The sequence below is a fragment of the Mesoplodon mirus genome, assembly GCF_964341445.2.
Source record: "Mesoplodon mirus genome assembly, chromosome: 19".
NCBI lineage: Eukaryota > Metazoa > Chordata > Mammalia > Artiodactyla > Ziphiidae > Mesoplodon > Mesoplodon mirus.
In genome coordinates, this window is record NC_138995.1 from 32,630,030 (window position 1) to 32,702,118 (window position 72,089).

Here is a 72,089-nt window from a genome sequence, read left to right on the forward strand (position 1 = left end):
AGTCTGGTCTATTCACAGACTCTTAATATGGACCCTTTAATCCTCATTTCTCTCTCCAGCATTCAGTAGTAAAGGGAAGATTAAAATTGAACTTCAAAGTGGTTTTTTAAAAACTAGAAGATAATGACAACAGTAATGAAAATGCCCACCTTCAGGTCCCACTCTCCAATGTGCTAAAGCAGAGATCCTTCTTACTAATAAGATAACCTTGGATGATTCAGGCTCCCTCACTCAGCCTCAGTTTCCCCAGTTGCGAAGTAAGAGGGTCGTATTGATAGATTTTTCATAAATTTCCTTTCAGCTGTAATATTCCATGGCTCCAAGACAATAATTGTTTTGCTCCTGTAGATCTTACATAATTCCATTTGCTAATAGTCTAATTTATAATTTTGAATAATATAGCAATAGCAATTAGCACATATTTAAGTTCATGGAGGCAGCTTCTCTATGAAGCACCCCTCTGGCTATAATTTCCATATGCACATTTGCTGCAATTGCTTCTCTCTGTAATACTGATTTTAACAACCTTATTCAGCAGATCATGCTTTCGAAATGCCAGGAGAGAACTAAATAAAGTCAAGGGTCAAAAGCATTACATGCTTCTGTATAAAATTAAAAGTTAATTACTAGCTGCATCCAGGGGCCAGGACTATTTTAATTTTGGAGTCACTTGCCTGACTATTTAGAATCTATGTTTTAACTATAGCATTAGAGAGTCAGCTGACTTACATTTGCTGCAAAGGGAGAGTCAGTCATTGCCAAGCAGAAACTATATGCCATGGCTTAGCTGACCTTTCTCCTTAACTGCCTGCTGTGTATACTGAAATCATGATCACTGACTTGTTTGTTAAAGTCATCATAAAATTTTATGTGTTTTTTTAAATGCCCTTTAGCAAAATGCATTTAGGAAGAAGCGTATAGGAACAAGGTTTCCTTCATTACATTAAAAGGCTTGACATTTGGTAACATTTATTTTCGGCAACAATTTAGGATAACGTTAGAAAACCCTATGGTCCAGGTGGTACTAAGGGCAGTGGTAAGGTACCCCATGAAACTCCTGCAAATAAGCAAATGAGATTACTCTCTAGGAGGCCATGTTAAAAAAAAATAATAAACATTTGAATGTGATGAGAAAGAAGGAAAATCACCTTAAAGAGACAGGGTGCTTCCCAGGCAACATTTGACTACATAAGGCCCAAGGAAATGTTTCTTGAAGTATGTTCTACAGATCACTAATTCTGTGACTAGTGTAGTTGTTAGCCAGGAGAAAAAAAAAAAAAAAAAAAAAAGATTTCTGCAGTCAAGTAGATTAGAGATAGTACATTAAAATAATTTTTAAAAATTATAAAAAGGTTTCAGCCAAGGAGGACTTTTCAGGACATATGATAACACTCACTGAGGACCTCCAAGAGGTCCTCGCTGGTAGCCACATTTCCCACACTAAATTTGGCCATGGATCACTCTTCTGAGAGGTCCTAGCAGGACTAATTTAACAATAACAACAAAAAGAGAACAAAACAAAACTTTGGGTAATCCTCTATTAACATGACTAAAGAAAGACTTTGTCAATCAAAACTATGGAAGTTTCAAAAGGAGCATGAGAATCCATATTCCTTTGCTCTTTCAACCACTGGACAGTGGGCAGGGTGGCCTGGCTCAAGTGTCTTAAGTGACCAGCTTCTCCCTTCTCCCTCCTACAATGGTGAGATATAGACGATACGTCCTGCCGGCCCACCCCGCCACCCCATCCCACCCCCACCCCCCCGCTGAATGGGGACAAGTTACCATGATGCCAAGTCCCCACCTGCACTGTTTATTACAAAGTCCAACCTTATCCTTGGTTCCCTCCGTAAATATTCCTAAGAATCACTGCAGGGTGAATTCTTTCATCTCACCCTCACCCTCACCCTCACCAGCTGTTTTTTGGAATCATAGTGACTTGGAGGCCTTTCTGCTTACTGTTCACACATGGGCTTGGTGGAATCTCACAAATCATAGAACCCTTTAAAAAATTCTCTGTAAAGGACAAGGTCATTGCACCTGTAGTTGAGATGGAAGGATCTCTTTTGAGGCTGAATGTCACCCGAGGAAGAGCAGGTTACTCTTTCAGGGGAGGTGCTCATATTAATCAAATTTGCACAGACTAATGAATGCCAGACTGATGTTTATTACTTCAAAGGGATAAAAGTTACTCTTGAGCAACCAGGACACCTGTGAGGGTGCTTCTTAGCACATCCCCCCTGTAGAAAATCTGCACTGGAAACAAAATCAAATGAACCTTAGTTAGATGTCACTGAAGACCAAGTCATCTGAGTTAGATGCCTTCATCTTCAAATGGTTTATGGATAAGGCTGAAAACCACAAATATTTTGCCCTAGGGTAAGGAATGAGGAACTTCTGGGCATTGACAGATGAGTATTCTTCTAGAGAAAGGAAGGCTCTCTAGGAAGAGGTAACCACATGGACAAAGTCAGAGAGGCATGAAAATATTGTGACAAGAGAAAAGCCTCAGTGGGGCTTGGAGCAAGATGGAGAGGGCTGCCATCTTCCTATTCTGCCATTCTCAGTCTTGCCCACAGACACCCAGTCAGACCTTATTCAGGGAAATATCTAGCCTTCTCTGCCCCATAATATGTTGTTCTTTGAAGACTGTGGAGTTTGCCAAGGTTTGAAGCCAGATCTTAAAACCCCTAAGTTCCAGGCTTTTCGACTAAGAAAACCTTTTGGTTCTTAGACCTACTATGTGCCCAACCTCACCCACACTTCTGAGGAAACAAATAGAAATGCATCATGGAAATTGTTGAAGACAACACAGACTCTGAAATGATCCGTTATGACACACTATGGTATATCATGATTCTATCATAGCTCAGAAGGGAGCCCAATCTCAAGGTATACATGAGTTAAAAGCAGGATGCAGCGTACTCACAGACTTTCTCCTACTGAAGAATAGTTACCAAAAATCATTCACAGTGAGAACACTCATTACTTTTATTCTGAAACTTGTCCATAAGAGGCTTTTATCATGTTAATTGAATTCTTTACCTCCATTTTTTTTTCCTCAACACTGTCTAATGTTTGTGCAGCCACATGGTCAAAATCACATCCAATAGGAGGAGCTGTCCAGAGATCATATCATGCAGATGGGTTTCTAGAATCCATCTGAATACCTACTCCCTCTCCTAAGAACAGCAAACCAAGAGGGACACTGATTCATGAACTGTTATGAGTAGCACTGTTTGAATGAGTGAATGAATGCATGAACAGACAGACAGATGGAAACATCTCTTCCAGACATGAATTTTCAAAGAATATAAGTGAAACTATCATGGAGATGTCAAAGATCTAACCAGCGTATTCTAGACATAGACTACATATTCAGCCAATTTCAGTTCATACCTTAAGAAGTTTACGTTTCCAAAAACGTGCCCTAATTGTGCAGCACTCATTGTGGACACAGACTTAAAGCCTAGTTAATTCTCACCTACTAAGAAGGTGGGTACTGTGATTGTCTCCTAGTTCAGGCTCCTGGTGGAGACAGCTCTTTCTTATACCATAGAGGTAACTAGGGGTTATACAGTCTTCCACCTGTTACCCCGAACAGCTCCAATAGCCCATCCCCGGCAATGAGAATTGCTTGTGAGGTATGCTGAGGAGCTGTATAATCAGAAATCAATGATCCAAACGGAGGTCTGTTGTTCTACAGCTGAGCTGGTGTAATATTACAATACCAATCCTAATGGAGTTACATAGAATCCATCAAAATATCAGGATGCAGGGGTCAATGAGGACCTCAATGCCTCACTTCCTGGCAATTACCACTTATTACTGGGGCAGGCTTTCCCTCTGCTATTCAACTTACTTCAATAAATGATATTAGGCGACCCTGCAGGGGCAGTCAATACAGCATTGTTTTATTGTCACAGCTTCATAGTCAGATCAATACCTCAGTCTTCTGAGATATAGGTGAGAACCTCTGAATATGGCACTAATGAAATCATGTGTTTTTATGATTTTGAAATTATATATTTCATTCCCACTTCATTTTTAATGTCAACCATGTTGTTAGTGGGGGTCTGTCATCTAAAGTTTTGTGATATTTATACTCAGTGAGAACAGAAATGTATTCCCAGAAGGAAAAATAAATGTTTCATGAAACAATTTTTTTAATTTATTTTTTTAACATCTTTATTGGAGTATAATTGCTTTACAATGGTGTGTTTGTTTCTGCTGTATAACAAAGTGAATCAGCTATACGTATACATATATCCCCATATCTCCTCCCTCTTGCGTCTCCTCCCACCCTCCCTATCCCACCCCTCTAGGTGGTCACAAAGCACCCAGCTGATCTCCCTGTGCTATTCAGCTGCTTCCCACTAGCTATCTATTTTACATTTGGTAGTGTATATATGTCAGTGCTGCTCTCTCACTTGGTCCCTTCCCCATCCCCATCTCCTCAAGTCCATTCCCTACGTCTGGGTCTTTATTCATGTCCTGCCCCTAGGTTCATCAGAAGCTTTTTTTTTTTTTTTAGATTCCATATATATGTGTTAGCATACGGTATTTGTTTTTCTCTTTCTGACTTACTTCACTCTGTATGACAGACTCTAGGTCCATCCACCTCACTACAAATAATTCAATTTTGTTTCTTTTTATGGCTGAGTAATATTCCATTGTATATATGTGCCACATCTTCTTTATCCACTCATCTGTTGATGGACATTTAGGTTGCTTCCATGTCCTGACTATTGTAAATGGTGCTGCAATGAACATTGTGGTACGTGACTCTTTTTGAATTATGGTTTTCTCAGGGTATATGCCTGGTAGTGGGATTCCTGGGTCATATGGTAGTTCTATTTTTAGTTTTCTAAGGAACCTCCATACTGTTCTCCATAGTGGCTGTATCAATTTACATTCCCACCAACAGTGCAAGAGGGTTCCCTTTTCTCCACAGCCTCTCCAGCATTTATTGTTTGTAGATTTTTTGATGATGGCCATTCTGACTTGTGTGGGGTGACACCTCATTGTAGTTTTGATTTACATTTCTCTAATGATTAGTGATGTTGAGCATCCTTTCATGTGTTTGCTAGCAATCTGTATATCTTCTTTGGAGAAATGTATATATAGGTCTTCTGCCCATTTTTGGATTGGGTTGTTTGTTTTTTGGATATTGAGCTGCATGAGCTGCTTGTATATTTTGGAGATTAATCCTTTGTCAGTTGCTTCATTTGCAAGTATTTTCATTCTGAGGGTTGTCTTTTCGTCTTTTTTATGATTTCCTTTACGGTGCAAGAGCTTTTAAGTTTCATTAGGTCCCATTTGTTTATTTTTGTTTTGATTTCCCTTTCTCTAGGAGGTGGGTCAAAAAGGATCTTGCTGTGATTCATGTCATAGAGTGTTCTGCCTATGTTTTCCTCTAAGAGTTTGATAGTGTCTGGCCTTACATTTAGGTCTTTAATCCATTTTGAGTTTATTTTTGTGTATGGTGTGAGGGAGTGCTCTAATTTCATTCTTTTACATGTAGCTGTCCAGTTTTCCCAGCACCACGTATTGAAGAGGCTGTCTGTTCTCCATTGTATATTCTTGCCTCCTTTATCAAAGATAAGGTGACCATATGTGTGTGGGTTTATCTCTGGGCTTTCTATTCTCTGCCATTGACCTATATTTCTGTTTTTGTGCCAGTACCATACTGTCTTGATTACTGTATCTTCGTAGTATAGTCTGAAGTCAGGGAGTCTGCTTCCTCCAGCTCCATTTTTCTTTCTGGGTATTTAGGGTCTTTTGTTTTTCCATACAAGTTGTGAAATTTTTTGTTCTAGTTCTATGAAAAATAGCATAGGTAGTCTGATAGGGACTGCATTGAAACTGTAGATTGCTTTGGATAGTATAGTCATTTTCACAATGTTGATTCTTCCAATCCAAGAACATGGTATATCTCTCCATCTGTTTGTATCGTCTTTAATTTCCTTCATCAGTGTCTTATAGTTTTCTGCATACAGGTCTTTTGTCTCCTTAGGTAGGCTTATTCCTAGGTATTTTTTTCTTTTTGTTGTAATGGTAAATGGGAGTGTTTCCTTATTTTCTCTTTCATATTTTTTGCCGTTACTGTATAGGAATGCAAGAGATTTTTGTGCATCAATTTTGTATCCTGTTACTTTACCAAATTCATTGATTAGCTCTTGTAGTTTCTTGGTAGCGTCTTTAGGATTCTCTATGTATGGTATCATGTCATCTGCAAACAGTGACAGTTCTACTTCTTCTTTTCTGATTTGGCTTCCTTTTATTTTTTTTCTTCTCTGATTTCTGTGGCTAAAACTTCCAACACTATTTTGAATAATAGTGATGAGAGTGGGCAACCTTGTCTTGTTCCAGATCTTAAAGGAAACGGTTTCATTTTTTCACCATTGAGAACGATGTTGGCTGTGGGTTTGTCATATATGGCCTTTATTATATTGAGGTAAGTTCCCTCTCTGCCTACTTTCTGGAGGGTTTTTATCATAAAATGGTGTTGAATTTTGTTGAAAGATTTTTCTGCATCTATTGAGATTATCATAGGGTTTTTATCCTTCAATTTGTTAATATGGTGTATTGCATTGATTGATATGCATATATTGAAGAATCCTTGCACTCCTGGGATAAACCCCACTTGAGCGTGGTGTATGATCCTTTTAATATGCTGTTGGATTCTGCTTGCTAGTGTTTTGTTGAGGACTTTTGCATCTATGTTCATCAGTGATATTGGCCTGTATTTTTCTCTTTTTGTGACATCTTTGGTTTTGGAATCAGGGTGTTGGTGGCCTTGTAGAATGAGTTTGGGAGTGTTCCTTCCTCTGCTATATTTTGGAAGAGTTTGAGAAGGATAGGTGTTAGCTCTTCTCTAGAATTTGCCTGTGAAGCCATCTGTTCCTGGGCTTTGGTTTGTTGGAAGATTTTTAATCACAGTTTCAATTTCAGTGTTTGTGATTGGTCTGTTCATATTTTCTATTTCTTCCTGGTTCAGTCTCAGAAGGTTGTGCTTTTCTAAATATTTGTTCATTTCTTCCAGGTTGTCCATTTTATTGGCATATAGTTGCTTGTAGTAATCTCCCATGATCGTTTGTATTTCCGCAATGTCAGTTGTTACTCCTTTTTCATTTCTAATTCTATGGATTTGAGTCTTCTCCCTTTTTTTCTTGATGAATCTGGCTAATAGTTTATCAATTTTGTTTATTTTCTCAAAGAACCAGCTTTTAGTTTTATTGATCTTTGCTACTGTTTCCTTCATTTCTTTTTCATTTATTTCTAATCTGATCTTTATTATTTCTTTCCTTCTGCTAATGTTTGGGGTTTTTTTGTCCTTCTTTCTCTAATTGCTTTAGGTGTAAGGTTAGGTTGTTTATTTGAGATGTTTCTTGTTTCTTGAGGTAGGATCACATTGCTATAAACTTCCCTCTTAGAACTGCTTTTGCTGCATCCCATAGGTTTTGGGTCATCGTATTTTCACTGTCAGTTGTTTCTAGAGGTATTTTTTGATTTCCTCTTTGATTTCTTCAGTGATCTCTTGGTTATTTGTTAGTGTATTGTTTAGCCTCCATGTGTTTGTTATTTTTAAGTTTTTTTTCCTGTAATTGGTATCTAGTTTCACCATTGTGGTCAGAAAAGGTACTTGATATGATTTAAATTTTCTTAAATTTACCAAGGTTTGATCTGTGACCCAAGATATGATCTATCCTGGAGAATGTTCCATGAGCACTTGAGAAAAGAGTATATTCTGTTGTTTTGGGATGGAATGTCCTATAAATATCAATTAAGTCCTCTTGTTTAATGTGTTACTTAAAGCTTGTGTTTCCTTAATTATTTTCATTATGGATGATCTGTCCATTGGTGAAAGTAGGGTGTTAAAGTCCCCCACAATTATTGTGTTACTGTCAATTTCCCCTTTTACGGCTGGTAGCATTTGTCTTATGTATTGAGGTGCTCCTGTGTTTGGTGCATAAATATTTACAATTGTTCTTTCTTCTTTGGGGACTGATCCCTTGATCATTATGTAGTGTCCTTCTTTGTCTTTTGTAATAGTCTTTATTTTAAAGTCTATTTTGTCTGATATGAGTATTGCTACTCCAGCTTTCTTTTGATTTCCATTTACATGGAATATCTTATTCCATCCCCTCACTTTCAGTCTGTATGTGTCCCTAGGTCTGAAGTGGGTCTCTTGTAGACAGCATATATACGGGTCTTGTCTTTGTATCCATTCAGCCAGTCTTTTTTTTGTTTGGAGCATTTAATCCATTTACATTTAAGGTAATTATTGATATGTATGTTCCTATTACCATTTTCATAATTGTTTGGGGTTTGTTTTTGTAGGTCTTTTCCTTCTCTTGTGTTTCCTGCCTAGAGAAGTTCCTTTTGCATTTGTTGTAAAGCTGGTTCATTGGTGCTGAATTCTCTTAGCTTTTGCTTGTCTGTAAATGTTTTAACTTCTCTATCGAATTTGAATGAGATCCTTGCTGGGTAGAGTAATCTTGGTTGTAGGTTTTTCCCTTTCATCTCTTTAAATATGTCCTGCCACTCCCTTCTGGCTTGCAGCGTTTCTGCTGTAAGGTTAGCTGTTAACCTTATGGGGATTCCCTTGTATGTTATTTGTTGCTTTTCCCTTGCTGCTTTTAATATTTTTTGTTTGTATTTAATTTTTGATAGCTTGATTATTATGTGTCTTGGCATGTTTCTGCTTCGATTTATCCTGTATGGGACTCTCTGCACTTCCTGAACTTGATTGACTATTTCCTTTCCCATGTTAGGGAAGTTTTCAACTATAATCTCTTCAGATATTTTCTCAGATCCTTTCATTTTCTCTTCTTCTTCTGGGACCCCTATAATTTGAATGTTGGTGCATTTAATGTTGTCCTAGAAGTCTCTGAGACTGTCCTCAATCCTTCTCATTCTTTTTTCTTTATTCTGCTCTGTAGTAGTGATTTCGACTCTTTTCTCTTCCAGGCCACGTATCTGTTCTTCTGTCTCAGTTACTCTGCTATTGATTCCTTCTAGAGAATTTTTAATTTCATGTATTGTGTTGTTCATCACTGTTTGTTTGCTCTTTAGTTCTTCTAGGTCCTTGTTAAATGTTTCTTGAATTTTCTCCATTCTATTTCCAAGATTTTGTAACATCTTTACTATCATTACTCTGAATTCTTTTTCAGGTAGACTGCCTATTTCCTCTTCATTTGTTTGGTCTGGTGGTTTTTACCTTGCTTCTTCATCTGCTGCATATTTCTCTGTCTTCTCAGTTTGCTTAACTTACTGTGTTTGGGGTCTCCTTTTTGCGGGCTGCAGGTTCATATTTCCCATTGTTTTTGGTGTCTGCACCAGTGGGTGAGGTTGGTTCAGTGGCTTGTGTAGGCTGCCTGGTGGAGGGGACTGGTGCCTGTGTTCTGGTGGGTGGGGCTGATATCTTATCTTTCTGGTGGGAAGGGCCGTGTCTGGTGGTGTGTTTTGGGGTGTCTGTGAACTTATTATGATTTTAGGCAGCCTCTCTGCTAATGGGTGGGGTTGTGTTCCTGTCTTGCAAGTTGTTTGGCATGGGGCCTCTAGCACTGGAGCTTGCTTCTCGTTGAATGGAGCTGGGTCTTAGCGTTGAGACAGAGATCTCTGGGAGAGCTCTCGCTGATTGATATCACGTGGGGTCCAGAGGTCTCTGGTGGTCCAATGTCTTGAAATCGGCTCTCCCACCTCAGAAGCTCAGGCCTGACACCAGACCAGAGCACCACAACCCTGTCAGCCACATGGCTTGACCTCAGAGGTTGTAACTGGAGGAGAGGAGGAGGAGGATGCACAGTCCAAACCTGAGCCTGGAGAGGCAACAGCGGCAGCAGCAGACTACCTTGATGTGGCCAGGCCCAGCCCCTTGGACAAGAACCATGAGGGCGACAGTGGTGATCTTGAGCCCCCGCAGTAGCAGGAGGAGCTGGCCCCCCTGGCCACTGAGGGGCCACAGATCGTAGCAAGAAAGCAGTGCCGCTACCGTACCGCGTTCCAGTTGCAGCTGCAGGAGCTGGAGAACGTTTTCCACCACACTCCGATACTTAATTTTTTATGATTCTTCCTCTTCCCACCCACTCTGCCTGTTTTTCTGGGTTAATTATATGGATTTCCCCCACTTTGGTTTTAAAGAAGAAATATAAATAAATATCTAAGATTTCATAAATTTCTGAGAGGGCAGCAGAAGGATGTGATGAAGTGGTAGGGATGATTCCACCATAATTCTCTTCCTTCCATCGGACCTTTCTTTTCTCATAATTACAGCGGGGATTGTATTTGAATATCAGTTATAAACTGATGGCTTGTGGACCACACAACCCACAAATATATTGTGTGTGCCTAGAAACCTTTATTATTATTGTTGTTATTATTATTACTTTAATTCTTTTAGACAGGGCATGCACTTTCTGTTTGCCCCAGTCCTCACATTTATGTTTCATACCTAGTTCCTGTGGTTTATTTGAGTGTTCAACCTCTAGACAAAATGTTTATGGTGAAAAATGTTAATAATAATAATTTATAATAATAAAAATACCATAACTGTCATTTAATGAAATCTTGCTCTTAATTAGGCATAGTACAAACTATTTTGCATACATCGCCATCACCTAATTTCATACTTACAACAATCTTGTGGAGTGATATTATTTTTGTTTAATTTACAGCTGAAGAGACAAAGACCCAGAGGGTTGACATGACTTGCAGTGTGGCAACTCTTCCTCATAGCTAGAAGGTGGTGGGGGCAGAGTTTAAATCCATGTCCAGCGAACTCCAGGATCCATATTCCTAATCATGGGTCATATTTTCTTTCAGTTCTAATTTTCTTTATGTCTAAATCTGATCCCATAGAACTGGAAACAGTGGCCCAGTTACTTTTGATGGATTGAATTAAGAGATATCTACACAACTGAGGGACTATAGGGGAAAGTCTAATTAATTGGACTATAGGGGAAAGTCCAATTAATTTCGGGTCAGAGGTCTTGCATCCTGGCTCCTCTCTGTCTCTGCCTGTGGCTGAGAACCATTCTCTTAACCTACATTTATCTCCATTTCTTCATCTGTAAAATGAGAGTCATCCCCACTATGCTCTAGGGCCGTTGGGTGGATTAAATGGAAAAACACTAGTACATGTTCAGTCTCTAACCAATGCTATGGCCAACTTCAGATTACTTTGAATTTTGATCTTGTTCAACTTTTAGATATTGCTGGTCCTCTTGCTATACTTTTTATTTTTGTTTAAATTTGTCCTGGTATCACCCTGAGGATGACCTAGTGTTCATATCTGTGTAGCTGATACTAGTTCAAAGAATGTTATAGGGACTTCCCTGGTGGCGCAGGGGATAACCCTCCCAATGCAGGGTGCCTGGGTTCAATCCCTGGTCAGGGAACCAGATCCCACATGCATGCCACAACTGAGAGTTCGCATGCCACAACTAAGGAGCCTGCCTGCCTCAACTAAGAAGCCCACGTGTTGCAACTAAGGAAGCCTGGAGCCTCAACTAAGGATCCCACTTGCCCCAACTAAGACCCGGTGCAACCAAATAAACAATTTTTTTAAAAAACTAGAAAAACTTTAAAGAAATTTAAAAAAAGAATGTTATAAAAAATTCATTCTTAGATGGACACCTAAATTCCAGTGATTTAATGGGATAGGCTTTATGAGACTTAAGGAATGGATGGAGAGTTAGCTCTCTGCAACATCTGGGTAAGTTTCTCTTTGGTCTGGGAGAAGCTTCTTGTGGTTGCAACAGCTTCTTACTCTCCTCTTTATAGAGGCACTTAATGCCTGTGAATGTAATAGCCCAGTCTGTGTAGCAGGTACCTATGAATAAGCAAAAATATAGAGCCTTCACCCTGCTTGTTCTGGTTCTACACAAAGAAGTTTTATTTCTAGGAAGGCAGTATAAGACAGTCGTTAAGAACCTGGGCTTTCCTACTGACAAACCTGGTTTAGAACTAGCATTTAGAATCCATGTGATTTTGACCTGTCACTGCAATCTCCCTGTCTCAGGTTCCTCGTCTGTAAAATGGAATGATAAATCACATTTAGGTGAGGACTCTGTGTGAAGGGCTCACCACAATTTCTGACTCGGTACATGTTAGTGCTCAATACATGTTAGCTGCTGTTTTATTTATACTATAATAAATAAGATATATCAATTAGATGAACAAACCATATACCAAAACATAAATATACTGTTTTTTAAGTCCTGACAAAATACTAATCTTCATGTTCAATTCTTCATGACATTCGGGTCATTGCATTCTGGTCTCTGTTCCCTCTGCCCCAGAAAAATGGTCTTCAGAGCTCACCAGTGCTTTTCTAAGCAGGACATGCAGGGACCATCTCTCAGCAAGTCATCCCAAACTCGCCATGACGTTTCTCTGCCCTGATGTCCCATAGTCCTTGTTGTGTTGTATCTCCCTTCTGACAGGTATGGTCCCTAGCACTATATTAAAGTGTTATGAAGTCTTTGGAAGTATTGTTCATTTGGCCAACTTTGGCTCCAGTAGAATCCAAATGCCTTCAATGCAGGGTTTCTTAACCTCAGCACTTTCAAAGTTTGGACCAGATAATTCTTTTTCAGGGCAGTGACTGTTCTGTGCATTGTAGGATGTTTATCAACATCCCTAACCTATACTCACTAGATGCCACTAGCATTCCCCCATTAGTAACCGTCAGCAATGTCTCCAGACACTGCAGATGTTTCCCAGGTTACCAAAGTCAGGCCCTGTTGAGAACCATTGCTTTAGTGAAACTCTTTGCTTAGACAGAATGAAAACTTGCCCTTAGCTAACAGCACTTGAGGAAAAATTTTCCCAATTTCTTTAGGTGGAACTTGGTTTTTAGGTGTTTTCTAAAATTTTATTTTATTTTTTAGTAAACAAAGTGGGCATCAAGACTTGGAGGCTGCTTTTTAAATTTGGAATGCAGAGGGGTTTGGTTATGCAACAGACTGTTTTAATTGCAGAGTCAGTGAATATGCTGCATACAATTTATTGACTGTGGATCCTGGAGGGAATTGCAGACACAGCCGTAAATGACAAAAGCACGCCAGCCTCATAAACCCCAGGACCCTAGGAAGTCTGTTTGGGGTGATTTCATAGTGGGAACCTCAGAACGAGCCCCTGTCCCTCACCTCCAATATCTTTTCACACCAAAAGAGAATGTGCTGAGGATGGGAAAGAGTAAGGCACAGAATGAGAAATCACAGTCCTCCCCACCCCTGTGCACACACATCCCACATCAAACAGCCTCCTCTAGAGCAAAAGGAATTTTCTTCTGGGGCAGAGGTGCCCAGAAAGAAGACATGTGTGAAAACCATTCTGCTTTCCCCTGTACATCTCATCTGCCTGGGAGAAGCTTACAGATGTAAATACTAACTCATTATCTAATTCTAGACTGAATAAACGGCCAGATACACAGATATAAATTACCCCTTTTACCTTCTCTGAGGGTGTTGAGAGGTAAACAGATTGCCCTCTTCTGTTCTCATTTTAAATGGGTCAGAGCATCGGTGGAACTAGATAATTCACTCCAATCCACTAGATGTAAGCACCTCGTAAATTTCATAATCAGCACTAGCATTTTCCTTTTCATAAGCAGTATGTCTTCAGCAGCGTTAATTACATGACTGGTAATGGTCTCCCATTTTCAATCCCTGTTTTGGATGAAATATGGTCCAGCCCAGAGCAGTCCCCCTAAGCAGGGCCCTTTGCAACCACACATCAAAGGGTTTGGAAAGGCTATGTGTGAAATGTTATTTTGACTTTTAAAACTAATCCAGGAAAGAAAATATACATATGGAGGGGCCTGTAGAACCCTTTTATTAGATCGGAAGCAGCACAATCCTTTAAGTCTTAACTTAAATAACGCTTCCTCTGGTTGGCCTCTCCTGACCTCCTTGACGGTGCCCTTTCCTGTACACACCTTTGACAATGTTCTTTGCTCCTATAGTGTCTCATCATTTTCCATCACAAATTAGCATGACGCATCATAATTATTTACTTACTGTCTGTCTTCCCCACATCTGTCTTGTTTCTATCTATGTGACCCACAGAAGACACTTCAAAACTATTTGTTGAATGTTGAATGCATGTCCAGCTAAGGCAAAATTATAAAGTAAGCAGACTTTGTCGTGTCAACCCATCTGCCTCCCCAGCAATGACGAAGTAGACAGAATGAATTTTGTTGTCTAGAAAGACCAGGGTATAAATCCTGATGTTAAGGACCTGGGCAGTTCATTTTCTCTGCTTCCATGGCCACACCTGTAAAACAGAGAGGATGATGTCTAACACATGAGGTTGTCAGAAGGGATGTAAAGGAAGGGGGAGGCAGGGATGACCAGAAAGTAGGGGCCAGGTCGACCAGTTAGTGGAATAGGTCAGTCAGGGCTGAGAACCAAAGAGTGGGGCTCCAGAATCAGCTTCACCATCTATCAGTGATGTGCCTTTTGAAGACTTGCTGCATCTCTCGGTGTCTGTAAAATAGCAATAAGATGACCTCTTTCACAGGGTTATGAAATTTAGGTACCAAAGGGTTTTGGAAAAAAATGAAAGTAGATACTAGTTGGTGTCCTGTTTCCCATAGCCAAGACAATAGAGCCCAGAAAGACTAACAGATTCACTCATGATCAGTGTTTGAGCTAGAAACAGAATCAAGAAAAAGGTAAGGAGAAGGGAGCTGGAAATGGACCCCAAGCTATCTGCTGTGAGAGGGAAAAGGACACTGACTTCTTTCTCAGGGAGCCCCCCAGAAACATCTCAGGAATCTGGGGGGCTATGTAGCCTCTCTTAGAATAAGGCCCTTCTCACTTACTCAAACCCAAAGGACATGGAAGCTGGCTGGCCCATCCTTTCTCCCCACTGCAAGCTGTGGGAGCATTCTCATACTCTGCATGAGAGCTGACATGACCCGATTAAACACAGTTTTTAAAAGTTAAAAATGGGATTTACTAGCTCACAGAACTCAGAGACGAGGAGGAAAGGTAGAGAACAACATTATGGGGTCCAGATACTGAACAGGGTCCTTGGTGATAGACCTCTTGGCCCTGTCCTCTGGGAGCTGGCTTCATTCTTGGGCTCGTCCTCCAGAAGGGGGCAAATGGTTGCTGACAGCTCCAGGCCTCCTCCCCCAAAACTAGAGTCACTGTCTGAAGAGGGCTTTCACTGACCTAGCACTGGTCACAGGCCATCCCTGAACTGTTAGCCTGCTCACTCTGGTCCTCACCCAGCTCTGGAGTCAGGGGGATGTGATGGCAGTGAGGCAGGCTGGGACCTGGGACCCTTTGCTTCAGTGCTGCAATACTTGCACCTGGACAAATGTCACCTCGAGCTACAGATTAAAAAGAAACTATATGGGAGTAAAAATAACTGCATGCGGGACTTCCCTGGTGGCGCAGTGGTTGAGAGTCCGCCTGCCGATGCAGGGGACACGGGTTCGTGCCCCGGTCCGGAAAGATCCCACATGCCGCGGAGCGGCTGGGCCCGTGAGCCATGGCCGCTGAGCCTGCGCGTCCGGAGCCTGTGCTCCGCAACGGGAGAGGCCACAACAGTGAGAGGCCCGCGTACGGCATTAAAAAAAAAAAAAAAAAAAAAAAAAAAAAAAAAAACTGCATGCATGTGCAGTTGGGGCAAGTTATAGACAGAAAGAGAGAAAAAGACCAAAAAACCCAACTGCCACTTCTGAAGAGGCGGGAAAAAACAGGGTGTCAGGAACAAAAACAGGGTACTGCGCATGCCCCTGCACTCAACACCACCAGAGGGGTGGGCAAAATGCCTAAGGCACCCCTCCAACCTGAGCCCTACCCTCACCCCATATAAGGAACCAGCTTGCCCCCACGTCGGGGAGCAAGCAAGGGAAACTGTTACTTGTTTTTGCTCCCCATTGCTGCATCAGGAGCCCCAGTAAAGCCTTGCCTGAATTTCTTGTCTGGCCTCTAGTCAATTTCTATTGACTGGGGAAGGCCAAGAGCCCTGGCCGATATCATCAGCAGCCCGCATTAGCATGTGGGCTCTGGAAAGAGGTAGGAGGTGAAGGGTGTTTCCTAGAGAGATTCTAGGAAGGCAAAAATAATAGACCCGCTTCTCAGAGACTTTAGAAGTTTATCACACATTATTTGCACACTCATCGTAAACTAGAACCCTTAGAGCTAGCTCCACGATACCCCCTAAATCTCCATTTTGCTACTAAGGGCTTTTCCCATTGGGTGGTGTTCATGACAAGAAACCACACTTTCTGGACCGTGTTCTTTCTCAGTATTCATCCCAGCAGCTCTTTGGACTTTGAGCTCTGCTAGGGTCTGAGGGCCCAGGAGCTTCTATTGACTAAACCCCAGAAGCCGTATGATAAAGTCTGACTCGGGGGCTCATGGTTTCCCTAGTTCTGGAATTAATTCACGTGCTGCTTATGTTATGCAGACTCACCGATTGTGCTCAGTGTCACAAACTGTACTGAAACCTCTTAACACCTTTTAAAACTCGATTCACTTTTGATGCCATAAGAAAGGCTGGGCCAATAAATAAGAACTAGAATCCATTTGTGGTCCATTTTGCTAAAGTATATTAAATATGGCCTACAATTTGAACTTGCCTTATAAAATGTTTACATGCCATTAAATTGTCCTAACATCCCTCGTGTAAATTAAGCAGGCTGTGATGTTCCTTATTCCAGGGAGCAGCAGTGCTTAAAGCTGTAAAATACCTTCATGCAATAAATCAAATACTTTGCTCCTAAAAGCAGTATTATAAATATAAAAGGCAACTATACTGACCTCAGTGTCTGAGCTTGAATTGCTTTGGGAAAAGCAGCAGAGAAAGAAATATTCTAATTGGGATGCTCAGTTCATTTGTTCGCTGTGCTTTGGGCATGTGCGTTCCTGGAAAATGTTGTTGTCTACAGATAAGCTTTCCAAAACACACAACTATTCTTTATAAACAGGACAGGTTCACACAGATCCATTCAGGCAGGGACCAGCATCTTAACCGGCAATTTGGAGTGCACATAAGTGGGTCTCCTTGACAGGAGAGCTTCCTGGTTGAGAAGTGCTCCAAAATCCTGCTTGCACCCCATGTGCCTTCCACACGGTTGCTTTTTATAAAGCCTCTTCCTTCTCCCTCAGCTGGGCCATCAATGGGCTGTTTTCTTGCAAGTGCTCGAGGTTTAATGGAGCTTAAGTGAGACACAGACCATTAACGCAGTATCAATATTTATTTTTGGTTTCCATGGAAACAGATACCAGCCCGTGGGTAACTTCTCTTCCAATGTGAGCAAAAGGATCTTTTGCAGGGGCGAATATTCTGCTTAGTTTCTTGGGGGAAGGACAGTGGTTATGAGGTTAATAAATAAACCATCATTTATTTAATAAATAGAAACACATAGAGGAGAAGCACCTTAGCAGGACTGTACCTCATGTGTGCCTGTGCTAGGAAGGGCACATCAGTTCGGGCACCTCACAGATATCTCTCTGTCCCCACCATTTGGGCATCCTCGGTCCTTTTGTTGCTGGGCATAAGCATCCCGATATCATCTATCTTGCTCCACAGGCTCTAGTTTCTAACCTGTTAATCAGGTTTGAGGCTCTCTGGAAGAGCATGCCCTGCGTACTAATTTCATTTGGCTTTGTAGATGGCTAAGGAGCAAAAGTCATCATATCTGGGCTTGGATTCATGCCCCGAGCCTGGGGTACCAACAGTCCAGCTGTTTTGTGTAAGTGTCTGCTCTCTTCTCAGTGGTTATACAAGCTATTCCTCTGCCTTAGGGAAGGGCTGACTCCAATGCTGAAAGAGTTCTGCAGAATAAAAAGAGGCATCAGGAGATGCAAGTTCTGATTTTACCTCAGAAATTAATCAGCTCTGTAACCTTGCTCAGTCCATGTATCCTTCATGATTTAGTCTCTAAATCTTCATCTAAAAAAATGGAGAATTATATTGTATGGTCTCTACAATGCCTTTGAGTTATGAAATTCTGTGTAAACATGCTTCTAAGTAATAATTTTGCCAGGCAATTCCCTACCACTCAGCAGCATGGGTCTCTTCCGCTTTCCATCACCTTTCATGGAACCATCTGTCTTCACGTTGGTTTTCAATGACTTCCTTCATTTCTCCTAATTGTATGTCGGCCAGGTTTCTTCTTTCTTCCAATGTGCTTTTTCTTCTTCACTAAGCTGAATTTTTCCCCAGATGCTCTTTCCATTCGCTCCCACTTTAAGGATCTTATTCATGCATTTCCAAATGATTAGATCCTATCCAACTCCAAATGCTTGAGTCCCGTATTCCAGCTGCCATGTTCCCTTTCATGTGGTATTCATTTCCAATTGCTGCATATAAATTATCACAAACTTAGAGACTTAAGACAACACCCATTTATTAGTTCACAGTTCTAGAGATCAGAAATCTAACATAGCATGACTGGTTTTCTATTTAAGGTGTAACAAGGCTAAAATCAAGGTATTGGTCAAACTGAGTCCTCATTGGCAGGCTCTGAAGAGAAATTTGCTTCCAAGCTCATTGGAGTTGTCAGAAGAATTCAGTTACTTGTGGTTGTAGGACTGAGGTCTCAGTTTCCTTGCTGGCTGTCAGCCTGAGAACTCTGAGCTTCTAGAGGCTGCTCACATTTCTTCTCATGTGGTACCTTACACCTTCAGAGTTAGCAGTGGCATGTTGAACCCTTCATATACTTCAAATCTCTCTGATTCTTTCCTTAGCCACCAACGAGAGAAAGCTCTCTGCTTTTAAAGGGCTCACCTGATGGAATCAGGCCCACATGGATAACCTCCCCCCACTAAGGCTTACGATTTGGGACTTTAATTACATCTGCAGCATCCCTTCACAGCAGTACCTAGATGAACATCTGATTATGTAAATAGGATATGGGAATCTTGACCATGGGGGTGGTGGCAGTGGTGGGGAGGGTTGTGTATCTTTAGAATTCTACCTACCACACAAATTATAACTAAGATAGAAGTTGAAAATAGACCAGTCACATTCCAAACCACTCTGAGTGCCACTGGCGCTATGACTATAGAGGAGGTTGATAAACATTGAAAAAAAGTTGCACAAAACACACACGCAGACATATACACATTCAGGTATCCTTATTACAGGGTTCTTAGGCTTTAGCATGCGTCTGAATTGCCTGGAGGATTTGTTAGAATATATATTGCTGAGCCCCACCCTAGAGTTATGATTCAGTAGGTCTGGGCTAAGGCCTAAGAACTTCCTAGGTGGTGTTCATGCTGCTGGTCCAGGGATGACACTTTGAGAACCACCACTTTGTTTGTTTGTTTGTTTATGTTTTTTGGGCCACAAGGCATGTGGGATCTTAGTCCCCCAACCAGGGATGGAACCCGTGCCCCCTGCAGTGGAAGCATGGAGTCTTAACCACTGGACCACCAGGGAAGTCCTGAGAACTACCACTTTAATACAGAAACTTTACCCATCAGAATCATTAGTATATGAATGCTATGTTTGGAGATATTTTAGATAGATAGATAGATAGATAGATAGATAGATAGATAATGTGATATATCTACTGTATTTGGATATTGGAGGATACTTTTATATATTTTTGATATATTGAATCTATCTACTTACAAAATATTTAGAGTAGATACTTGCAGTGATTTTCCCCCCAGACAATGTGTATCCCACTATTGCTAAATTCCAGTCTATTTTCAAACGCTATTTCTTTAGTAAACTCAGCTGCAGTTATCCGCTGCCCCTTGTGCATTTGTAAACTTCAGCATTTCTACTCTCCCAAAGGACTTGTAATGCCATAAGCATGGCTCTTTTCTTTCTCATTTCACTTTCCTTTTAATGAGACCCTTAAACATTTTTTGTAGCTACAGCCTGCCAACCTTTCCTTTCCATCTTCCCTGCTGACTGGCTTTGAGAATTTTTTAGAAATTTCATATTCAGAGACAACAACAGAACAGTCCAAATTACAGTTTAGTGGATACTGTACGGAGCCTCAGTTTTCTAATCTGTAAAAAGTGGATACTAATCTCTTCTCTCTAGGTGTATTAGCTAGACCTGTTTGCCAAAGACAGAAACACAGATCAATCTGGCTCAAACAAAAATGTCCAGAGGTAGCACAGTCCCTTGCAGATATGAATCTAAGGGGTTAAACCAGGTCCTCAAGACTCAGTCTTGCTTTTTCTCCAGCTTTTGGCTGTGCAGTCCTCAGTGTCAGTTTTACCCTCAGAGCAGCTATTACCAAGCAAAGGCCTGAGCAGCTCCAGGCCTCATCGTCCAAGCTTAGTGGCCCCAAAAGCTTTCTCTTTCTTTTTTTTTTTTTTTTTTTTTTTTTTTTTTTGCGTTATGTGGCCCTCTCACTGTTGTGGCCTCTCCCGTTGCAGAGCACAGGCTCCGGACTCACAGGCCCAGCGGCCATGGCTCACGGGCCCAGCCGCTCCGCGGCATGTGGGATCTTCCCAGACCGGGGCACGAACCCGTGTCCCCTGCATCGGCAGGCAGACTCTCAACCACTGCACCACCAGGGAAGCCCCAGCTTTCTCTTTCTTAATAGACTCAACTAAAGTCCCAGAATTGTGTTTCTTTGGACAGACTTGGATCATGTACTTATTCCTGGATAAACTGATGGGTCAGGGCCTGAGGTTGTACTCACACCGGGAGGGTGTACCCCACCTGAAGTGAGAGATGGTTTTCAGATAAATTAAAGAGGTATTACCAGGGTAAGAAGGAGTGGATGCTGGACGTGCAAAGACCATGGTGGTCCAGTGTACTTCCTACATAAGTTATTACAATGATCAAATATGTACATATATGTGAAAGCACTTTCAAACCTGCAGGCCCATATCAATACAAGGCTTGATGATGATGATGGTGATGATCCAATTGTATACAACCAAGACAGTTATACCTGCTCTGTCTGCCTGGCCCTGGCTGTAGAAACCTTTATCCTTTACCTCTTAAAATTAGAGGGGATCTTCAGTTGTTCTTGCCCGGCACCTCTCGGAAATTTTCTCCATCCTTCTCCCAGCAATCTTCCCTTTATTATGTCCTCCCCCACACCCACTGCTTGAGACTGATTATGCTCTTCTAGACACTGATACCCATGAAGCAAAAAATGAAGATCTGTCTACAGAATTCAGATGGATATTTTCAAATGCAGCTCACATGGGGGAAATAAGGCACATGCTTTCTGAGGAAATGCATAAGGGAAAGAAACATAAATCCTAAGTACAGCAGAATCCCATTGTTTTCTTAGTAATTAGGGAGAAGCCGAAAGATGCCACTTCCCTGCTGATGTCCCCATGGACAAATTGGTCACCGGTGTTTGTTCCGTATAAGCCACCACCACCCTAGCCTCTCCTACATAATTCTCTTTGCTGCCTGGGCTTCATGTAACATGTGAAGTTATGAATTGTTTGTAATTAAAACTCCACTGAAAATACTAGGATACTAGTCTTCTGGGCTAAGACATCAAGGCTGAGGATCAGCTAGACATAGCTTGACCCATTCTTATTTTTCTGATGCGAGAAACTGGAAATAACTATATCAACACATAAACTTTTTTTTTTTAATCCACAGTGATTTAAGTTAGAATGTGAGAGATTCCTGTAAGTGAAGTTCAAGACACTAAGTACTTTACTTATTCATCTATTATAAAATGTTTAATAATTTTAAGGTGCTTTTGTATTCATTATCTTAGAATGCACTTGGGAGGTAAACAGGACAGATACTACTTTTTTCTTTATTTAACAGAAGAGGAAACTGGGGTTTGGAAAGCTTATTTATCTTTAGTCTACAGCTGCACTGTACAAACAGTAGCGCCTAGCCACACAGGGCTTTTGAGCACTTGATATACTGTTAGTGTGACTAAGGAACTGGATTTTTTTTTTTTTTTTCGGTACGCGGGCCTCTCACTGTTGTGGCCTCTCCCGTTACGGAGCACAGGCTCCGGTCGCGCAGGCTCAGCAGCCATGGCTCACGGGCCCAGCCGCTCCGCGGCATGTGGGATCTTCCCGGACCGGGGCACGAACCCGTGTCCCCTGAATCGGCAGGCGGACTCTCAACCACAGTGCCACCAGGGAAGCCCGGAACTGGATTTTTTATTTTAACTAGCTTCAAATTAAATTTTTAAAGGCCCATGTGACTAGTGGTACCTTATTAGACAGCACAGGTCGAAATCTACAAAGTGGCCCTGCAGCATTTGAACCCAAGTCTGCTGACTCCAAGTTCAGTGTTCTTGTGGTATCCTTGGTTTGTCCAAGATAAGCTCAATTATAACCCTCTAAATGTCTGAATTGCCCATTTTCCCCATATATGGAGAACTCAGCTGTACATTTTTTCAGTGTGTGAGTTACTCTTGATAAAAATCTAAGGTGCATAACTCCACCAGTAAAGCAGAGCTAAGAGCTAAAGCTACAACCCAGATCATTCACCATAAAAGTCCTCACTGCCTGTGAATCCCCTCAGCCTCTCAAATTTCCTCTGCCAGAGCTGATGATTCTAATTCTTTTCTCAATAATCCGTGTCTTGACAATCATAACACAGAATTCTCCAGGGCTTATTTTTCTTACTATCTTGGCAAAGAAAAAGCTATCGTAGGAGATATTCTTGATAGGAGGGATAAAGCTATTGCCCTAATTTCCTTTAGTGCAAGCTATGAAGACCACTGCCTGGATACATTTATTATTGTTAATTGTTTCAGGACCAGTCTTGTGATAGATGTAAAGAAGAGAAATGACATGTGGGTCTTGATAGCAGCTGCCTTTCGGCAGTCTGGAGGATGGCTGGAGAGGAGGATCAAGCAGTCAGGTGTGGGGAGCACAAACAAACCCTCAGTTTCACCTGAAGTAACGAGGGTAGGGAGGAGAGGAGACCAGTCATCTCAGGGTAGGGACGTTCAGCACATTCCTGGTGATGCGTGGGGTCTCTTTACACTCTTTCCACCCAGTGTCTGAGAAAAGGCAGTGAAGTCAATTAAGGACCATGTGATCCTTGGGGAATGGGATGGGGTTGATTATGGATAATGTTAACCTCTGGTTGACTGGAGCCTGGCCTGAAAATCCTTCTTTGGCTTCCACCAATGTGCTCCCAAATCAACCTAAAACGATTTATGATGGGAAAGTATTTTTTTGTGTGAGTTATATTCTAAAGCAGTAGTTGGGTGTGATCAAAATTACCCTAGAGGGAATTCCCTAGAGGTCCAGTGGTTAGGACGTCACACTTTCACTCCCGAGGGTTGTGGGTTCGATCTCTGGTCAGGGAACTAGGATTCTGCGAGCTGCGTGGCATGGCCAAAAAGTAAAAAAAAAAATTACCCTAGAAAATCCCCTAAATGACCCATAGAGAACAGTTTTTATGATTTTGTGTTTGTAGCCCTGTACAATATTGTATGTGTGCAAATAATTTTTATATATGCTAAAGCTCATTAAAAAACAAAAGATTTCCCATGCAAAATATATTTTAATTACTCTGTTTCTGTTCTTTTTTTTTTTTTTTTCTATTTCATTTTTGGCCAAGTACCTCTACTTGATTTCACAGAAGTTAAATGTGTGGGTGATAAAACTCTAATCTGTTTTCTTGAGTCTATGAGTGGTATTTAATTTCCATAATGGGATGTTAATGATTCTGGACAATGATCACCAATGCTATCCTTCTGAATATCTGTCCTCAGCTTCTAGGACAGGAGACAAATACTGGCTCTGAGAATATCCCCTGGAAGTGGTTTGTGGACCACTGGTTCTTTGTGGGCACAATAGACATTATACTGAATAACAAAAAGCTGAAGGCAGAGAGTATGGACATGAAAGTGTTGAGTGCTTACTATGTGTCAAGCACTGTTCTTTGTAGTTTACACATATTGTCTCATTTAACGATGACCAGTGTAGTCAGCCAGTTGTTGGCCCTTGTAACTTGTGGTTGACCTTCATTGGAAGTGATGCATGGTGAGGCCAAATGCACAAGTAAGACAGCTGAATAGGTGTTGAAATTGTGGGGATTGATGAGAAAGGATGGGTGGCACAAAACTTTGCATCATGTTCTAAAAATATCACTGTGAAAGTTAGTCTTAGAAATAGGCACACATCCATTGAATGAGGAAAATTGGAATGTGTGAACTTAAAATGGAAAATATTGAATACCCGTGGCAAAGAGTGGTATAAAAGCAGTCATGGGGCTTCCCTGGTGGCTCAGTGGTTAAGAATCCGCTTGCCAATGTAGGGGACACAGGTTCGAGCACTGGTCCGGGAAGATTCCACATGCCGCGGAGCAACTAAGCTCATGCGCCACAACTACTGAAGCCCACGCGCCTAGAGCCTGTGCTCCAGAACAAGAGAAGCCACTGCAATGAGAAGCCCGTGCACCACAACAAAGCATAGCCCCCGCTCGCCGCAACTAGAGAAAGCCCGCACGCAGCAACAAAGACCCAAAGCAGCCAAAAATAAATAAATAAAATAAATAAATTTATGTTAAAAAAAAAAGCAGTCATGCTGTGCATGAGCCAGTGAAGGGACACACAGCTTCTGTTGGTATGGATATTAGAGAAAGTGGCACCACATGGGAAATTCAATCAATTCAAAGAAGGATTTAGAAAAGGTTGATAATAAATTATTTTTATTGTGGACTTCTCTTATTTGGCAGTTGGGCAATTATCTCTAAGAAAACTAGAGCCATATTTGATTCATACCAACATTCCCTGCAGAACTTTCTCCACCCCTAGTAGATGTCGGTAAGTAATTTGGGGAGTGAATGAATGAGAGAGTTCATTCATTGAGTGTGGATCGCACAGTATACATTAGAGAGTTAGAGGAAAGACGGATGGAACTATGTAGAGTGATGGGTAGAAAGCAGTGATGAGGAGGGAAAGATGTGTTGATGGGAGGGGGAGGGGTGGTGTGGAGGATTTTATTAGAGGAGAACCTTGAGGGTTGGGTTGATCAACCTTCTTCCTCCCGAGAATTCTCTTTGCGAGTAGATTGCCATTGGAAGGGATTTTAGAGTTTTAGAGGTTAACTTTCATTTTATAGTAGGAAAGCAGTGAGGCCCAGGGAGTAAAACGACCATTACTAATACTACTATAATTACTCTAATTACTACTACTACTGGCTACTATTTGTGTGTGTGTGTGTGTGGTACGCGGACCTCTCACTGTTGTGGCCTCTCCCGTTGCGGAGCACAGGCTCCGGTCGCGCAGGCTCAGCGGCCATGGCTCACGGGACCAGCCGCTCCGCGGCATGTGGGATCCTCCCGGACCGGGGCACGAACCCGTGACCCCTGCATCGGCAGGCGGACTCTCAGCCACTGCGCCACCAGGGAAGCCCCTGGCTACTATTCATTGAACACTTACTTTGACCCAAGCACTGTGCAATCTTTATTTCATAAGGAATGTTATTATCATCTTATTTTGCAAACAAGGAAAATAAGGTTCCAAGTGAACCACACATCTAGGGAATGTCAGAATCATGATTGTCCCAGGCCTATCTTTCAGTGTAACCCAAGGCTGCAGTTCCAGAGCTGGAACACAATCTCCAATTCTAGCTTTCTTTCTATATCAGTACCTTCCTAAGCTGCAAGGCTGGGCCTGGAATCTCTTCACTAATGTCAAGGAGGGAGGTAATGGCGTGTTCTACCAGACATCGCTGATGTTGAGGGCTCCACAAGAGAATGACCTAATTTTTAGAGGGAGGCAAAGGATTAGAGACAAACTTTCAGGGATTTAGGGGAGTCCATTCAATAGAGATATATAACGGTAAATTTCTAGAAATTATCCAAACACTTGATTGGATGAGTGCTAACCCAATATTTCAAGGCCTGTCTCAGAGCGACGTTTCCCTCTATTTGAGGGTGGAACACCTGTATCCATACTCAAGGTGGTGAGATGCCTCTAGCCCCATGGAAGGAGTTGATCGTGTCTTGGGCTGACTGTAGAAATAATCAAATGAGAACATCTTGCAAAGATTGTAGTAATCCCTCTTAGCCACTGGGTTCATGCTAACCTATCTTCTGCTGCATAGCGATCTGGTTAATTGTACAGGCGTGGACTTCCCCCGAGGAGGCCATTACCGTGAGACACTGACATGACCCCCAGAAGGATGAGCTGCAGCACAACTTTTTGAGATTCTGAGTAGCAAGTTCGTATTTAACACAGAGGAAGGAGAGAAGAAGAAGTAGAGAAGAAGAGTCATGGCAGTGATGTTATCAGACTCAGGGCAAAGCGAGATGGTTTGGCTGTGATAATAACATTTTTCCTGCAGTGCCAGAAAATGTAAAGACCATGCTCTTATGATTTGATGGAGTTAGTGGGTGCTTCCTGAAGTGTGGGTGACATCCATTTTTTAATTTCATAATGTTATCTGTAACTGACATGTGATTATAATACCACAATTCTCTTTAACGCAGTCTGTAAAAACACATTGATTTTATAGCCCCCCAAACCGATTACATTAATATCTGTGCATAATTAGTTTACACATTACTAAATTACTGACAGATTAAAAGTGAAATAGTGCAGTTCATACTCAGCCGCATAACTGCCAGAAAGGAAATTAATATGGATTCAAATGGTCCTTGGAGACCTACACTGAAATAGCAGAAATCTATAAAGACTGCTTGCATTAGGAAATTTCTATCAGCAACATGTTTGTGGTTGATGCTTTCCTAAGTCTGCTAATATGAGCTGTGTGGTACAGGAAATGATACGTGAATGATGCTTCAGCTCTTACCAACTCAAGACTGTGTTTATTAAAAAGCAAATTCTTAATTGTGGTATTTGATGTCAAGGGAAGGTAGGCTTTCAAGTTGTAAATGAAAACTTTTGCCTTTCCTTGCTTTTGCGAATGACCTAAGTTCTAGTATTGGAACCACTGAATTCTCTGACGTTGCCTTCTCTGAGCAGTAGCGCATATTCTATCGTCTCTCCAGCTCCCACAGGACACACACATATTGGAATTGTCTCCAGAACACCGTTTTCATTCTGCATCTCCACAATGGCCAATGTGTGTATTTGGGGGATGGGGCAGCCATGCATTCGTCCTTACAGTAAGCCTGCTTCCTGATGAGCTCGTAGGTAGACCCAAGCTTTTTCTTTTTTAATTCTCATACTCATGACATTTTGCTGCTCTTTGAACACTGAAAACCATTTGCCTGACTACAAGAGTTCAAAGATGAATTACTTTTTCTTGCTCTGTCTGGTAAGAAACCACATTTGAACTCTTTTCCGTAGGGCAGGTACTTGCATTCTATTGAACTCTGAAGAATGTTAATTCTGAAGAAGATTTTGGCTATAACCAAAGTTTAAAAAATAGGGCAAAGCAGTCACTAGCAGATATCAGGGACAAGACCCGGCATTTATTGAATACCCACTGTGTTCTAGATACTCAGTGGGGTATGTTATTGAGGTTCTGAACACTGTAACCCCCATAGTAATTCTGTGAGGGAGATAACGTTAACTCCATCTCATCAATGATGAAAGTTGCTCAGAATAGTATAGTAACTTCGCCAAGTTCACACAGTTAATGAAATAGGAGACTCAGCTTTTTAATTCCTTACTATCAGCTTCCAATGCTCAAGCAGGAAGTGAGGATACAAATACTAAGAGAAAAGGACAATTCTGGAGGCGCTAACAATTGTCCATGAGCCCAGGGAAATGGCTCCTCTGTTAAAAGCTCAGGGCTTAAAAATCTCTTCCTGAATATTCATATCTTTCTATCATATATTGTTACCTTTATTATTATATTATTTATCATTTGCTGCATAACAAATTACCCCCAAACTTAGTGACATCAAAATATGTATTATCCCCCAGTTTCCATGGGGCAGGAGTCTAGGTGCAGCTCAGCTGGGGCCTCCGCCTCATGATCGCTCATGAGACTGCAGGCAAGATACTGGCCGGGGCTGCTGTGGTCTCAAGGCTGGAGTAGAGAAGGACCCACTTCCAAGATCACTTAGGGGTTGTTGGGAGGATTCAGTTCCTCATGGCTGTAGGACTGGGTGCCCTCAGTTCCTTGTCACATGGGCCTCTCTAGTGGCGGTGGGGGGAGGAGAGAGAAAGAGAACAATCAAAATGAAAATCACAGTCTTTTATAACCTAATCTCAGAAGTGACATCCTATCAGATCACTTTGGTTGTATCCTATTTGTTAGAAGCAAGTCATGGGGCCCAGCCCACATTCAAGAATATAAATTCCAGGAAGCAGAGATCACTGGGAGTCAGATTAGAAGCTGCCTGCCACAACCACTAATTCACTTATTCATTATATAGTTTATGTTTATTTTATCAACAAATAATAATTGATAACTTACTACTGTATCAGTTTTCATATATGGAACTAAAGAGACAGGCAAACAAATAATATTACAAAAAGTTTCAGTAATAGAAATAACAAATAGAGACAGTGCTTAGTATGTGGCAGGCAACACTATGGGTACTTTGCATGTATCAACACACTTAATCCTTTTAATAACCCTATGAAGCAAGTGCTATTATTATCCCTAATTTCCATATGAAGGTAACAGAGGTACAGAAATGTTAGGTAACTTTGCAAAGCCATCCACCTAGCAAGTGAGAGAGCAAAAATTCAATCCCAGGTGGTGTGCGTCCAGATCCTCTTCTTTTCTTAACCACTAAGCTATATTCCTCCCTTATTTTGATATTTTCTTGGGGGGATTTGTGGAAAAATAGATCAGAGGTGAGTAGATATAGAAGCAGGAAGATTTATTCCAGGATTATTGCAGAAGCCCAGGAAAAAGGAGATGGTGACTTGGAATAGGATGGTGGCAGAAGACAGGGAGAGAAGTGAATATTATTGAAATAAAATTTAAATGTGGAACAACAAGGATTTCTGAGGGGTGGAAGTTGGGTTGTAGAACACAGAACTAAGCATGGCCAATAGGTATCTGGTATGAATACTACATGAACATGTGAAGTGACTGGCCTTTGAGAGGAGGCTGGACATTTTCTCTGTTGCAGCAGGAGGGCAGAGGAGAAAGAATGTTACCTTCTATTTCCACCATAGAGCAGATGGAGAAACTGATGCTTACGTAGGCTAAATCACTTTCCAATAATCACACAATCATTAGAACCAAAGAGATTGCTTGGTCCTCTTGATTCGCATTTCCTAATCAATGGAACACAGTAGAAAAAGAGGTTCCACAAATGTCCTCCCATAAGTGGCAGTCTTTAGTGCTGTTCACCAAATGTTTCTGGCTTTCCTCCTTCCAGGCGCCTGGTAGAATTATACCTCCTTGCCTCCTTTGAAGTTAGGATGGCCATGAGATTTGCTTTAGCCAATGAAATGCAAGTGAAAGTAGCAGCTATCACTTCCAGATGGAAGCTTTAAAGCCAGTGTTTGGTTTACCATGGCCCCTTCCTCTGCTACTGTGATCATGTTGAGATGGAGACTCCTTTAGCTGGGGCCTCTGAGTGATTTACATGTCTTGAGTCCCTTGCTAACTTGAATTGGACATGGAACATGAAGAAGAAATGAGCTTTGATTGGGTTAAGTCAATGAGAATTGGCGACTTCTCCAGGGTAAGGTTTTCCAGAGAAACAGAAGTAATAGGGATGGATATATATATATATATATATATATATATATATATATATATATATCTCAATAGATAGATAGATAAGAGAGAGAGAGAGAGATTCATTTCAAGGAATTGGCTCGGGCTTCCCTGGTGGCGCAGTGGTTGAGAGTCCGCCTGCCGATGCAGGGGACACGGGTTCGTGCCCCGGTCCGGGAAGATCCCACATGCCGTGGAGCGGCTGGACCCGTGAGCCATGGCCACTGAGCCTGTGCGTCCAGAGCCTGTGCTCCGTAACAGGAGAGGCCACAACAATGAGAGGCCCGCGTACCGCAAAAAAAAAGAAAAAGAAAAAGAAATTGGCTCATGTGATTATAAGGACTGGCAAGTCTGAAATCTGTAGAGCAGACCCATGGTCTGGAAAATCTGGCAGGAATCAGTGTTATAGTGAGTCTGAAGGCAGCTTGGAGGCAGAATTCCTTCCTTTTTGGGAGACCTCAGTCTTTTCTCAAGGCCTTCCATTCAAAGGCCCACCCACATTATTGAGGGTAATCTGCTGTACTCAAAGTTTACTGATTTAAATGTTAATATCTAAAAAAAATAACTTCAGAGAAACATCTAGAATGGTATTTGACCAACCAACTGAGCACCATAGCCTAGCTGAGTTGACACATAAAATTAATCATCACAAGGGCTGTTTGTTACCACAGCATTACTCAGTCCCTCCTGACTGATACCTGCTCTTATGCCTCATCCCCTCCAAAGGGAATGGAGTTTAGACTCAATAAACAAAGCACTGTCATTATGAGGACTCTACTTTTGAAAGTGTTAATTTACTTCTTTAAAAAAAATATGACATCATTGGTCCTTGTTCATGGAACTGTGGATGGATGCTGGAGAATCGCACGGCATGCTCTAAGCAGGAGACAGATATACAAATAGATACCAGTCACTTCTGGCTACAAAATCCAAGTACATGCTGAAAATGATAAATCAGCATCTCCAAGAGTGAGTGAGCAGTCTGAGAGCCATCTGCTAAAGAACACTTGGTCCATAAATGGGTTAACAGGGATTCAGGTTCTCAGGAGAGTGCTAATGAAATAGTCACAGAAAGGATGTTCAAAATGATCTCACCTGGCTGTGGTTGCCATGGAAACTCATTTCTCTTATTTATGTTTCTCTTCCCTCTCTTCAAATTACTAATAGTAATAATTTGTCCAGTTATTTAAAAAGACAAGGAATGGGCCATGTGAACTCAGGCAAGAAATGAAAAGTGAAAGGGAGAGAAAAGAGTGTTAAATAGAAAAATAGATGCATCACTGAAACAGTTTCAATTAGCTGGTTTACTCCCTCCACTTAGATGTAAATGTTTGGTGGTTTGGAGTTTCAAAGAAAGTAGGGGAAGGCTTCTAATTCGAGAAGGAAAGTCTTCAAAGATTTCTATTCCTTATTTCCTTTAAGACTAAGACCTCAAAATGAACCCTCCTCAGAAAAGATTTGTATATCCATTTGGATGTTTAAATCCCATTCCTGCCCTCACATCATACACATATCCTTATCTGTGACCAGTCCCTCCCTCACTTTATGTCAATACACCACTGTTCATTGTGTCTTTCTTGATGTCAGCATGTCTGACTTGGATTGTAAGCTTCTAGACCAATGGTTCCTAGGTATCTGAGGTCATAGAACTCTTGAGAATTTCACAAAATCAATCATCTCCTTGCAAAATGCACATGGGCACAATCATGTAGATGTTGGCAATTTCATGAGGTTTAGGGACCTCCTAAAATCCATTCAAGAATTTCAAGTAGAGAATCATTGTCTTAAAGGAAAGGTACCATGCAGATACGTACCATGAAAGGTGCGTTGTCTTAAAAGAAAGGTATCATGCAATCCCATGGGATTGGGGAATAATTTTATTTTCTTGTGAGTTGCTTACACCTTGTTCTGAGACTGCATTCCTACTTTTTTAACACAATGGCTTTTACTTAGATGATGGGTTCAGACTCTTAAGGCATTGCTAGGAGCATTAATCAAAGCATTATTACCAACCTTCCAAAGAGCAGTAGATGATGTAGGTATACAAAATTGGGCTGTAGATGAGCTGAGCCAGGTGGACATGACTTATAAGAGCTGTGGGAGCAAAAATCTTTTTATCTGTCTCTCCCCTCCCCCCACCTGCCACAATTTACCTTTTCTCCTATAGGTAAATTGCAGGGACAAATTGTGGTTAATTGAGTTGCATCACTTTTGTAGATCTTAGACACTGATTGGTAGAGTGACATAAATAACAAGTAACAATGTTTTGTCAAGAGAAAATGAAAGGAACCAGCATTTACTAAGTCCCTACCTCATACTAGGCATGTGTAGCATCGCATTTCACTCCCACCAAAACCTAAGAAGTAGATTGCATTGTCCTCATTTTGCAGTCCTCAAAGAAACCACACTTTTGAAAATTGAAGTAACTCATCCCGGCTCACCTGACTCATATGTGCAAGGTGTGGGATTTTAATCAAGATCTGTCTGGGTCCCATTCCTGTGTGTGGTTTCACCACACTTTCTTCACAAGATGAGACACCGGTGTGGAAGTGTGCTTCCGTGGGGCAAGGCAGGCTTCCCTGAACAGACCCCCTGTCAGATGGACAGAGAGTTACTGGGTTAAGAACCTCTTCTAACAGTGCTTGGTGGTCAGAACATAGGCTTCAAAGTCCAAAATAGGAGGGTCTTACTAACATATAAGTTATTTACCATCTATAAGCCTCAGTTTCCCCATCTATAAAATGGAGATCATGATAGTGCCTAGGTGTTAGATTTTCAAAGGGATTATAAAAAGTGATGTATTATAGAAAACAATGTGCCTAGCACCATGCCTGTCTCATAGAAAGAATTCAGATGTTGATTATCAGTATTCTTGTTCCATGTAGAAGCTTCCACTGCCAAAGATCAGGATGTACTGTACCCTTAAGATCCACCAAGACTCACTGTAGTCTTGAAGTCAAAGAGGTGTCACAAAGGTTGATCTTTGTCTTGCTGAGCTCTGCCCTGGGTAGTATCTGAGGTCCACTGGCCACGTAAATTAAACTCAAAAGTTTTTCCCAGCTAAACTGTTGTAACATTATTGGTGGCAGTTTAGGAGGAGTTCAGAGAGTTTCCATTTTTTTAAGAACTGTACCTTAATTTATTCAACATGTATTTTTTAAATGATTTCCCCTTATTATAAAAACAATATTTGTTCAGTTTTTAAATTTCGTTACCAACATACCAACTGCAGTTTTCTGCAGTCCACATTACTTCTTACAATCTCTTAGATTCAGTCCACACTCACTTACTTTGTCTGCTGGAAACTATAAGAATTTGAATTTATAATGCTTGACTCTCAGCCTTATCTTTAAAAAAAGAAAATAAGCATTTCAAGTTACTTCATCAGGAAGAAGGAACATCCTGGAAAGTTTAGTTACATGGAGGGAAAAAAAAGCTATTTCATACAATTCCATCCCTGATTTTTTTTTCTCTCATTTAGCCCAGAAGAGAGTAAAGAGAGCCTCAGTATAAATTCTGCTCTTAGCACTCATAAAATTAAAAGTAAGCAATTACATTTCACTTTACAAGATATATACTAAAATAAATTGCAATGGATTGAAGAGTTAAAATATTTATAAAGACATAGAGAAAAGACCAGAAAATACTTAGGTCATCCCTAAAAGATGTTACTGGATACAGAGAACAGGGCGGGGAGGAGTTCCTGTTTGAAACTGCAAATGCAATTCTGTATCATCTGAGTTTGTTTCAAAGAACTTCAGCAATTTCTTAAAAGTTATGAATAAGTTTTAAAGGACTTTCTGTTAAAAAGGGCAGAAGAGAAACATCTGGCCCCTGTGTCATCTCTGAAATTAACAAAGAACAAAAGGAAACAGAAACAGAAAAAGAATCTTCACTTCTATGAAACTGCAACTCAGGAAAGGGTCCACAGGTACTTGAAGGAGGAGGAGTGAGGAGGGAAATCTTCTGCAGACCTTGGATGGAATCAAGAGAATCCAGGGTTTGCCAGAGTAGGGACACACACACACACACACACACACACACACACAGGTTAAAGAAAGTGTTGAAGAGAGAGAACACAAATTAAATATAATTCATAGGGCTTCCCTGGTGGCGCAGTGGTTGAGAGTCCGCCTGCCGATGCAGGGGACACGGGTTCGTGCCCCGGTCTGGGAAGATCCCACGTTCCGCGGAGCGGCTGGGCCCGTGAGCCATGGCCACTGGGCCTGTGCGTCCGGAGCCTGTGCTCCGCAATGGGAGAGGCCACAGCAGTGAGAGGCCCGTGTACCACAAAAAAAAAAAATAATAATTCATAAAATTACCATCCTTAAACAATAGTAACGTTTTAATTTCACATTCATATTTTAAGTATCCATACGTTTTATTTTAAATGTTTAACAAAATGATGTTGTGCCACATATACTCTTTTGAAACCTTTTTTCCAGTTGGCAAAATATCATGAAAATTATTATTAAATATTACTTCCTACATTTTAAATAATTACTCATTCCTCTATTCTTATATATATAGAAGGGGTTCTTTTGTTTGTGTTTTGTTCTTTACTGCCTTTAGTATTCCAAACAATAGTTCAACAAACATCCTTATAGTTAAATTTTATTTATGTAGATCCATAATTATTTCCTTAGGTAAATATCTAGAAGTGGCATGGCTGGACTTATAAGCATGCCCATATCTAAGCTATTATTTGTAAAATGTTGTGTCCATTTATATTCTAATCAATATTGTGTGAGAATTTCCATTTTCTCACATCCTCATTAACATTGACTAATATAATTTTTTTTTTTTTTTTGCGGTATGCGGGCTTCTCACTGCTGTGGCCTCTCCCGTTGCGGAGCACAGGCTCCAGACGTGCAGGCTCACGGGCCCAGCCGCTCCGCGGCATGTGGGATCTTCCCAGACCGGGGCACGAACCCGTGTCCCCTGCATCGGCAGGCAGACTCTCAACCACTGCGCCACCAGGGAAGCCCCTAATATAATTTTTTGAATACCTTTTGGATAGGTAAATTTTTGTCATTGCATTGTTTTTTCTATTGTGAATTGTCTATGTCATCAACTTTTTCTTATTGAATTGTTAAAACTATTTATATATTGAGCATATTAACCCTCTCTTTAATATATGTTATATACATTTATATATATTTGATATATTTAAACATGTCATCTCTTTTGTCCTTCCTCTTAGTCATAATTTTTGATGTTTTGATGTGCAGATATTTTTTGCATTTATATAGTAAACATTATTAATTTTTATGTGATTATTGCCTTAGGACTCAGGCTTCCCAATCCAGTATTATATAAACACCCACTTCCATACTCTTGGAGAACATCATTTCCTTTTTTTACCCTTATAAATGTCTTTTATCTAAAATGTATTCTTTCAGTGGTGTGAATGGGGGACTACCTTTTCTTTGCTCCTCCAAATGAATAGCCAGTTGCCACAATACAGAATTTATTGAATAATATATCACATCTTCTGATTTAAATGTCACTTTTATCATACACTAAATTTTTATATTTACTTGGGAATGTTTCTAGGATTTTTATTCTGTTTCATTGATCCTATACCAGCACAGGCTGATGTTATAACTTTACAATATGTTTGAATTGGTCATAGGAGAAATTCTCCCTTATTACTCTTCTTTTCCAAACATTCTTGGTTACTCTTATGTATCTATTCTTTCCCATGAGGCTTAGCATTATTTTATGAAGTAAAAAAATGAAAAATTTAATTGAGAGTCTTTATGGTCTAATTTGGGGAGAATGTAATTATTAGTGTAATTTTTTCTAGGTTTCTGGAAAATAAGCAATGTTTCATAAAAGTTGAGTACTTTTTAATGGCACAGAGAGTGTGGATATAAAATTGCACTGGTTTTAGATTCCTTCTTTTTTTACAAGTTTTCATGAAGCAAGTCATGCAGAAGAACTGGCAGATACCCACTAGAAAGATTAGTGAAAGAAAATGAGGTTTTATTTGGGAAAGAAAAACTTTAACTAATAAAAAGACCTGGAAAGAGATCCCATTTTAGCCGACAACTACCTGGACAATACTTTGTTCCTAGGATGTGGCCGTCTGGCCCTCTTCCTTTCTTCTTGCTATGCTCCAAAGAGCAAATGTTTGGTATTTAGGAGTCTTTTTTTCTTTTGACTTGCAAAGGCGTACATCAATGATTTTACCATTGCTTTGAAACTAATCTTCTGAGGCTAGAGAAGAAATAGTTCTAAAAAACCAAATTAAATTGCACTTTTTTTTTTAGATTTTATTATTTCTGCTGTTACTTAAGAATGGTGAGAAAGTTTTACAGTCTTGTGGAAAAATGACATAGCATTTCTTCCACAAACTACCAAAAGTAGTTAATCTATTTAAATCGTTACACGATACTTTCATAATTATGTGGATGTGGATGGAAAGGAGAGTGGATAAGGTAGCTTTGAGTTGAAAAAAGCAGGGGGAAACCTTCTAAGGCATAGATAAAGATGTGACAGATGTGATCTTGCTATATCCTATGGTTAAAATCTATTATTAAAAAATTACAAATAGCATTGGGTATTATTTTATAGGGAATAAAAATGTTAAGATTATAATCTTCAGATTTAACATTCATTTTTTATAGTTATTTTAGAATAGATCAACTTAAGATGCAAAAATCCCTCAGCCAAGGGAGTTAATCTCTTTGATTTTGCATGAAATCAAATGTTAAAAGTTCTTAAAATGAATTTTCTTTGTCTGGTTTAAGAAAACTAAGAAATGTACAGAAAGTTGCAGTCTTGATCCCACCACAATAATTAAAGTCCAATTTTTTACATAGCAACATGAGGACAGATGGCCCCATGGTTCTCCTCTGAAATTTCCAGCCCTACTATGGGTGTTTCTGCTCATGCTTTCTCTCTGGGTGAGGGTGGGTATCTGAGTGTGTGAAATCTCCAAATGATTTTTTTTCATTTAATAGTGATGTCTGATACAGTATTTATATGACCATCTTTTGTTTTCTTAAACCTTGAAATGGCCTATATAAGAGCAATGGAGGTATTACGTTTAAAACATTTTGGCAGCCATAGTGATGCGTTTGCAACCCAAGTGACAAACTTCGCCAATTAGATTTCCCCACTAAGAGCTGATTGTGTTAACATACTGGATTTCCTGGAATGTGACCACATTAGAAAGAAACAATTTCTACATGGATTCTACATCAGATTTTTTTGATAAATATATGGAGAAAAGGACCCCTCCATAATTTTTCTCTAGTGTTTACAGGTATCACAGTAAGTGAAACAGCTATGCAAATAGGAAACACAATCGCTGAATTTGTTTTAGAGGTTCTCTGTTTATAGAAATACAGCATTCATTTGTTGTTGTACCTGGTGGCTATTAACTGCTCTAATTGTGCTGTAGACTCGTTAATAAGTTTGTTGAAGTTGCACATTATAATTTTAAAGGAGTTAATTGAATACTAATCCAATGCGCAGCACAAAAATTATTTGAACCATTCCAAGGAAAGCTGAAAATCCTACCAGCTGCCTTGGTCCTAGTAAATCCCTACCCCTGTGAAACAGAGAAAATGAATATTCAATATTTTTTCCATTTGAGTCTCTTGACATTCTATTGATTCACTTTATTTTCCCAACAATTTTCTGACAGGTTTCCCAATGTGGATTCTGTAAATTCTTTGATATGCATCTTGTGATTACCTTTGAAAATGAGCGCTGTGGCTAACTTTGGGCTGGGGCTTAGAACTCGGGAGCCCGAAGCCCTTCACACTCTGGGAGCCAGCACATTTGTAGACTTTTACTGCGTTACCATGTGATCCTCAGATCTGGGACAGAGTCAAATAGCAGAAGAGGAAGGAGGTTCAAGAGGGCATAAAACCTAAGTTATGTTTGTGAAGCAGGTTACTGTTCTGGGGGATTTGGGGAGCAAAGAGAAGTGGGGGATGGCTAGACCTTAAGATTGTGCTAGTAGGGGAAAATGAAAAAAAGAAAATCACTTAAAGGCAAAAAACTAGGACAAAGAAACTAGTAGGTGTGGCAGGAAGGTAATATCTATCCCAACGACAGTTGTAAAAGGAACAGTCCATTGAGTGTAGAAATGACAGTGACCTGTGTAGGAGAGAGTGTAGGAACAGGTGAGTCTCACACCTTTGCAGAATCTAAGAGCCGGTCAGTTGATGTCACCATTCTAGAGAGTGCCATTAGCACACAGATAGGTGACACAGGCTCTTTCTTTCCATCCTAACGTTATCCTTCATTGGAAGAAGAGCCTCACCCTTGTAAAAAACTAAGTTTGACCAGAATCTTGCAGAGTAAGGAACTGGCATGCAGATCCCTTTGCAAACCTCCTCCCGATCTGCTGTATTACCTTCTCCATCACATTTTGTCTCAGTATCTTGTAGGAGCGTAAGTTCCACTATTTACTCAACTTTGTATCTCTTAGTGTCGAGCTCCAAGCAATCATATAGTGTAATCTCAACAATATTGTAGAATAAGTAACAATATTGTAGAATGAATGACAAAAGAGATGATCCATGATGTAGAAAATGTTCATTAGACCTGACGCCCAAATGGGGCTCCTGTTTCTTCCAGATCAGGAGCAGCTGTATGAAGCAACTGCCCATCTGTCTGTGTATAATTGACCTTAAAGACCATATATACAGCAAGCATTCTTTGACATCACTCTTAAACCCAAGATGCTTTTAAATGATGTCTTTGGAGTTGCACCTTGAAGGTAGAGATATTCTACTCTATTTTTCTCCTAACACTTTGGGCAGCAGAGATCTCTGACTTCTTCACACTGTTAAACTAACTGGCCTGTTCAATCAAAAATGATCAAGCTGGGGGCTTCCCTGGTGGCACAGTGGTTGAGAGTCCGCCTGCCGGTGCAGGGGACGCAGGTTTGTTCCCCGGTCGGGGAGGATCCCGCATGCCGCGGAGCGGCTGGGCCCGTGAGCCATGGCTGCTGGGCCTGCGCGTCCGGAGCCCGTGCTCTGCAACGGGAGGGGCCACAACAGTGAGAGGCCCGCGTACCTCAAAAAAACGAAAAAAAAAAAAAAAAAAGATCAAGCTGCCTGTTTTGACTGAGTGTTGACTTGGGCAAACAGGCTGTGAGTTTAAACAAAACCTTGATGGCTTTCCTCTCTGCTGATTATACCTCTAGAGGGGACATAATTTTGAAGTAAATGCAAAATATTCCTGATTTGTCTTCAGGAGGTGGGAGTGGAGTTTTACAAAATAAAAGTGAAAAAAGTCAATGGCACATATTGCTTTAGGCTTTGCACAATAGCTTTTAGTTCATGCATTATCCTTCTTGGACACAGTAGTCCCTCAGCTAATATTTGTCAATCAGTGCCTCCCCTCCCCTCCTACCAATCATAAGTTTCAGGATGGACCGTGTCTTCTTAACTCACCACCAACCCCTTGTCTATAGCTGATCAACAAGGAATTGTCATATGTAATAACAGCTGCTGACGTTTATTTATTTTTTAAATTAACAATGATCAACAAACAATGACCTAAGGGCCAAATCTGTCCCCACTACCTGTTCTTTTTTTTTTTTTAAGAAAAGATTTATTCTAAAGTACACACCTTTAACAAACAATTACTCATTAAAAAAACAGACTGATAACAAAATTAGATCTTGGTTTGCAGATATATTCAGCTTTTAATTGGCATAAGTTCAGAATATGATTAATTTGATTGCCATAAGCTGTTTATGCAAGAAGAATCAGAAAGCTTACTGAAAGATCAGTTTTTAGATTTGATCCTATGTTATTTTCACTAAACTTGGTTGATTTCAGAAACAGGAAGTGAGGGAGTTTGATCATTCAAAATTCTTATTAGTAGTTCAATTTCAATAAAATTAAAATACACATGGAGGAATAAGCTACAACCCATATGCAGAATCTGTTCTCACTATCTCCACCTACCACCAGTACACACTACTATGATCTTTAGCCTAGACTACTGCAATAGTTTTATAACCCGATTCCTGCTTCCCTACACAAAGGAAGATTAAACAGAGCAATATTTTTAAAAACTCGTTACATCACAACTCTCCTTCCTAAAATTTCCAGAGACGTCTCTACTTTATAATGAAAGAAACACTCTTCATAATAAACCATAATTCCTTGCACGAGCAGACCACGTGTTGCCACTCCCACCTCAACTCTCATCAGACTCCCCTATCTTACTGGCTTCTTCTTGGCCCTTTGTTTTCTTTTTTTAAAAATTAATTAATTAATTAATTATTCTTATTAGTCATCCATTTAATACACATTAGTGTATACATGTCAATCCCAATCTCCCAATTCATCCCACCACCACCACCAACCCCCCGCTGCTTCCCCCGCTTGGTGTCCACACGTTTGTTCTCTACATCTGTGTCTCAATTTCTGCTCTGCAAACCGGTTCATCTGTACCATTTTCTAGGTTCCACATATATGCGTTAATATACGATATTTGTTTTTCTCTTTCTGACTTACTTCACTCTGTATGACAGTCTCTAGATGCATCCACGTCTCTACAGATGACCCAATTTCGTTCCTTTTCATGGCTGAGTAATATTCCATTGTATACATGTACCACATCTTCTTTATCCATTCGTCTGTCGATGGGCATTTAGGTTGCTTCCATGACCTGGCTATTGTAAATGGTGCTGCAATGAACATTGGGGTGCATGTGTCTTTTTGAATTATGGTTTTCTCAGGGTATATGCCCAGTCCCACTACCTGTTCTTGTAAATAAAGTTTCATTGGAACACAGCCACATCCATTTGTTTGCATATGGTCTGTGGCTGCTTCTAGGCAACAGTAGCAGAGTTAAGTAGTTATGACAGAGACCATATGATCTGCAAAGCCTAAAATATTTTCTACCTGGCCTTTTCCAGAAATCTTTCACCAACTCCTGATTCACTGCTCTGCACTGGGCAGGCATGTCGTGGATTATCCCTTTCAATTTTCACAATAATTGTATGTGATATGTACTGCAGTTATCCCCATTTTACAGATGAGGAAATAGAGGCACAAAGGGGCTCAGTAAGAGAGTGGTAGAGCAAGAAGCAGAAGCCAGCTAGGAGTAACTCCAAGTCCATGCATCTCGCCACTGCCCTGCCTGCCTCTCACCCAGTGAGAGAACAGCTATCCTTGCCTTTGACAGCGGGAAGCATTCTGTGAATACCTGGAGATGGATGTCAGGGCATGCCTCTACTTCTCAAATGCATCACAAGTACTGCCTCCAGTTCCCTGGTGGGACAGGCATGGCTGGGAGTGATTGAAAGCACTGTTGTTGGAAAGGTGAGCTCTCAGGCAACATGGGAGCCCAGTGAGGCACTTCAGCTGTCACCTGATGGCTCTATAAACACTAGGGAAGGGTGTTTGGTGGCCTCATCCCAGGACCCTCTGTGCTGGGCGGCAGTCTCCTGCAGCTCCTCCAAGTCTGAAATGGAAAACTTTCACCTGCTACCGAGACTGGTGCCCCCCAGTCTGCAGAGACTCCGATGGGTGCAGGGGAATTTCATCTTAAGTCAGAAAGAGAGGGGACACAGAGGTCAACAGACAACTAGCTGTAATGTGAGTGGACTTCTTTCATTTAAAAAAAATTTTTAAACCCCTCCGCTAATGACTTGGTGATTTTCACAGTAGTAAATGTGCTGACTTAAAAAATCCGTGGGAGGTCAATAATTTTCCCTCTGCCTGTCACTGTGCTGATTGTGGTTCCGATGCACCTTAATTACAGTACCTACAGGTGGAGTATTATACAGTGTTTACATTAATCAGAATAGATTTACTGAGGGAAATAAAACTGCCCGCTTCCTTAGCGTTGCACTCTTATCAGGCAGCAAGGGGGCTGGCGGGCTTCTGGGTTAATGCCCGGAGCTGAGGTCCCGCCTCGTAGCAGCCAATGGTCTGAGAATGTCTCCATCCTAAGCTGGAGCCTTGTGCCGAACCAAGGAATCAGAGGAAAGTTCCAGAAATTGGATCTTCAGGATTATTAGATCAGAGGGGGAAAGTGTGTGTGTGTGTAGAGAGAGAGACAATGAGAAAGATTGTGCAATTGTTTAAAGAACTGATTTTCCATTGTCTGTGGCCATGGGGACAAGAGGAAGCCAGGTCACGGAAGGGCATCCCCCCAGGTCTTACTTTTGTACAGGGAGAAGAGGATAGAACCTCCACTGGGAGCTGAAGAGGGTATACTCCGCCATCCAGTTGGGGGTTGGGAGGAAGAGGGCTAGGTTTTGCTGTTGTTGTTTTTTCTGTTTTATTTTGTCTTGTGAGTTTTACATAAGGCTTTACGGTAAAATTGATTAGAATGGAGGCCAACAGCCTCCACTCATCCAGAGGGGCAATTTAGGTGGGTGGCTGACGCCTCCAGCTCCTCACTTAATCTCCGTCCTTCACATTCCTCATCCACAAAATGGGCTTCATAGTATTACCTGCCTCACAAGGTCACTCTGGGGGTTTATTGAGATAATATGCATAAAGCGCTCATAACAATGCCTGGCACATAGTAGGTGCTCAGTTAAAGTTAGCTATTATTTTCAGAAGTCGTGAACATGGACTTTTAGAGGCAGGGAAACATAGTCTCTTGTCCTGTCTCTACTAGTTAAAAGTAGTGATGTTATCCAAGTTACTAAACTTCTCTTGGCTTTAGTTTACCCATCCATAAAATGGGGATAATAGTACCTTTAATGAGGGTTGAGTACAAAAGACTTTGCGTATAGTGGACGCTCATAAATATTAGCTATTAGCAACAAATTGGAGTGTGTTCTAATCTTTAGGAAATGACAGGTCCTAAGTGCCTGATCAAGTTGTTGAAGTGATTTCTTTCTTCTCAACGTGGTACTTAAGTCCCTAGTCTTTCCCAGCAGGTCACGCCTGAGTTCTTGGTTAGGTCTAGACTTGGCTAATGGAGTCCCTGAGCACATCCTAAAAAAAGAGCTTGCAAAACCGTAGTGTGTACTTGAGAGGGAAAGCCCTGGGGAGGTTCCGAGGATGACACAAAGCCAGAGGAAAACATTTCAGTGGAAATAATCCATGCACATTTCAGAAGCAGGTCCTTGAATTGGCCCTGTTCAAGAAATGGACATGGAGGGGTGGGATAGGGAGGGTGGGAGGGAGGGAGATGCAAGAGGGAAGGGATATGGGAACAGATGTATATGTATAACTGATTCACTTTGTTATAAAGCAGAAACTAAAAAAAAAAAAAGAAATGGACAAAACGCTGAAGAGTTACATATTTTGAAAATAACTTACCCATCCATCTTTGGGAGTGACAGCCCTGTCACTATTGTGCACAGCAGTCGAGCCTCCCTCTGGGCAGGACCAGAGCCAGCAGGCAGGGAAGGCCCAAGGTGACACGTTAAAGGCAGCTCAAGGCCCTCCGGGCTTTGGGTCCATCCTCACCCTTGCTGAATAGCCTTTCTGCAGGAGCGATTTTAAGGTTAAAAAACATCCAAAGAGGAAGGAAGCGGGGAGAGAGAGGGAGGGAAAACCTCACTCTTGTCTCTCCACCGACCTCATTTACTCTTCTTTACTTTCGTTAGTGAAACGTGAACCCCACGCATGACGTGAGGGAGTTCCCAGACAGAACAGGACTTTGCCATCCTCTGCTGGATCATTCCTTCTTTATGCTGTCGCTCATGGAGACCCATTGTTATGCTGGGGCACTTGGGTGATCTAATCGTAAAAGGTCCAAACCTGTCAAACTATTACTTCCGGCTTGTGTGATCCAGTAAGAACCCCCCTCCCCTGCTGCCAGGAGTAGCTGCTCAGCTGGGACTGGACTCGGCCTGGCAGGGAGGACACAGTCCCTGTCTCACCTGGAGCCCTTTTTGCCACTTGCAATGATATTGTTTCATTTCAGTGCTTGCAGCTAAAGCTGACCTTTCTTTGCATTACAACTCGTTTCATTAACACCTTTTTCTTTCCTTCCTCGGTGTGAGCTTTTGTCATTTGGTTTTGGTGGCCAGATTGCTTGGGGGGATGGTACAGCCAGCTGGGGCGCTACAGTGGGCACTGTGGCGGTACTTACAAAAGACTCAGATGCAATTCCTGCTTCCCCATTCCCATTAGAACTTCAACAAAATAATATTAACAGAGTAAACGACTCACTGATATTTAGAAATCTAGTGTCCTGGAACCAAAGTGGATCTGAGGGGATTATAAAGCATTAAGCCCTCAATTTAAAAATGAGGCAAGTGAGGTAGGTCACACGGTGCATGGCTGAGCCTCCAAATAAGGGCTGCCCTGAGGCTTCCCATGATCCAGGAGAGCTATTTTGCCATGAATCTGGAGCACGGTCTCAAGATACATAACTAGTTTAAGTCCGTGATAAATATTAGATCATTTTAGGATGACCTGTTTAGTCTTTTAATCCAGATAAACAGTACCCTGTCTACAATAATGGCTTTAGAGCTATGGCGTTAGTGGGCAGAGAGGAAGAATTAGCATAGTATTTGCTTGTATGTAAGTGGGGCTTTCGTGTTTGAAATCACTGGGTAGAACAGAGTCCTTGAAACCGTTGTGAACAATGGTCATAGAGAAAGAAAGTGCTGGACTCACGGCCAAGAAAATGTTTGCTGCACAAAAATTCACTTGGGCAGGAAACTTCACCAGTTATAAACTGGCGGCATTTCCAGATGAGCGGCATTTTACTTTATGGCCCTCTGCATCACGCTCGGTCGCTCCGAAATGATTACATAAGGGACTGGTTTTATTACGTGAGCTCACTTGGTACCTCTGCCTCCAGGGTGTCCTGGGGGAAGACAAGGTAGGGTGGTTGATTAAGAGCACCCAAACTGAATTTGTAGACCTGATTTCCTGCCCCGTTGCTGCCTCTCAACAGCTGTGTAACTGGGCATATTTCTCTGTCTCTGTTGATTTTAGGTTCTGGTTTAAAGACTTTGCACTAGAGAACTTAATAACATGGCCAGATTTAGTAAAAACCAAAACATCAAAAACACAGGCATCTAGTTAAATTTGCATGTCACACGAACAGTGAGCTTTTTTATGTATAAGTAGGTCCCACACAATGTTTGGGACATTCTTACACGAAACAACATTATTTTTCTGAAATTTAGCTGGGTTATGCTGTATTTCATCTGGCAAGCCTAGTCTGTAAAATCCTTTGGACCTTAAAATTGAATTCTGTCATAAACATATCTGACTTTGTTTCTAAGAGAGAGTGGGCTTGCTCAGTGAGGGGAGGGGGAGAGAAGCAATCCCCTGAAAATGCCAGCCAATTTCCAGTGTGCAGAGGGACGACAGTTCACAGCATCCAGAGGAACCGTGTTTTAGAAAACTCTCTTCATTTTGAGAGGTAGCCCCTGAGGACACAGCAGGCTCCTCAAGGCCCAGGCCCCAGCTATGGCTGCAGAGCCAGACCTCAAGGGTCCAGGTAGCTCTGTCCCCAGTGCTGTGCCCAACGCCCTAGAGAGAGCTGGGTGAAGAAAAATCACTTCTAGTCCTTACTGTACACAGAAGCAATTACAGTTAATCCTGGCTCCATGCCATCATGCACGGAGGACCAGAGAATCCCCACAACAGGGGCCTAAACAAACCATCCTTTAGTGGAACCCAGGAATAGTTGTGGGCCTCCTCTTTCTCCCTAGGTGACGTGGAGATGGCACCCACCTCAACCTGTTTTTGTTTGGAGCAGGGTTGCAGGGGGGGCGGGACGGGGACCAGCAAGAGAGAGGGAAGGGAGGGAGACGCTGGAAGTCAGTGTTGCAGGATGGAAATTGCAGATCGCAAAAGGCCTGGTGGCTGGAGGTGGGGTGAGAATAATAAAGATTTCCAACATAGCCTTAAAAAGTATTTGCAGGTAGCGCTTTACCCTGTGTTACAGTGAGGGCCCTCCCTGAAGAGTAATGACCACCTCTTTGGTCCATTTAGTTTGTGTCTTTTACAGTCTATCAGAGATGAGTTTCCTGGAGTCTGGGATCCCACTCAAGGCTGTGTGGAAACATGCAGAAGTGTGTTGATTCCATTTCCACAGTCCTCACATTCTGCCCTTGAGAGGGGCCCTCCACTGATTTCTGGAATGGATGGGCAAACGACCCCAGTGTCTCCAAAAGCACTTCTGAATACCCACCCTCCCCGCCACACACACACACACACACACACACACACACACACACAGGCACGCACGCACACGCACACGCACACACATACGCAGCCAGGACCTGAATGAACGGGGACACCCAGACAGCTCCCACGAATTCTACCTCACCTCCATAAAGAAGCACGCAGAGCCCTGGTGCGAAGACAACGCGGTTAGGCTACAATGCTTTATAGACAGAGAGAAAGGAGGAGAACAACTCTTTGCTTTGGATGCAAATAAACTCAGCTTCACCTTTAAAGCTGAAAACCTGTGCCCTTGGCAAGACGTCTGGGGACAGTTCCAGAGGTATTAATCTTACTCCGTTTACAAGTTAAATAGGTCTTTCGAAACTGTTTCTCTAGCACTGCTTTTTCTCTCCAGCACAATCTCCCCCTCTCTCGCCTTTTTAGTACAGTCCGAACTCCCCAGCCGCAGGAAGCCCCCGGGAACGGAGGTCAGGGAACCGACTCGGGTGGATTTCCGAGCCACCCGCTGGCTGCGGGGTCGGCCAGCAGATGGCGCTGTGCCGCACAGTATGGACCCTGCGTGCCGGCCGGCGCAGGAGCGGGCAGACTGCTCAAAGTTTCTAGTGCCATTCCTGGACCGAAACAAATGTTTGTGGAATTAAGTAGTGATTTCCTTTAGTCTGCGCGACTCTTACTGGCTGTGTTTTCAGGCTCTAGATGTTAACATATGCCATATATTGCTTTTTCGGGGGGAAATCGGGGGTTTCCAAGCACATTTAAACCCATCCTAACTGCTCACGTCAGCTAGCCAAGGTCTGCATTTTCTGATAAAAATAACCCAAAAAACTTCCTTATTAAGAGCTAGAATGGTTTGGAAGACAAAGAAATGCTGGAAAATGTAAGTAAACAGAGCACCTAAGATTTTTCTTAGAGGGGGAGGGGGATTCTTTTACCAGACTCAAAAATAAAGCATGAAAGTGGACAGCATGAAACTCAAGGTTTGGGTGGAAAAAGAGTCAGGTCGCTGGCTGCCGGGGTTGGGAGAACTGGAGTTGCCTTATATGATTGCTGGAAACACTTGGGTGCAATGACCGTATGTATATAATTGTGGAGAAAATTTAGGAGATGTGCTGGTCTTCAGGGCACAGCCAGAAGGCCATGGGTTTTCAGAGCCAAGTTAAGCAGCCGTGGATTACAGTGATAGGAATTGTCAGTGCTATTGCTCCACGGGGCCAAGTGGCCCCATTAGTTAGGGCTCAGTATGTATTTAATGTTGTCATAAAATCCATCTTCTCAAAGTAAGCAAGGCAACTCTGTGTGCATCTCCAAGAGGATGTATGCAGCTTTGTTTGGGATAATGGATTTGACGTGACTAAAAACGGTGGGGATTAGATGGACCTGGCACGGATAAATATGACTAATTGTCATCTTGCATCAGCATAAACATGGCTAGCACTGCAGACTAGGACAAGATGGGGAAGCCAGGGAGTTTGGGCGGGACGAGGCGCTGCAGAATTGATCGTAACTGATTGATAAAGCAGGGGTGGGACGGAGCATGGAGGAGGTTTTCCCTTACGTGTGGATGTGAACAGAGCTTTTTTAGAATTTCCAAGCACTTTATTGCTTAAATTGGACTGTGTGTTGCCGCCCTGCCGAGTGAGCACACAGCTGTCTGCCGCGTGCAGAGTGACTTTGGGCTTCTCTTTCTTAAATGCTGATGAAACTTTTGAAACTGGCAGAACGTCCCAATTCATCTTTTACACAAGAGAATAGGTTTTGAAATCTTGTTTTAGACTTTTCAGAAGTTTTCAGCAAGTGACCCAATTATATTATTTCTGTTTGTATACATAGATAATGTTTAACTTTCCTAACCTGTTTTACTATTTTTTTTTTGTAAATCAGCAGCTATGGCTACACGGAATTTTTTTTTTTTTTAGATAATGAATAAATACTTCTAGTACTGAAATACAATCTTTTAAAGGAAGAAATATTCTCAGACTTTGAAACTTAATCATTTGAAACAGTAATTATATTTAAGGTGATTAAATAATATGATGAGGTATATTCATTTACTAACATACGGTTTTTCACAGTTGATGCCATTTTTTTCACCTGTTTCCATTTTTTAAGCTAAAGTTCAAGGACATTTTTCTAACCAAATGTCATTTATAATGTCAATGTATGCTGTTTATATCATGAACATTGTTAACTAGTGAAATGAAACTTTCGTTCTGCCACTCATAGCAATATTTAAGCCTTACCAAATATTATAAACATTGCAAATTCTATCCATAATATCCAGAAGCTGATTTTGGATCAAATTTAGAGCTGTCTTTCAAACAGAGCCACATTAAATTTAAAATTAGTCAAGGATTACAGTTTGCTATGAAGAATGTCTCCACCTCCAATATGAGCAAATGTCATCAAAGTGAAAGGAGAAAAAAAGAAAAGAAAAGAAAAGATGTGATTGTTTTGACACAAGTGAGAGAAGCTTAGTGTTGCTTCATTTTTAACCTCACTTCAAATTATCTTTTAACCACCCTGATATTTCTGCGTGGAGATAATCACATCTCATCAGCCTTCTCAAAACCCCGTAGCTCCGTACCCAGAGCTAATGCTCCTTGTTAAATCATATTGCTAAACAAAATGTTACAGCTCCCGCAGCAGACAGATGAAAAGCAGCTTTGCTGGACGGCCTTTTTTTTTTTTTTCCTTTCCATCATTCGATTTTATTTTCTTTCCTTGGGTAATTTTCATCTTACATAAGGTATGCGAATGTTTTCCCTAGAAAGTCAGGACATGAGCTTAAAAAAGGTAAAAGCAAATCTGCCCTATAGATGAAGAGAGAAACCTGTTGAAATGCTCCTGGGAAAATAATAGAGACAGGGATTCACAGGCACATTTAATAGAAGAAAATCCTTCTTAAATGTTCTTCTGAAACATGGGACTTCAGGAGAAGAAAAAGTGACCCTGGTTTTAAACATACACAATCGATGATTCCTTAACATCATTTAAGAATTCACATATCATTGAGGTTTAACAAACACATGAAGAACACTGGGCTTATTTATTTGAGCAGTTTTGCATCTGCAGGTGTAAAATCAAAAGCCCTCTGCTTAACATTTGAAAAACTGGTGTATAAATGACTGACTGCCTTATCTTTATACAATTTGCCTTACTTAACTTCACTTCCTCTCACTTTGTTATTTAATTTGTACAAAATCAGTTTCCAAATCAGAGTGACTATCATCTATTAGTCCCCCTGGTGACAGAGGGCAGGGCATTGTTGTAGCTGAGTTAATAAAGCAGAAACACAAGCCTAATTACTGGGGAGATAAACCATGCTGGCAGGGGTTACCTTCCTCAAGGTCTGGAGCTATCTGTACCCAGACATTTCGTAAGGAGAGTGTGTGTGCTAAGGACAGACAGAGACCAAACAGGTGGGGTGTGTTTGTTTTCAGAGAGCAATACTGATAAATTTCAGAAGTTGTCTTCCTGAGAGGATGGTGTGGTAAACTGTGCATATACACGGGGCAGGGAGGGGAGGGGAGCAAGTGAATATTCATTAATCAAATGAGATAATGGCGGGGGGGGGGCGAAGGTGCTTCATAACTGCAAGGGGGGCAAAGCAAATAGAAAGTGGCATTTTTGTTACAAAGGCATGTATGTATGTTTAAATAAGCCTACATACACATGTGTTAAATAGCTCTGAGGTGGTGGTGGTGGGGTGTGTGTGTGTGTGTGTGTGTGTGTGTGTGTTTATATGAGAAAGAGAGAGAGATTGAGAATGCCTCTCTAATGCCAGCAGTTACATGATGGAACGTATCCCTCTATGGAAAATTTTAAATATATGAATATTATATATATAGTGTAATGTGTGGAATCATACTGTATATAGCATAATGACTCAAACAACTTTTATAGCATAGAACCTGATTGAAAAATCTGATTTATTGATGGTTCAGAAGGCTGTATTGTGTTTTTATAGGCTTAACTCATGCGTATATGACTAGACCATATTTATGCAAATTGCATAGTCATGCTGAGAAATTTCACCATCCTGTATACTTTTTCATATGTAATATGCAAGACTGCAACACTTTTATCGAGACTGCCATCCTCCCCAATTCCCTCCTTCCAAAGTAAACAAACAAAAAAGCCTACCTGTGTAACTAACATTTAAGAGATATTCATAAAAAGAGAAAAAATAATACAGTTCCTGACTCCTGATTTGGATGGCTACAGTAATCAGTGGATACTGTAACAAAAGCTGAGAAACTGTGTTTAGAGAGTGAATCTATTAATGCAGTTTTGTCCAACAAATATTAAAATTGCAAAGTAATTTGCCTATTTGACAATGGCTAATGAACTTAAGTATGCAGAATGAACTTTAATAATTGAGGAAATTGTGCAGTTAAGCTGAGAGCAGCTGAAAATTACAAATAAAATGAACTCTCTAGTTTAGCAAGACTATCACTACTTCTATTACCAACCAGTTTGTGTGGGTCTCAAGAAAGTCTGGAAACTTTCAGGTGACTGTACATTTATTGTGATGATTTACCATAAAGATATTGACCTCATTTTTTAAAATAGAAATGAGCACTAATACTTCTTTTCCACAGTATGTTTCTGAATTGCCATGTGGCTGGAATTATACAAAAGGTCTCATTGGCAGGCTGAGTTTTAATTTTGATTTCAGGTTTATGATCCTATCTGTGTCTATTTTAAATTTAAATGGATTACATTCAGCAAAAAATCCTTTTACTAGCCTGGCTTGGCTGTCTCATACTATTAGGCTCTATATGTCCAGCTTTTACAAATCTGTTAATACATAAAACCATAAGAAGCCTCTTATGTTCAAACCAGGTTAGACTGAAAACATCAGATTAATATTTGATAATGTAGAAGAGCTCTTAATCAGATTTGCTTATTTCATGTCAGAATGTTTCTGCAATTATCATAATTGTTGTGCTAAATATGTTTGTCTTTGTATCTGGCTTTGGGCATAATCTTCTCTCTTGAAAGCCACTCAATGTGGAACTTCAGATTCCTGCACAAAACCCAATTAATATTAAGATGACAAGCCCCAATGAGCTCCGAAGAGGCAACAGCTGAACAGACTCTAACATTCTTAAGTACAGATACTTGAGTGATCAAGTACATCTGAGGGAGACACACAATTCAATAATCCCTTTCTCAAGAAAGTCAAGAGCCCTGTGAGATACGAGGGAAATCAAAGGAACACATCAGAAAGAAAATGACGGGTCTGGTCCTGTAGCGTCTCTATTAAAATGCAAAAGTTATGGATTTTTTTTCAGGATGATGGGAACCTTTTCTGTTTTTATTGATTTCTTTTTATAGCTTGATGATTTCTCTAAGATTATCTTAAAAGCTTAAAGAAAAAAGGGGCCTCATCAAAAGGTATCTTGCATGACAGAAGTGTATATAGTTTTGGTTAACATGATGGGGTGAAGGCTCTTACAGTCCGGGAAGAAAGGGATTCTGCTAGTTCATCAGCCTGGGGAAGGGCTGCAGCCTCCATGGTAAAATGAACATCTTACTGCCACATTTGGTGCATGCATGTGGCAAACCCAGCCTGCTTGCCCCTGCACCAGTAAGGAGAGATGAGCAGGGGGCTGAAGCTACCCGGGCATTCCCCCAGAGACGGAGTCATAAAGCACTGTATTAACAAACATGTTTTCTATTTGCGTTGTGTAAAGCCTTCATACCCTGACCCCCCATTTCCTAGCATCCTGGGTGACTCCTTGGATTTACAGCTAACTTCACTGTCCAGAGGTGACATCCTAACCCATTGATTTGTAATCAGAAATTGGTTTCCTGTCACTTTAAAAGTGAGGCACTAAGGGGCAGTAAAAACAAGGCTGTCGGAGCTAAATGGAGCTATAGTTCAGACTCAGGGCCATTACACACTACCTTCTCCATGTATTTATTACATTAAAAAACCTCTGTAGTGCACTTTAAATAGCCGGTGACACCCTCCTAGGTGACTTGTGGCTCTGTGAAATCAGTTTTGTAGAAAGTCCTTCACATGTGCCAAAACAAAACCAAAAAATAAAAAAAAACACCAGTGTGCCTGTGTTTGTGCATAAGAACGTGCCAGTCCCAGTCCACTGAGTGAGTCTCTACGCCCAGCATTTCAGCGGCAGGAGGTCCCAGTCGTGGTTACGCAACATCACCTAGAGCTCACTTTTCTCAGGCATCAGGAAACGTGAAACCAACCAAAGTGGCCCTTGCTTGTTGCCTGATAAATCTGGTGGAGCTGTGGAGTCTGCCTGCCCAATTTCAGGGTCTCTCCTAAGTGAGAAGGACCCGTACATATACCCACGTCCATCCCCCTCCAGACACCCAACTACCCACCTCCCACACATGATACCCTGACAGTTTTTTCAGATGTCCCCTTTACAGTAAACAATAGAGAACAGGGATAATTAAAATCGAAACTACCTAGCCTGGAGTAGAAATAGGCTTCTCCGACTTAGGCTTACATTTTCAAAGATACAAGTGCTCGAAAATTACCAAGAAAAGGTTTTCAGAGATTCCTCTTATAAACCAGACACAAATTCCACCCAAATTCAGCTCCTGGTTGGCCCCAGAGCCCCCATTTCCTTTCTCTGCTTGTCTCAGCAAGGCAGGATTTCCCTGGAGAGAGACCCTCACCCTGGCAGTAATCTAGGCGCCGTGCACCATTGCATCAAAATAGACTCTTTGCCACACAAGCGTGGACAATTCTACTCACAGAGTGAATTGCCCCAAATGGTGAGATATTTGAAACGAAATGTGTTCCTGTTGCCTTCTGAGGTTCCCACTAATTAATATTCAAAAGACTCAAAGAGGAAAAATGGATACCTAAATCATACATATGTATATGCCTTTTAAGCTTTATTATAAAGGCAAAATAACCCCTTACTTGGTTAAAATCCAACTTGAGTCAACATACAAAGGTGACTGCACTGTAATACTAGACAGATCTGCATTATGTAGGCATGTTCCTGCACCATCAGAATCTCTCAATAGTAATTATTATACCAAGCACCCTGTTGGCACAATTACACTAAAGCTCTAATTAGTAGCAGTAAGATTAGAACCCCTACATGTTAAATCTGTAGAAGCAACGCTGAGTGAAGGATTTAAAACAGTTTCAAAACATTGTATTGTCTTTATTGCAGTCTTTATACTTCAGTAAAGAAGGGTTTTCTATAAAATGCACTTAAAATAATCTGGTCCTGTCACTAAAAATAGGAAAGATAAGGTAATTGCAGTCAAACCTAGTGAGTCGGCTTGCTACCTAGGTGCGTTAAATCGAAAATGACAAATCTAGTGAACTCTACTGGGAGATCCATACTTCCTGTCTGCTGGACGCATTGGTATTTTTCCAACCATCAGCCAGGGGAACATGCAGGGGCCATACTTGTCACGGGCCTGCCTTTTCATTACCTCCGAGAAGCCCAGGAGGCAGGCATCGGGAGCGAAATCTTCCTCACCAGTCAGATTGCAGCATACGGAGATTTACCTGTCTCCTTAGAGACAGCGGCACTCACATTGGACGAGCGCGCGACTCCTCCCTTCCCACGGAGATGGCACTGGGGCTTAGCTCCCTGCTGGCTGTGAAGCTGGACGTCTGGGTGCCAGAGCTGGGGCCTCCAGGGAAAGGGAAGCAGAAGGGCACACCCCACAGCAGAGGTCTCGGTCAAGCTGAGAGCAGGCTGGGGGTCTGCAGCGCACACCTGAGCTGGGGAAAGCAGAACAGCCACCGCGAGAGTTCTGATCACAGCTCAAAGAGAAGAGGAAGGCAGACGCGGATTGCCACATGCCAGGTGTATCTGTTTGGATCTGGGACTCTCTCGATTGGATTTTCCCGTGAAACTGAGTACTCGCGACTGTGTAAAAAATGTTGTAAGGGCGAAAACCTAGAAGCTTAGCAGGAGGGAAAAACAAAGCCATTTCTTCTGCCTGGTAGTTTCCCCTTCCCTGCCCGCCCCCTACCACCTCCACAGCCAACACTCGTAGTTGAGGAAAGCCAGGCCAAGGCCAATGGAATTTTCTCTGCAGCCTGCCTGCCATCCAAGGGCTCCTCTGGCCACCCAACCCCAGTTATCTGCAAAAATCCCTGGTCCTCTCAGCCCATCAAGTCCCTGAGTGGAAAAATAGGGAATTCTGGGCACACGAAGGTCCTGTGAAGGCTACAGGATCTAGTGGTAAATTGAGCTTATGTTAAAAGATATATATACATAAATATATACATATATATATATATACCTCAGCTGCCCTGTGGGCAGAAGTTGGCCTAAGTACTTTGAGACTGCAACATTAAAAACACGGTTATTCTGGAGGAATCTGTCTATAAACATCTACAGAATAGATAAACATTTGAAAAAATTTGCCTGGGCTTTTCCATGGAAGCAAATGCATTATTTATTTCGCTTCTCAAATGCTAAGCCAAACAACTTTGGCAATCTTTATGATGAAAATAGGAGACAGAAATCCCAACATGTTACCGTAGTTCTGCTTTAGAACTAAGCGGCATTTATTTCCCTCCGCCAACAAATTTCCCATAACTACAGTGATACCTAGTGAGTGTGTATTTGTAAAGCATACATATGTAGACCTTCGAAATGTGTAGTGTAACTGCTATAAAACTGTCTACACTAATGTACAGTGATAAGAGGGCAAAAGTCAGAGGATGACTTCTGAATCTTAATAATTGTATGTGTTCAGCCATATGTTATATCTAGAAGTGCCATTTACTGTAAAATTGAAGGCCAGGAGAGTATGGCACTTTCTGGCTTCTATATTTTATGTTGGCTTCATAGCCCCAGACTGGAAGAAGGAAGTGAAAACATCCTTCTGCCTTACAGGTTATCTTATTGCCGTCATAATTCCAGTATTTATATGCATGTATGTTTTATCTACAAAAGATATCCACAGGAGAGCTGATCTTTCTGCAACTGTTACAGAACTATTAAATGTATATTAGCATGGTCATTTTTATTTAATGGAAACAAATAACAGTTAATCTTATTGGAAGGGTTAAGTGGGTTTACTTGGTAAAGGGCAAATCCCTTTGGATGCTTTCTTTTTTAAAGAATAGCTGCAGTGGCTGACAGATGGTCTTTGTCTGAATGTAGCTGAGGACAGATACAGTTTCTTTCTACACATTTATGAAAGTTGTAGATATAGATGCTTAGTAATATGTGGTGGCCTAGGACAAAGAGCAAGCTTGGTGGACAGAGAGGATTAGATTTCAGATCAGTGACAGATGGCTGGCTTAGCAGAGTCAGATAAAATTAAAAGGCGGGGGGGGGGCGGTGGATAAAAAGAAACCACTTTCCATGTAAAAGTTGCATCTCTTAAGACAATGGCAGCATGTAACATTCAGCTCTCTTCCCAACCCAGTGTCAAGTTCCTAGATTTAAATTCCTACATTTTACTTTGGCCTTTGCAGAAGAGGTGGGATTTTTCTTTGTTGATCAAGTTTGTCAAAGGGAAACTAAGGACCAAAATAATTAACAATTTGCCTTTCAACTTGACCAGCAGAAAGTACTTCCATTTGCACGATGACACTGGATATTTGCACGTGGGTCCGTAGCCACAGCGTTCCTCCTCCTCGGTTGGGGCAGATTTTTATGAGCCTGTTGGTAAGACCCACATTTTTGCTTACTCCATATGCACCATTTAAACTTATCCCATCACCATAACCTTCGTCAAATAACCGTACAACATATTTAGTGTTAATTTGTCACGCTGAAATTATTCATCAGTGTCTTGAGTAAGTCCAGTAATATTTATGGGTTATGCCATTCCATGTTTTCTGGCAATGCAGTTTGCTAGATTTCATAGATTTACTGTGTCTGCTTTTTTATGACTGACATAGCAATAACCAGATTGCAGAGATATTTATGTTGTTTGTGGCTTAGCAAGATAATTAAAGGATATAAATTAATCAAGTGCAATTAATTAGAAACTTTATGTTCGCAGCAGTCCTTCTTTGCATGTATAATTTATATTTATTGATTTCCTGGCTTTCATTAGCCTATGAGATAACAGCAAAAATGCATTAGAGAAGAAAATGTACAATTAGCGTGAGAGTGAACCTTGGCATAATGGATAGATCAGCACATGTTTGGGGCAAATATAAAGCTTTGTTAACTGTCATAAGCAGTTACAATTGATGAGTGGTATTTCACTACGTATCTTTCAGCTGATTAACGGCGTTTTTAAAGAGTCCCCTTAATGGGAAGCTGATAGGTTGGCTAAATTTACATTTTAATCAGAGTATTTATGATAGAGGCAGCCCTAGAAATTCATTGGCAGAGGACGAGGCGACATTTCCTGAGGGACTGGAGCAGGGAGTGGGCTTTGGAGTGTGTCCACTCACCTATTCCTTCTCTTGTCATTTGTCCAAAAGGGTCTGTGTGTGGGAGGGACGGGAACACCAGTGGCCTCCTCATCACCGGCCATGCTCGGGCTAATCTCTTGCAGAAAGGGCCAGATGCCAGGAGAGGGGAACCCCAGTCACACTTGCGTGTCTTCTGTCACTGGGTGTCAAATGCTGGCCCCATGGGCAGCAGCGGTGGCTCCCAAGCTTCCTCACCAAGGGCTCCCGGTAGGAGGGAGTGATATCTTGGCCGGGGGGGAAGGACAACTCCCTAGCTGAGCCTGCTTTTTCTATTTCCCAACTGGGTTGAAAGCCAACCGAACCAGCCCCAAGGAGACCATGCGAGAGACCACAGCCCTGGGTCCAAAGGTGTATCTACTCACGCCCATAGCTCAACAGCTCCCATTTTACACCTAGAAGCAGGGCCTGACCCGGAATCTTAAAGCCATTAAAACTCTGGCTCTGCCAAGCAGGAACAGGAGTTAGGATGTGGAACAGTAAGAGGAAACTTTTGAAAGGGAGCCAAAAGTAAATCCTCGCAAGGCAATACCTTGCTCCTTCCTTCAGAAAGGGAGACAGGGGATTGTTCCTCCAGAATTCCCGCTAGAAGACTGAAGTGGAATTTTCCATCACCCTCGTGAGCCGTTACATGTCCAGAAGTGAGAAAGGACAAAAGCTATCTCCTAGACTAACGCCCTGCTACCATATCGTGGAGCCTGCAGGGGCAGGTTGGATCTTTTTGTTCATAAAAATAGACTCTCTGAGATGGTGTCATGGGCAGCCCCCAACAAAACACTGCGGGATTGGACAGTTAATAAGGCCACCGAGTGGGATTCATGTCTTGGCTGTTCAAGTGGTCCTTCATGGACCACTCTGCAGGAGAGGACCTATATCTTGTCATTCCCACATGGAGATGGGACAATAGGGCTGGACAGCCATGTTATATGTTTAGAGAGTGCTCCCAATGTGGTCTTCTTCTTTTTTTTTTTTTTTTTGCGGTACGCGGGCCTCTCACTGTCGTGGCCTCTCCCGTTGCGGAGCACAGGCTCCGGACGCGCAGGCTCAGCGGCCATGGCTCACGGGCCCAGCCGCTCCGCGGCATGTGGGATCTTCCCGAACCGGGGCACGAACCCGCGTCCCCTGCATGGGCAGGCGGACTCTCAACCACTGCGCCACCAGGGAAGCCCCCCAGTGTGGTCTTTATACGAAAGAATGTCGAGAAGCCGTCTGGAAACAAAAACAAAAGAGCGCTCCCGGAAGGGGACGCGCTCATTCCTGATTCAGAGACAAACCAGGGAGATCCTCAGTTCAGCTCAGAAAAGGACTTGAACAGAGTGACACTGGGGGCCTGGTCTCTTCTCAAGCAAGGACAAAAGCCATTGCCTGAGTCCTGCGAAGGGCCTTTCCCTCTTCTTATTCCTGCTCCTATGCAGCCTGAGGGTTCAGAGCCCCTCCCCTATCTCCTGGTGGAATCCATAAGTGTGGATTGAATATTGACTCTATCTTCCCTGCATCTCCTTGCCCTGGGGCAGTGAGAGTTGAACTAGGTACACCAAAGCTAGGCTACAAATAGGAAATTAGGTTTTATTTATCTCAGTGAGAAGAAACCAGAAATGAGCAAATATGAGATTAACATAAGTGAAGGAGGTTACAGTTTCTGCTTTATGTGGCGATAAGCCCCCTTTTTCCTTTTCATACTAATTATTATTATCATTATTAGTATTCTTTTACTCCTCAATTGCCTTAGGATGTTATCCAAGAAGAAGCACTGTATGGGCTGGTGGAAGCTCCACAGTATTATTTTTTTCATGTAATAAAATGTATGTAATGATCATGATTAATGTTTGTTTATTGTATCCTTGTGTTTTCCTTCTAGTCTCAGTGTGATACTGGTTTAATTAAACTTGGGAGAGGGTGGGAGTGGGGTTGGGTGACAGTCTTCAGAACTTTATACAATAATGGAGTCTGCATTTGGTTGCACTTACGTGTCAATTATGATGAAGATGTCCCCATAAATGACTGATTCTGTTTGTTCTTTTAAAGGAAAGTCCATTCCCCATCCTTTATTGTGTAATTTACAGATAAATTTGTTGTGCCTCAGACCAAAGGCTTTTCTGTACAGAAATTGCAATGACAGTAGAAATTATGGTAATTGAAAAGTGCTCTATTTTAGGTTTTTCTCTGATCACATGGAATGATCATCAGCATCTTTCCTGGCCATAATCGTGCCCCAGATTCCAAATTATTTTTTATTAGTTTGTTATCGAGTTTAACTGTTTGTTCAGGAAAGAGAAAGGCTGAGAGGGAAGAGCAAAATATTGTCTCTGCTGGTTGACTGTCTCCCCTAAGGAAAAATCAGATAGGTGCAGTCAGGGCCAATTTTTTTTCATTTCTGATGCACCCAAAATTAGTTTGTCAAGACTCTCATTACATAATTTCCCCGTTTCCTTGGGAAAATCAAATGTCCTACATGGAAGCCATAGAGCTTTGAAATAAATTAATATGATTTTAAAAGATTTTTAAAGCTGAATTCAGATATGCCTTAACCTTTACAGCACTTTACAGTTTACAAAACACTTTAATATCTATTATCTCATTTTAGCATCACAACCTTTGAAGGAAGCAGGATATGAAATTCTTTTACCTAGCATACATATAGGATATACATATGATCCTAAATATATTTTTCTGCAACTTGCTTTTTCCCTTCAGTAATACATAGTGGGTATCTTTCATGTCAATATGTAGAACTTCGGTTTAATTGGAGACATTTAGGATGCCTTTGGATTTCCCTTATTTTAGACATTGCTGAATTAATATTCTGGTGGAGGGATATGTATACATATGTGCATATATACATAAATACATATTCACATCCATACATGCATGTGTATACGTGCATGTGTGCCTATGTGCGTATGTGTTTGTGTGTGGGCTCCTATAAGCATTTCAGCATAGAGTGTTTTGGATCAGAATATAAATCATTTAAATTTCTGATACAGTCTGTAGACCCTATGCAACAATATCTACAGGTTTCATTTCCCACTCGTTCCAACTCTAGATAGTATCGATCTTTAAATTTTTACCAACTTTAAAGAAAAAAATTGTATCACGTTATTATTTAGTTTGTGTTTTCCCAATCAGTAGTGAGGAGTGAAGCATCTTTTTATGTTTATTAGTCACTCATATTTCTTCTTCATACAATTGTTTGTTCACATTATTTGCAAATGTTTCTTTTCTGTTGTTTCTCATCTTCATAATTATCTATAGAGAACTTAGGTTAATATTAACTCCTGTTGATTAAATACTTTGCATCTCAGCCTCTCATTTGAGGTGCCATTTTGTCTCATTTGAGGCCCTACTCAAGTTTTCTGTTTCTTCTTTTTTAAAAAATATTATGTAGTCAAATCAGAACAAGGGTTATATGAATGAAGAAAGGAAATTCAGAGAGAGGGGAAGGAACTTGCCCAAATGTATTCTTCCTTTAAGTGGGAAAGTCAAGATTTGATCCCCCCATTTGTTAACCACACTGCTATCCTTCTCTGTGGATGCTGCCATGATGCTAGTCTATAAATAGGTACCTGGAAAGTGAGCATGAAGCACAGCTTTCCTATTTCAATTACTGGCTCTGTCAGACTCCCCTCAGCCATCTTCAACTCCCCTTCCGACTCACCTTGAAGGAAGTTTTCTGCCTATCCTTCAAAACTTAGCTCCAGTCACGCACCTGTGAAGCTTTACCAGATACTCTCAACTCAGGCTTTGCCTTTTCTGCCATTATATGTTGGTGGTATGGGCCTCAAGGGCAGCATCCATCAAGGTCTGCTTTGTGAGGAGGTATTTATGTCACGGCTTCCTCCTGCCCTAGAGGGTAAAATTTCATAAGGTAAGGACCTGCAGTAGATTAATTGCATTAATTAACTGATCTTCCTCTCTCCTGTATCCGTGTCCTGGTGATGTGCTCTTCACGTGAAGAGGTGAGGTCCATTCCTCCATCCCTTGAATCTGGAATGACTTTGCCACTTGTCTTAAGAGGGCTTGTGTGATTCTGCTCATACTCTCGGCACCCTACCATTGACACCACGTGAGCAAGCCCAGATTTGCCTGTTGAAGGATGGGAGACCAGATGGAGGAGAATCATCCCAGGGGAGGACATCCCAGACAAGCCATAAGATGAGTCCTCACATAATCTACCAAGTGACTGCAGATACATGAGCAATTCCAGCTGCAGTCTGCTGAGTCCAACCTAGACCAGAAGAAACCCCCAACCAACTCTAGGTGTTCCATTCTCTCCAAATCTCCCCATGTTCACTAACCAAGAAGCTCTCCGAATCCCAACATAGTGGATTTTATGGAAACTTCATTACATAGCCATGATTGATTAAATCATTGGCCATTGGTGATTTATTCAACCTCCAGTCCCCCTCCCCTCCCTGGAAATCAGGGATTGAAAGTTCCAACCCTCTATTCTTGGTGCTTTCCAAAAGTCACCTCATTTACATAAACCCAGTTGTGGTGGAAAGGGGCTTGCTATAAATAATAAGACACATATTTCACCTTTATGGCTCTGAAGCAATTTCAGAAACTGAGGACAGGAGACCAAACCCTATCTCCCATTGCTCTTATCACTCAAGAAATTCCAAAAGTTTTGGGATCTGTGAGCCAGGAACCCTGGATGAAGACCAAACGTATGTGAAAAATACATTTTGGTCATCTGAATGAGCAAATATATATTTCTCATAAATCACAATATTCAGAGAGTCATGGTTTTCCTTTCACTTGAAAATTTTAACAGTTTGAGAGATCCTTTCAAATGCTCAGTGGGTTCACCTGACAGCACTGATTAAATTTCATTGCCAAAGTAGACAACCTCAAGGGCTGCTTAAGACCATGCACATCTTTTCTTAGCTCCCAATCTGAATATAAATCAGCAAAAGTACCTAACTGATTCTCCACTTTTCCAATTTTATTCTTCTTTGCTAATTTTGTGTTTTGCTTTTGCTTTGTCTATGGCCAATAAGTTATTTCCCATTGGTGGCAACAGTGATTGGGAACTTGGTTTGTGGTCAGACCATTTGGTGATTTTTGTATATGGATTAATGGTTTTTATTGGTCTAGTTTCTGTTGGGTGACTAGCAAGGTGACAGAATCTCCCTTGCTAGTCTTTATTATTTGTTTATATATTTTGAGATCAAATCTAACAAAAATTGTGTACCTACTGGGAAGAACAGCTCCTCAATAGCCAGACTGGAGAATTTTTGTGTTCTGTGTTTTCCCTTAATCTGTGGCTGAAAATGCAGAATTGAAACTCCAAGATTTCTGTGTGTCTATATGTTTGTAATTCAGAAAGGGCTTTACCTTTCAGTATTCAAGTATGTAAAGTTTTCATATCTCCAGGGGACATTAATAAGTTAGATTGTAAAGTGTTTTAAGGGAATTCTGTTCTGATTGGCTTATAGAGATAAATATGCACTTGTACACATTAAATATTCCTAAAATTCCCAGGATACGGGAAAATTTAACTTCTAATACTTTAAATGTTCTATACTTAAAAGAAAAACATTCTTACAGAAGCTAACTCAGAAACACTATAATAATTGAAATTCACATAATTGATGTAGATCTTTGGCAGACAAGACTAGTTTAATAATATTTGTTTAATGAAAAACACTATACCTTCTCTTATTCATTACTGTCAGTTATGATACAAACATTTTTTATTATACTGCAGTATGTTTTCCTAAACTTATACAGATTTAATGATCAAATAAGGTATCATTATTCCTATATAATGTTTAAGGTTATAAAAAAGTAAATGTAAATTTGTGTTTAACAAAATGGAATCATTCCCACAAACTATTTATTTCAATAGTAATTATATTTTGTAGTATGTCAGCTTGAAGATACTTTCCAAGGTCTTTAGGTAACCTGAAACCTAGGCATGATATTGACTTAAGTAATAGACAACCATTTGATATGTAGATCGTTTCTAACTAAGACACATTACTAAAGCATTGGTTACTAAGCATAATTCCAAGTTTTTGTATTTTCCTTTTTGTTTTTATTTGCTGCAAAGATACTGCATCCTTGGGCTAGGTTAATGAATGTGTTTATTTTTGGCATTTAGGGTAATTGTATAAAGGATATGGGTGGCAGTTGGATATTCGTGTGACAGTTTTCAATTATCTACCCTGTAGTTTTCTTTGTGAAATGAAGTTAGTTACTTTGAGTAAAGTTTTAATTAATATAAATATTTGAGACTACATTAAAAGCAGTAGTAAAAAAAGAAATACAACGATGGACATGATTCTGTTTTTCAAAGAAAACAGTTTTGTCCTAAAGAAGTGGTTTTCAGTTTTGTTTGTTTTTGCCTCCAGATTTCTTTATACTTCTAAAACTTACGTAGGCTCCCAAAGAGCTTTGGTTTTTATAGGTTATAACTACTGATACTCACTGTATTAGAAAATAAAACTGATAGCATTTTTAAATACTTATTTACTAATTGACTGGAAGCTAGCTTTGATGAATGCATTGCACATCTTAATGCTGCTATGAAATTAGCCCTGACCCTCTACGATCTGTCCTAAAGTGTCAATTTGTTCCCCAAACTGAAAGAACATAACGTAAGACAAAACTTTATTTAGCTTGGTTTATAGATAATACCTGAGTCTGAACAGCAAATATTAGCACCAGTTTGATGGGCGAGTTTCTTTGGTTTACTGTCCTCACCTATGATACAGGTTATTCTTTCTGTGTGTAATCTGCCTAGATAACAAAGATTCTGGTCCTACCAAAGTAATTTTCTGTGCTTTATTCTGACTATTAAGTTCTTACTCATTTAAGAAAACAGAGTCCTCACTTATAAAAGAGTTAAAGGTTATTTACAATCATGACATCTTCTATATTTTTTAATGTTTTATCATCTCTGATGAAATGGGTAACCAAGGATTGTTTCTCAGGCATCCATGATATTAACTTTATCAAGTGTCCAAATCTTTGACAGCTTTTTTGATTATCACCTGCTCAAAATCATATCCTCATCATAAAAACTAAACTAAAATGAAAACCTTCAAGTTATCTTTTGCACCTAAAACTCCCTTGCGATTTCTCAGAAACTCCCTGGAAAATCACAAAGAATTGTTCTTTCCCCTTATAAAAGAGAAGGTGCTAGAAATAATTAGGTTTATTTAAAACATGACTATTGATAAATTGTATGGGAAGGATTATCAAATCAACAGAGATGCTCTTCCTCCTCTACATTAAATTTGTGTAAATAAAGTGTTACAAATGTACATATTTCAGAAATTGTAGAGTGGGAAGTTCCCTAGAGATTTGTCAGTGGCCTCATTCCCTGTGACATGCTTCTATTTATCACAGTCCTGAAGATACTAGGCAACCACAGTATAGTATTTCAGTCATGATTTGGGTTACTATTTAAATCCTTGTTTGGTTATCACCTCACTTTAATTCAAATCTAGGATCTTCTAGGTAAGTGGGTTTTGATTGAGGATGCACTGTGAAATTTTATAACAATACATGTCTTGGCCATATTCCAGACTTACTGATAGTCTTGGTATACAAGGTTGTACAAGGGCACAATAAAAGGCAGCAAACTGGCAAAGCAGTCCAGGGTTATGGGAAGAAATATGTAATCTACACTGAGCGAGTGCAGCAGGAGAAGGTTAATGGCAGGACCGTCCATGTGGGCGTTCACCCCAGCAAGGTGGTTCTCACCAGACTAAAACTGGACAAAGGTTGCAAAAAGATCCTTGAACATAAAGCCAAATCTCACCAAGTAGAAAAGGAAAGGGCAGATATAATGAAGAAGCAATTGAGAAGATGCAAGAATAAAGTAATCTTGTATACATACAACTTTCATTAAAAAGGGTTAAAATGAAAAAAAAATTATTGGTATATTCGTACTTTATGCCTGGTTTATTCTTGCCATATTATACCACACACACATATGTCTTGCAAATAATTATGTGAAATAGCTCAAGATTTTTCCCTTTATAAAAAATTGTGCTCACCTATTATATAAATCAGATGTAGCATTCACTGACTTCTTTGAGAATAGGCTGAATGAGTGTCATTGAAGGCAATATTTTGCAATGACTTTATTACCTTGTTTTGCTTGACACAGAAACAACCAAATTTCCTTGTCAGTTGCCTTATTCTTGTCACGAACACTAACTGGATCTTTCATTTTTGGAAATTATCAGTGATAAATTAACCACAGCCATTTTAAGTCATCAGCATCTACACGTAGTTTGTTTGTTTGTTTGTTTTTACTCTAATACTTACCAGAAGCCGCTGCCATTAGCCCCAGGCTAGAGTTCATATTCACTAAAGGACGTAAACAAAGAAGGACTATCTGAGAGCTTCTTGTAAAAGGACTATGCCAGGTACTTCAAACTATTAAAACTTAAAAAAAAAAAAAAAGAATTTTGGGTGAATGCTTCTGATGTCATTGCTTAGACAACATTCAGACCATTACAGTGGGCTGAGTCAGGATTTCCAGAACTCTTTATATTTGAAAAGCACATGGCTTTATGAGATTGCTAACCCAGTATCCTGTGGAACAAGAATGGGCCAAATGAACAAATGAAGGAAATTTTACTGGAGTGATTTGTTGTAATATTACAGATACTATTTTGCTGTTCAATTTTTCTACATATAAAAGGAGGCACTTTCTCTTTCTTGTCAAGCTGTCTGTAGCCCATGACAGTTTAGTGTACTCTGCTTTTGGAAATGAAAATGAAACATTTAAATAATATTTTTCTCACTAACACTCCTGTTCCATGCAATCCCTATCAAATTATCAATTGCATTTTCACAGAACTAGAACAAAAACTTTTACAATTTGTGTAGAAACCCTAACTTATCAATTCTTATTAAGTATCCTTACTTTTCATAGCAATACAGTTATCTGCATAGACTGTCAATAAGACTGTCATTGTTTTGTCAGGATATGATTGGAAAAGTTGGTTACATAATCAAGGCTTTGCCTGGAATGCCATCTGAAATGACGCTTCTATAATTGGGTGTGGCCTACCACTCTTAAGGAAATAAGATTGACTTTCTGGGGCCAATGCTTACAGAACTCTCTTGGGAAAACTGGCAGCCTGGTAGGACTTACAGGGTCACAGTTCTAAGGAAGGACACTTCCTAGTAGGCTGGGAACGTTGGGATATTTTGGAAAAGGGAATTCACCAAAATTTAAAGGTACTGCAGGTAAAATCTGGTAGAGTTTTTGGCCTTGGCTTCCTAGCCTCAGGATAGCAAACAATAGAGGCTTTTAACTCCCAATCTAACATTTCATAGGGAAATTTCCAGCAAAGCAAACTTAAGAAAACCTATGTGGTAAGTTAACATTCTTGCTGCACCTATGTAAATAATGAGGCCAGAGTGAATAAGACCAGCCTTATTTTGTAATCAGTAATCACCTTTCTCTGAGGGGAGACTGTCAGGAAATGTGGGATCAGCAAAAAAGATGACTGAGCATCCCTAGTGAAAACTATGCATTATTTGGGACTCAGGTTTCAGGTTTTTTGATTCTAGCATTTGTTGTCTTTGAATTGTAAGGTATAGAGAACCGATGGCTACCCAAATGATTCTGTCGACAGACAACTACTACATTCTGTAGGTGGAGAAACAATTCTTCTTTGCCTTGGAAAAGACAATTTTGTATCCAGTTGTCAAGTTCATTTCAATATTCCCAACCTAAAAACATGGCTGTTCTTTGGATTCTCCTTGGAACTGGTTGTGACATCTGCATTGTTCCCTCATTTTGGTTAATGACTTAAGTAAAAATTTTGACATGTGTTCATTGAATATCTGTATGAGAATCTTGATTTTCCCTTCTTTGAAAAAAATGATCTTTTAACAATAAATAGTAAGCTATAATCATACTGTTTGAATTCTATACTGGGATGAGTATTTCTACCATGAAGGTGATGTGAGGACAAATTCCTTCTCTTTTGGTCTCCTTCGTCGAGCCAGGATCCATTTTCCCATCTTCTGATGAGAGGAAAGCTACTCTTCCCCAAGTTTTAGTTCCTGCGTTTCCCATGGGGCTGAGCAAATCCACATGTAGGTGTGTGCATGAGACCAAGGCCTGGCCAATCTGAGTGTCACATTCACCCTGCCTACTGTGATTGGATAAGGGTTGATCATTTGACCCAAGCCAGGTGAGCCAGAGACAGTGAGACTCAATTCTATAATTTTGGCTGAAAAGAGAAACTTATTTCTTCTGGATTTCCTGAAAGAATAGGCTATTAAGCCTATAAATGTTTATGGCTCTCATGTCACTGCATGGGAAAGCCTTGCCTGAAATAAGGCCATCCAGGGAAAGAAATGGAGATTAAAAAGAGAGACAGAGACAGAGAGACAGAGAGAGACAGAGAACAACCAAGTCCTGACAGTTGTGTTTGAACTGATGAACTGGTTTCTGTCATTTGCAAAAGGAAGAGTACTGATGAATCCATTTTCGTGAAGCTAATCCATGGGATCTAAGGCTTGCCTACTTAGAGCCAAAGGGAGTCTGTTTTCAAATTGATATTGTAGAGAGAAGGCTATTACTCTATTATTGTTACTCTTTCAGTAAATACTACAGAAAGAAAGCTTCTCCTTCAAACCAAACTTCCAGAACTGAATCCTACTGACTCTTGACTTGCCTGGCTGATAGCGAATAGCCAATCCTTTCTGCAGTCGAGTGTTGAGTGGAGTGTAGCGGCAGACTGCAACCTTGGAAACTCACTCAGAGATGATTTCTCGGTCAGCGTCCCTCCCGCACTCCACCGTACTTACTCCATCAAAGTCCCAGCCATGGAAGGAAGGCTCTAGAATCAAACTATGAGATCCCACTGCTGTCATTCTAGCCAAAGGCATACAGGAGGCATACCGACTTGGCCTGTTATCATGTCAGCCCCAGGGGGAGATGGATGAAGTCCCTTTAGAGCTGATTAACAGAAGCAGTTCTACCCTGGGTTTTACTCCAAAGCTAAGCTCTAAATCAGAATCATGGGATTATAAATATTTGATGTTAATGCAGGCCTCCCTTAATTGCATGTAAAAATGTTTGGAAGTTGTAAACAGACAGAGTGCATGGGGAAGACAAAAGTACACTTGGAAATCTGGATTACCAGGAATACATTATGACCAGTAAATATGACCATTGAGTGTTGAAAAATGAGTCCCACTTAGGTGCTTTTGCTAAAAGAGATAGAGGAAATAATATTTGACAGTGTCTCCCATGATTTTGCACGCACAGCTTATATAAGGCGTAGTAGTTTGTGTCTGGTTTTCTTTTAATGCTGGTATTAAGGAATTGTTGATCAGCTTAGGGATATCTGTATTCATTGAGTCATTTGACAAACAAGTTTAGGCCATTTGTGCTTAGGGACACGTGTGTGGTTTTGTGTATGTGCATGTGTGTGTGCACGTGTTGGGATGGGGGTGTTAAAAAGGTCCTGTTGTAAGCTTATTATACCAGTGTTTTACACATAAGTTATATTTTGAGAAGCACATTTTGACCTGTGGTATGGAGAATTCCAAGTAATACCAAATTCAGTAAAAGGATTCTATTTAATTAAAAATTATATCCTGAATATTACAAGCACATTTAAAATGAAGAGATGTGAAGATCATTATACATACGTGCGTGTTATCCAATCTTGTCAGAGCTGAAAAAATCTGCTAGGATACTTCATAAAATATAAATGCATTTGGGGATTTTTAACAAGTTGTTACAATCAGGAAATTTTGAGACATTGCAAATATGCCTACCTATACAATATTATATATGTAAACATATGTGCTGATGTTTGTACATGCATATATGTGTATACAGTCTTATTTTTCTTTGCATAACATTAATGTTCCCCTGCAAGACAGATTGGTTACCCTACCTCGCTGGCTTTTTGTGAAGACCACAATGTAGGCAAATTAAAGGCTTCTTCCTCTTTGCAATACTTTTAACTTCTGATGAGTTACACGTCTGTCTCCCCCGTAAGATGATGACATCTTTGTTGGTAGAAGCATGTCATCTATGTTTTTGACTTTAGGACTTAAAATAGAGCTGGCACAGAGTCTGAGCACAAATATTTATAGGCATATAATTCTATTAAAATGTCGTATAGGAATGTACCAAGAGAAGTGGAAGTTTCTTGAGAACCATTAAAGAGGGTTTAATCCTGCTGCAGAGTGGTAAATGTCTCAAGTCAGACAAGGCTGGGTTGGAATCCCTACTGACACCGCTATTTGGTGACCTTGGGAAAGTTCCATAATCCCCTGAGCACCAGTCTCCCCGCCTGTACAATGTGGGTATTTATAGTGCTGACCTCATAGGCATGTTGTGTTGAGTAAATGAGGTGTGTAGATTTACATCACATTGATTGTCACTGAGAGTCCTCAGCAAACATTAGTCTTCTCCATCATCATCATCAACTTTATCAGCTATTTTCACCCACTCTTTTCTTAAAATTACAACTCACCATGTATTTAGTTGCTGACTCATTAACTATGTGTTGAACATTTGTTACAAGCAAGGAACTGAACCCAGCCTAATAAAGACTTCAGCAAAACATAAGGCACAGTTCCTCCCTCGGGGGGCTTTGGAGTGAGTTCTTGGGCGAGTAGACTCAGTAGGGTATGTCTAGGCAGTGGTTCATCTTAAAGATCAGAGGCCTGAGTGGAGATGCTAATGATTGAGAGCCCCCAAGCTGCTTTGCTGGGTTCTTGGGACCTCCTAGTTCTCAGGAAACAATTCATCAATATTAGAGCATTCTTTTCTTTTTTTTACATCTTTATTGGACTATAATTGCTTTACAATGTTGTATTAGTTTCTGCTGTATAACAAAGTGAATCAGCTATATGTATACATATATCCCCATATCTCCTTCCTCTTGCGTCTCCCTCCCACCCTCCCTATCCCACCCCTCTAGGTGGTCACAAAGCACCAAGCTGATCTCCATTCTTTCACTGCTGTGGCCTCTCCCCTTGCAGAGCACAGGCTCCGGACGCTCAGGCTCAGTGGCCATGGCTTACGGGCCCAGCCGCTCCACAGCATGTGGGATCCTCCTGGACCGGGGCACGAACCCGTGTCCCCTGCATTGGCAGGCGGACTCTCAACCACTGCGCCACCAGGGAAGCCCCTGATCTCCATTCTTGATGCCAAACATCCAGGTGGAGGAGGGTGCCTGGTGATGTTTAAATCATTCCCTCTTCATTCACGTTTGGTATCATATGGTCTCAGCTGGAGCCAGCGGCAGATAAGGGCTAAACCTTCTCTATTCCTTGGTTCTCCTTCCACAGGGATGGCCAGCACCTGTTCCCAGAGTGACTCCCATTTGTGAAGGCTCTGGGCCAATGGGGAGACAGGTATAGGACACAGAACCAGAGGGCATCATTGCCAGGACCCTCAGTGGACAGACAGGGAAACTGAGACACAGTGTGGGGAAACAGGCTTTTCCCTGGATATTCAGATAGGATTAGAGCCCAGATTTCCTTTATAGTAAAGGGATGACTTAAATCTCAAATATCTACTTTGAAAAGCACCAAAAATATTTACTAATAGTAGTAGCAGGAATACCATACATTTGTAGTAATTGTCCTCAACTCTAAATGCACATCAGAATCATCTTAAGAACTTTTAAAAGACATGGTACCATCCCAGACCAATTAAATATGTATATTATGGGGGTAGAGGATGTAGAGCTATTTTCAGATATTCCCCTGGTGATTCTGATGCAGTGAGGGTCTAGACCCAAGACTTTTGATGCGTACCTGTCTTAGAACAAATGACCTTTGACTTAAAAACAACAGAAGTCACACTTACTTTCAGAATATACCTGCTTTTAGTATACATGGAAAACCTACAGAATGTGTGTGAATCTGCATCCTGCCTCACTTTCTGAGACAAAGCCTCTCACTTTGAGGCTAGGTTGGATGTCTCCTTGTGATAGAATCACCAGAATTTCATTACTTCTCCAGAGAACTCACCCCATTTCATGTACTCAACTTCTAGCTCAGTGGTTTGCAAAACTTGGCCCACATCAGAATCAACTGGAGAGGTTGTTAAACACAGATGGCCGGGCCTCAACCCCAGAATTGCTGTTTCAGTGGGTGCCCAGGTAATGTCGATGCTGCTGGTTTGGAGGGGTCATACCTTGAAAAACACTGGTCTAGTTTATGCTCACTGATAATAGCAATGAAAGGAGATGTCAATTATTTACAAAATGAAAGAAGTCAGAAAAAGACATTGAAAGATTTAGGTTGGTCCTAAAGAAGAACTTTTGATACTAAAGTATCAAAATAAATAATCAACAGTGACATTGTAAAGACTTCGCCTTTGGAGATCTTACAAGTGGGGCCACCTCTAAGAGATGACCTGAAGCTCTCCCTATCATAATGACATCATCGTCCATCCTTCTGCAGCTCCCTCACTTGTGCCTCCTTGAAACAACTCACACAGCTTTGTCTGCTACCACCCTAACCCTAACCCTAACCCTAACCTCACTCCTCATATGCCATCAGAGAGTTGCCATGCTCGTGGACAAATTTATAAAGAAAATAATGAATATAATGAAAAAGGGTTCTATAGTTTTCCATAGTCAATATACAGCCCACTTGCAAGTGAACTAGGTTCATATGCAAAATTCTCAGTGGATATCTGACATCAAAGAAAAAAATAATTAAATCTGTCTACAGATGTAAGCATGATCATAGCCTTGGTCTGCAGGATTCTGTCTACAGGGCTGTCTTAAAACACAGTGAAATGAAATATTGCTGTTTGTCTTAACTTATGGGCAAAAATATTTTAAATAAATAAATGTTTCCTTGAGTCTCAGCTTACAACACAAGTGCAATTGATGCCCAGGCTGCCTGGTGCTGAGGTCTATTGAATGCATAATGCTGCACTTTTGTTTGATATGATATTGTGGGAAAAGTTACAATCTCCCATTCAGAATAAAAAATTAAATGTTTTGGAAGGGGCAGGGAGATTTTGTGCCAAAGTATGTAGCCATCTCCTGTGGAAGTGTTTTAGGGACTGGATAGTTTTTCAACTAGATATGTATCAGTTTTAATTATAATGTTAAGTAGTTCTCCTATTTTGACTAGACATACTTATTATAAATAAACTTGATTCATCTATGAACTTGCACCCTGAATGGCATTTTATAATCCAAGATAAGAATTGTAATTCAGTTTGAATTATCATAATGTGCCGATCACCCTAAACATTTCCCAGGCAGACTCCTTTCTAAGTGAACCATATGAATGTTACTGAATAGTGATTTGCCCCATTGGCCCAGGAAGATGTCCTTGAAAGGTTCAGGGACTAAGACACTCAAGATTGCAGACAGACTGTAGTCTTTGGTCCAATACACCTGGCTTGAGTATGGCTTGTGACCCTTACTGGCCCAACAACCTTGGACAAGTCTTACTGCCTCTGTGGGCCTCCAACTCTCATTTGTTCACTGGGGATAATAACACTCCCCTAATGAGCGGTACAGGCCTCGTTCCATGGGGGTGCAACCTGTGCGGTCAGGAAGGGCCCCTCGCTTGGTTTAGTGCTCTGCAGTGCCGTCTTGAAATTCTTAATTTTTGCACAAGGGGGTTCTATATTTTTACTGTGCACTGAGCCTTACAAATTGCATAGTTGGTCCTGACATGGTATTGATGGAGTTAAATGTGGTAACAAATGTAGGACCCACAGCACTTAGTAAATAGTAGTCCCCATCTCTTTATGCTGTAGGATGAGCCTATAAACTGCCTACCTTGTGTCATCAGCTGTTTGAAGAACATCAAGGCAGCTGGCATGGTCTTTGCATCTGGCTCCATGTCCTAAGGCTGGATTTCAAGATGAAGGTGCACCTACCTTCAGAGGATACTCTGAAGGATACGTCTGGAGGATACTCGTGGAAAGGAGCCTACTTGTAATTGCATGCCCTTTTGTTCTATTTAGAGTGTTCCATGCACATGTGTTAGCTCTTGAACTTTTTTAATTTAAAAGAAAAAAACAAAAAGACCACAGGATTAAGTATTCTAATCAGAATTCTTGGATGGACAAAT